Source organism: Patiria miniata, unplaced genomic scaffold (assembly GCF_015706575.1).
Source record: "Patiria miniata isolate m_02_andy unplaced genomic scaffold, ASM1570657v1 HiC_scaffold_5, whole genome shotgun sequence".
NCBI classification, from domain to species: Eukaryota; Metazoa; Echinodermata; class Asteroidea; order Valvatida; family Asterinidae; genus Patiria; species Patiria miniata.
Window position 1 is genome coordinate 30,398,848 of NW_024037072.1, and position 60,948 is coordinate 30,459,795.

Below are 60,948 nucleotides of genomic sequence, written 5' to 3' on the forward strand. Positions count from 1 at the left end.
ATACAAACGAACGTGAGGGAGCGGGGCAGTTAGCCTGGCTGGCTATGTGTACAATACGTGCATGCACAAACTGCACATCAGGTCTAGGGGTGCAAATGGGGGAGGGGGAAATTTAGGTGTGTTTTTAAAGCTTGTGTGTACTAACATGATGGCCAGCTGTCAATATGAATGGCTGATGGAAAATTAGGACTCCTTCACAGCACTCAGGGCCAATGTCATTGCCATAAAGTGGAAGGTCTTAAATCATCCAACAGATTCAGTGGTTTTATTGAATACACAACTCAGGACTGTTCCAGTGGCATTTTATGCACCAACAAGTGACTCTTTGTCCAATTTTAATGGTTTAACTCATTTATTACGTCCCCAAACAACGATTCTAAATTTCAATTGGAAGCGCTGCAATTCAGTCTTTTTTTTTTCCAGGATGAAATTTATCAATAAATACATTGAAATTCAATTTGAAAAGGAATCCAATTGATGTAAAAAAAAGCTCCGTTTTCTCCAACACTTGGGTGACTTTACACAATTATTCTAAAGCATCTAGGAACAGGGGATAGAAAGAAAAATGAACAGGATTAACACAAAAACCTGTTCTGTTTGATGCATTCGACTTATAATCTCTTGGGATGTATGCAAAGATGTTTCAGAATCCTCCCATTGAAGGGAACACTGTGCAGTGAACCAATGACACATGAGATCATTAATCACAATGTGCAGTCATAGTCTGAACAATCAAAATATGTAACTTATTATACATGTGGGTCATTCTATAAATTCGGGGTCCATTTTCTTCCTGTCCTTATTATGTCTGACATCTATGATTTTAATTCACTCCCTAATGAATGCAGTCGTCCTCCAAGAGTGATTATGAATAAGAACTACCTACCTAACAAATAAAAAAATGTTTGAAGTCATTCTTAATGATACTTGCATAGCGAATTACAAAGTGCCAAGGTAACAGGGACGGGAAAAATGTCACTCTTTGGACCCTAAATTTATAGAAAAGACCCATGTAGATTCACCAGGTGGTAGGCCCTCAACTTGGATAAATTGGATAACTTACCGGTACTTGTGAAATATGCTGTATTAAGTGGAATGCACAAATGAGTATTCTTTGAAAATCATTCGAAAACATACATATGCACTTTCACTCCCCACAAATTTGATTGGTGATTTCTTTGCAGTCAGCAGATATCATCGACCTCAGACAGTGCAGATTGTAAAGGTTAACTAATCAAGTACCATGCAAGCCTACGGGTACTTATGACTTCCTTAAGATCAAGTTTCTAGATGCTGAACCGCAAAAGCTGGGAAGAGTATCTTCAGTAGACCTCCCTCAATGTTCTCAAGTTAATCCTCTTGAATAAACAACAACACTGTGAAGGTTTAAGACATTTTTTGACACCGGTACCCTTATTGTTCCGATAGCGCCCAAAGCAAACATGCAATGATTAAGCCAAGACACAAGTGCGTTCTCCAATTTAGAAGTCATATCCCTGACGGTACACTTCAGAAAATACCCCTGGCAGTAAGTCAACAAAACAAAACAAAACCGCAATGGAAGCTTGAAGAGCTCTTTAGGAGGGACCCAGCCAAAGAAACCAACAAATCTCAAGACGTTTTTGAAGATGTTGACCAGATTGACTGACTTCATCCAGGGACAAAAGAAACCACAGAACTACTGGTACCCGTAAGCTTGCAAACATGGGTTTGTGTACGAGTATTCATACTAAAAATGGCTGGCTTGAAAGGTTTATACATGTAAATGGCAGCAAATTATATCTGTACACGATGTATGTACATTGTACATGTATGTAAACATACAATGTGCCTGTATGCCAGCTAGTGTACAAAAATTGATGTGTATGGTCTGGCAAGCTATGACTTGAATTGTGTGCTTGGCGCTAACACAAAGGATTCAGGTTAAAAGGAAGAAAGAAAAAGAGGAGAGAGAAAGGACAAAGAAAAAGACAAGGAAGGGCTGAAAGGTTGTTCACTTTTGACACAAGTCCAATACTTATCCACATTTGTGAGGCCCAAACAAATCAAGTGCTGAAACTTGAGCGAATCTGGCCAGGAGATTTTCCAGATAGCGATCGTAGCACTAGAAGCAGTGATCCTACAAGCAGGCATGTAGGAGCCAGTAATTCAAGACGTTCTCATCTAAACATCCAACTCTACTTGACTCTTCAAGAGTCCGGGGGTGGCCCTTCAGAGATGCAAGGAGAGAAGACCACGGGGGAATTATGTTTGATGATACTAGCATCAGACTCGGCAAGATCATCCCAAAGCTTGCTACAATTCACCAATGTATGCTAAAGGTGTTTCTGTTAGTAAGTATGCAAGGTGGATTTTAAGACTCTTAATACTTTCCACGAGAACTACATGTATCAAACTACAATGTACATCAGGTACTAATTGTATTTTCCCACTGTTCATAAAAACGATTTATTTTTCTTCAAACAAAATTTGGAAGTTTGTGATTCTTGACATGCACATCAATCACATCCATATCAATCTAATTTCACACATGAAAAAAAAAATTGATAAAAATGTCTTTAGTGGGTTACAGGCCAACACACAGGTCTCATAACACGTACATGTACATCTTACACCCTCTGTAGATGGGTTAATCTCAGGCATTAGGGTTTGACTCTCTTGGCAGAGTCAAAAGAGGTGCAGGGACAAATTTCACATCTGGTTACCGAGGAATGAAATTTGCTAAACACAGAAAATATTTGCTAAGTAGCAAAAAGCAGGTTACCGGTCAAAATGACATACTAGGTATACTGGCTGTGACTGGTCCTCAGCTGGTTCTGGCTTAGCAGTGTTATTTGCTTACCAATATTTCCTACATGTACTTTGCAGGTCCAAGGAATTGGGTCCCAGTAGTCAGGAGCCGTAAACGGCGTAAAGTAAAAAGCCACAGGCAATGAATAATGTACAGGTTACAATGCCAGCAACATTAGAACGTAATGCTGCAAAACGGAGAAAAGACGGGGAGGATTACTCAGAGAGCATTAATAAGCTTTTAGCATCAGGTCATCAAATAAACCGCAATGAACGACTGTAATTCTAAAACCCACATCCCTAATGGGTCTGGTGAAGGTCCATCAAATGTTCATTTGTTCTGACTGGGACTAAAAACACCAAAAAGACAACTTGCTCAGTCTTTGGCTAAACATCTATCAGCACTCCACACATTGTGATCAAGGCAACTCTCCTTCCCTGGCCAGCCTGTGAATCATTCTACCTCTATCACTCTGCCTTAGAACCCCTAGAGAATCTCAATTTATGATAACGTAGGACATGTAGCCAGCGGGGATGGCAACACAATATCGGTTGTTCACCTTGAACATGAAACCTTCAGCTTGATGTGATTAAAGGGGCATTTGTTAGCATTCAGTTTGAGCTTTGTGTCTTGAATGTAGCCATTTAAAAAAAAATATCCGGTGTTCAAACCCAACTGTAACATATAATTCACTCCAAAACAAGTACACGTCAATCGATCATTGTAATTTTGTGCATCATGTTCATAAACCAATTATACATGTAATGCAAGTAAAATCATGCATTATTGTGTACTTACGCAGTCAGCTTAGTGCACACTTGAGTACATGTAACCTCCTCAGACAACAAGAAATGTGAAATAACGCCGTCTGGTGAATTTAAAGGTGTTATGTTTAACAATAGGGGGGCCTAAATATTATGTATTTTCTATGTGAATTTAGTACCACATTTATGAATTTGGTTAGAACTGAAAAACAGACACTTGTATTCATTTAAACCTGATTTTATTATCAATAAAATGACATAGTTCGTAGATAACACTTTATCACACACTAATAATGTTTTACTTTTGTGTTGAGCTCTGCAGAGGTTTCAGTAGACAGTGGTAAATATGAGGAGAACAAAATGTAGAAGCATTATTTCCACACACCAGGCCCCCCCCCCCCCAAAAAAAAATTTGCTGTGAAATTGGACTCTCCGGCAATTCTCCCTGGGGGACAGGTACATTCAACCAACATCATCAATGCTTCAGGCAGAGTACACTAAAGGTACCGGTAGAGTGGATCATTTATCATTTGTGCATTTTGTTCGTTGGAAGCAATAAAAGTGCTTAAAATCTATACACGGGTGCTTAACAACTGACCTGATGAAGTTTTACCTAGCCGTAAATGCTGTTAATTTTGAGATAAAACAATATCGTACAATCTCAATTTCAATTAAACATTTGCCGTGTCATGTTTTGAATTGCGCCCGATATCAGCGCCCGGGACACGTTTTCATTCAGCCAATTGCAGCTAAGCTTTTCAACAATAATTTGGTTATTTACTTTTTGGAAAGCTGCAAATTATCTACATGTACTCTACCTTTAAAGTCCTCATCTTCACCTAGCAAACAATGTAAATGTGGAAAAAAATCCCCCCCCCTTTCATGTATGGCCACAATACCGGTATGTCATACAAATGCACAGTGGCCTTACCAAATAAATGTAAGACTCTAATTTCCAGAAACAAATTTAGGAAAAGAATCACATACTGCTACTGTACATGTACATGACTACATCCTGAATGTATGATAGAAGACTGAGTTGTTGAGTTGATGTGATTCAGATTTATGAACAAGGAGGACTTCGTTGCACACTACGGTAGCATTTTTAGCATTACATGTACATACACATCCCCAGTGTTTCCAACACCTGTGAATGTAATACTGTTGTAATTACACGTCAGTCAATCGACAGTCAAATCACATGTAAGGTCACAATTGTTTGACATTATCTGTGGTAAACAAAATGCTCATTTGATGCACTGTGAAGCTTTTACTTCAACACCTTCTCGGCTTACTGACAAATAAACACAAACTTTGACCGATTCAGTAAAGTAGTCATTTCAACTACATGTACATGTACCCTTTTCTCAATGTGATGTCATCGGCATGTACATTGTAGCTTGCCTGTACCTGCAGAGGCAAACACAATGAGTTTTAATACATGTACCCAGCTCCTGTCATGATGGTGAGAACTTTACATACACATCAGTCCTTCGGGAGCTGTTAGGTTCTTCTTGTTTTCTGTTGTTGTCCTTGAATTTTTTTGTCTCAAGTGGTTTTACTTTCTATACCGAGAAATAAAGTAAATGTAAATGTCAAATTTAGGGTCCAATGTTTAACATTTTCCCAACGGTCCCTGTTACCTGAGTACTTGGTCATTTGCATGTAAATAAAGGAATAAATATGTGCTTGGCCGATTTTAAACAAATACGCTTAAAACCGACTCAGGGGTCTGGACGTTGATAATACCTTGAGGCAAAAAGTCAAAACAAGTCAAAAATGATAAATTTCCAACTATTTTGTTCACAAATTTCACTTCCTGTTTTTTTTAACACCCCTCTCATGAGTAGTCGTAAACATCTCCATATAGATTGGCGTGCATGGTACATGTACATACTGCACGATGTGGCGCAGAACGTGGCAGTGCCGGTGTAGAGTGATTTTAGGCTCTCGAAATACGGACTCATTGGTAGTATTGCGCATGTCTAAGTGAAGATTGTGAACGTTCAACCAATAATAGGTTAAAAGCAACCAGATTTCATAGGAGTCCAAATTTCATGCAATATCTTTTAAAAAAAAAGTTTAAAAACAGACAGTCAGTGTTTTATTTTTATTTATTTTAAGATGGAATTTTGCGTCGGGGTGATGTAAATCAAATTAGGTTTTTGCCCCTCACTGACGTTTAAACACTGTATACTCAGTGTGTTACCTCCCGAGTGAAAGTTGGAAAAAATCACTCGGGTGGGACTCGAACCCACGACCTCCTGCTTTCTAGTGCAGATGTCTTACCACTCGACCACCGAGCTAACGGGATCGGTTGGCTGGCTCGAATCTGATGTTCATAGCAGCGGGTACCGCATAAACTATTTTATAATAATAATAATAATAATTAATTCTTATATAGCGCATTACATCATTGACACAATCTCAATGCGCTTTACAAAGTTAATAAAACAAATGTCATTAAATACACTAAAAAAGCTCATTAAAAATATTAATACATCACCAATCTATTGATTTAAATACCAAGTAAAACTCATTAAAAATACATTAAAACCACAATCAGTCAATCATCATGAATGTTATTTAAAAACCTGACAGAAGTAATACGTTTTTAGTGCTGACTTAAAAGATAAAAAAGAAGGTGCGTTCCGAATAAAATAAGATGGAATTTTGCGTCGGGGTGATGTAAATCAAATTAGGTTTTTGCCCTTCACTGCCCTTCATTTGCACTAGAAAGCAGGAGGTCGTGGGTTCGAGTCCCACCCGAGTGATTTTTTCCAACTTCCACTCGGGAGGTAACACACTGAGTATACAGTGTTTAAACGTCGGTGAAGTCGGTGTTTTATCAACCGTTTAAAACCACCCACATGACAGGCTCTAGACCAATACGAATGGGTAAACTGTCTAAGGTATAATTTATGAATGCACCATTAAGAATGACTTCAAACAATTTTTTTGTTCCATACATCGTTTGATTTTTCATTTATAATCACTGTTTGAGGATGACTGCATTAAGGAGTGAGTCAGAATTAAAAATTATAAATGTCAGATACCGGTAAATGTATACATACGCTACAACTGGGACAGAAAAAAAGTGGACCCCAATTTTATAGAATGACTTCTTTTTTTGCCAATGACATCATATTTGTATTTTATGCATTCATGATTGTTAAAAACCACGTGCAGAGTTTTTCCTATTTCTATCTGTAAACCTTTAAAGAGCAGGTCTGTGACTTGTATGCAATCTACATATACATACAATGTACAAAAGTTTCTAGATAACTGAAAAACAATTTATCATTCGGTGCGCACCCACGTATGATAAACTTATGATAAATGGAGTAGTTGATCAAGTTCAGATCTATCAAGATCAGAAATGGTGCAAGACTTGTACAAGTCTCCAAGTTAATTAACCACTAACAATGTTTGTGTATTGACTCAATATTGGGTTTTACCCTTTACTGACTGTATACCCAGATTTGTCCCGTGTGATTTTGTGAGAAAAAATCACCCAGGTGGGACTCGAACCCACGACCTTCTGCTTACTAGTGCAGACGTCTTACCACTGAACCACCAAGCTTGCCGGGGTCGGCTGGCTGGATCAAAAAGCAGCCGGTACCGGGTACCGCAACCAAACTATTCATAGTATGGAATTTGCATTGAGGTGATGTAAATTTAATACTGGGTTTTGCCCTTCACTGAATATACGCGTTTATAACAAAAAAATACTTTGGTGAAGTGGAAAACCCAACATTAAATGTTACTAGTACGTGGTTTCCTTAACTACTGGGAATCAATGAATGTACAATGTCCAGCAATTTATTTTTAAAATTCAGCCTTGCTTGAAACTTTTAGCCCAGGACAATACTGGGACAATTCTTATCACACAGCACATGAATGAAAGGAAGTCCATGCCTCCATGCACAATATACATGTAGGATCACAATATACTGTACATGCTTTGTTCCCTGCACAATACTGTATCAAACAAGGCGAGCAAACAATAGGCATAATACAAAAGGTACCGGTATTTACAATGTTATTCTCAGTATGCACAGGTATGCACAAGGGGGGGGGGGGGGAGGAGCACAGGCCTCAAGTGCGAGGAATAGACCAATTCACGGATAGCACCATCTTTGGGATCAAAGTGGTTTCCACTGCGCGTGTGTCAACTTTTACCAACGTGCATCGGTGGCTGTTACCGGTACCTGTCATTCAGTAATCATTGGTACATGTACATGTATGAACTGCACCCGCATGCGTGCGCTGGTGACCAGAATTGAATGACAGGTACAAACTGTACATGTAACAGCTATTGATGCACTTTGGTAAAGTTGACGCAGGCGCAGTGAAAAACACGAGTATCATGACCCATGACCTCAAGCAGATTACTGGAATATGACGCTACGTGTTTGTATTCTGCCCGAAAGCCGTCCGACTTTTTACCGAAATTAACGGATTACCTACGGTAGACCACTAGAAGGTATGGAATTCAATGCTGTTTTGCTAATCTTGATAAGCAGTTAAGTTTTGGTTTTGGTGATTATAGAGTGACAAAATAGTTCTGATGTATTTGATATTCTGCTACCCTAGCAACGGACAGTACCACACATTTGGAGTATGCGTTGTGTGGCTAACCCTTCTCAATCCTCCAAAATCGTCATGGCAGTTATGGAGGATTTTGGAGGTTGAATGGTGTTTTAGCACATGAGAATTTTGGAGGATTCAGGGTGAATCATGAATGGTGTTTAAAGAAGAGGAAGATTTTGGAGGATTGAGGATGAATACTTTTTTTCCGGATGCTAGCATGAAAAAAAGACCGCGCTCGAGTGGCCAAAAAAAAGACTCTGACGTCACGCCAACAACGCTTTGCTTGCACGTTAAAACGTTCAAACTCAAACTGCAGCTTCGGTACGGAAAGGTGACTGTTTTCACCATTGTCAACCCTTATACTTTAAGCGAACAGAGCATGAGTATGTCAAGAAGTACTGGGCATAGTCTTGGGTAGACCCGTGAACGTGGCGTGTAAACAACGCCAAGCTCTTGTATCATTTTGAACCTGGCGAAATCATCCCTCCATGACACCATGGAGCTAAAACTTAACATTATTTTACCCTGTGATAAGTACTCACATAAGAAACTTTCTTGAAATCTGCTTTTACGGCAAATCTTGCATTTGAACAAAATTTGAGGTAAAATCTGGCCCCAGATCTCGACGTCCCGCAACCTCCTCCTGATTCATGTGATTGACTGGACTCATATCAACGTCCCCAGTGCTTATTGTATTTCCAACCGTGTTTCTAAAAATACCGGTAGTAAGCAGGTTGTTGTGAGTAGGTGCGTACTGCTCGACACCCTGGAGACGAAGTTGGATCACTGGTACGCTGTGCCCTTTGTGCAAATTGGAGGGAACCATTTCGGTTACCAGTTTTCCCCAACTGACGCATATGCATTGTATTATACCGTATGATGGCTGTCGCAGCTAAAATTAGACTTGACCGAAATCGGTAGAAGCCAATCACAGCGAAAATTAATTTCCATAGACTGTGTACAAACGTGGAACAAATCAGCGCGTACGCTTGGCAGATTGACCAAGTCTGGGTTGCTGCATCACTTAAAAATAACATGTACCGTACATGTACGTTTTTAACATGATGGTCCGGATTCGACACATGAGGGCGCGCATTATGTACTGTAGTGTAAGGACGTATGCGATATGCGCTGTGAGTGGATTTACTATATGGGCACAGACCGAGCGCAACCCAGACTTAGCCAAGTCTTAGCTAAAATAGACATCGTTTTTGACAAGTTTCCAGTCCTATCCTCTCTCATCACCGCACTTCTCGCCGCGATTTTTATTTTTCTGAACAAATAACAAAGACCTACTTTATAAATACAAGGAATTCCTAAGCAAAAATGTAAAAAAACATTATTTTAGTTCTTGTACTTAGTTATTTTCTTTAATTTAAATTAAAAAATAAATAAAAAGTAACAAAAACAGGTAAAATTGAATTCATCATTAAAGAATATTCTTGTCTTTTTCACTTGAATATCCAATTTATTTATAATTAAGTAAAAAAATGCAGTCATTACACTTTTGACCTCTTGTTTGTGCCATTTATTAACAAAATTGAACAGTTGCTCTTCATGCTCTAGCTTACACCTGCTACTAGTACTGTAAAAATCAGGGGAAAAATAAGAAAAAAAGGCCAGCATGAAAAACATCCTTGCTGATCTTGTTGGTGAACTGGGATATCAATTAAGTTCACCACAAAGACAATCCATAGGTCTTATGTACAAAAAGGATAATGTACTAGTAGCCATCCTCCCCACGGGATCTGGGATGCGACATGAAACAGCCGTCAATCTGTCCAAGTGACAACCTTAATCGTATGCGTCACATGGAGCAGACTTGTCCAGCACTTAACGTTAAAATCGTATTTCTACACGTTCATATGGGTCTTCATATTTTGGCAAATTTCTTCGAAAGGACATTATTACACGAAACAGTCGTTGATAAAGCGCATGCGTCACATGGAGCAGACTTGTCCAGCAGTTAACGTTAAAATCGTATTTCTACACGTTCGTATGGGTCTTCATATTTTGGCAAATTTCTTCGAAATGACATTATTACACGAAACAGTCGTTGATAAAGCGCGACTTGTTTTTCTTCGATCGAGCAACAAGACGTCCGTCAGACGCCCTCATTCCGCAAACCGGTGCAAGGATTGAGCCTCACGGTGAACACATTGAGCTGTAAGTTTTCAGACTATGTTGCTGTTTTTCTTCAAAATTTTCGCTGTTTGGGAACAATGTAAGGGGTCTGATGGAATGTCATGAATGTGTAGATCAATCCAGGATAATTGTCTCTCTCATTTGTATTCTCTTTACCGGTTTTTGGGGGGTCTTTTTGTCCTCGTGTGGGTATGTGACTATGCTACTGTGACGCCGTCACCAAAGTATGGCAAATCGGTGGAGCGTTTGTATGGAGGGTAGCCCCACTAGTGTGGCCGTCGGTATGCTGCGCTGAACCTCTAGCCACACACCGTGGTACCGCGCGCTACTGAGGACGAAGTTTCATAAAATCTGCGGTCCGTTTCTTACATTCTCAGTTTCTTATTTTCTTATGGTTGTATTCTATGATGTTTCACCTATCACTTCTGGGATGCTTAGGTCTAATGATGTTCCATTTTCCGAGATATTCTTCAATCTTTCTGGAGCCCATATGCACTCGTGAAACGTCTGGTGATGGCAGCCATTTTGAATGGGACAAGAGATGACCTCAAGCTATGACGTCGCGTTTATGCAAATTGCTTGTCGAGCGCGCGAGGGCGCGAGTTGCAAATGCGACGGCTGTTTCCTGTACCATACATTTATCGTCAGGGGGCCACGTGCACCGATCTCTATTCAGGATCTACGGCACAGGAAACAGCCGTCGCATTTGCAACATGCGCCCTCGCGCGCTCGACAAGCAATTTGCATAAACGCGACGTCACAGCTTGAGGTCATCTCTTGTCCCATTCAAAATGGCTGCCATCACCAGACGTTTCACGAGTGCATATGGGCTCCAGAAAGATTGAAGAATATCTCGGAAAATGGAACATCATTAGACCTAAGCATCCCTGAAGTGTTAGGTGAAACATCATAGAATACAACCATAAGAAAATAAGAAACTGAGAATGTAAGAAACGGACCGCAGATTTTATGAAACTTCGTCCTCAGTAGCGCGCGGTACCACGGTGTGTGGCTAGAGGTTCAGCGCAGCATACCGACGGCCACACTAGTGGGGCTATATGGAGGGGTACCCGTAATTCAACGTTCCACTCAGTAGAGCTAGTGTAGTTTATGTGCATTTTATTTAGCAATTAGTAACGGGCGGTCAAATTCTCATCCGGTCGAAAATACCAGCTCTTTCCCGATTTAATATAATAATGACTTGCGAGTCTTCCATTCTTTCTGCATTGCACTTGCACAGTTGCAGTTGCACTGCCATGACTGCACTCCTGCATAACAGCTGCATTGTTGTTTAGCAAAAAAAGTAAAAAGGAAAAAAACAGTACTCACCTCTAAAGACAGACTTCTCTTGAACCCTTTTACTCAAGTCGGCCTATTCAGAAAAGCTCAGTTCAACCAAACATGCCGCAAAGTGTTGGCAAAAATTGAGAGTGAACGTTTGTATCCTGCGCCACACACACAACATGCACAGCACAGAGCTATCGAGGTTTTTGACTGACTACTTTTTTGTACTTTTGTCGGTCTGGTTCCATGTGCTACCCAATGTAAAATAGGAATATTTCAGTGACCTATCATCTGATCGTCAGACTATTTTCACATTGGACGAGAAAAAAAATGGACCACTATTTATTTACAGCGCCACCAACGTTTAAAAATGCTTACATGGAAATCCAAGATGTCAGCGCCCATGGGAAGCGAAGAGAAGTTAGTTGAATCAAATATGAAAAGCAAAACTACATGTACCACACACACAAATCTCAACAGATATTTGTGTATAGAATGTGGAACGTATGCCACTGCATTGTACAAGATTTACAGCGGAGGAGTGATTAAAATCGCGCACTGTGTAAGATTTTATGAATTTGTCAAGAAGCCCAGTTTCCGGACAGGATAGCCCCATAATCAGATAATTAAATGTGGCCAGTTTTTACCGGACTGACTCTGTAAAAAAAAAAAAAAAATCCACACTTGGAACATTTACCCGAAAATGTAGAACTCTGTCAAGTTTTTATTGGAAAGAATTCCATGTACTGGGCCACCACTCTGACCTCCTAATTGGGTAATCCTTATCTTTAGGACACCTCTATTTTTATGAGTTCTGTTCAAAACTGACTTTTGCAGGTGACTGTCCAGTACCGAAGTGACTTTTGCAGGCTAAAGCAGTTTTTTTTTCCTCAGATAAACTCATGTTAGTTGTCATTTTGAAAGCACTTTCAAAGAAAATGTGACTTTTCTGCCTTTTTTTGCAGTTTGCCATCTTGCTTTTTATATATATTTTCTGTTTGTCATCGTCGTCTTTAACCCCTCATAAATCAAAGCCCTGCCCTCTTTTTACAAAATTAAACCTGCTGTTATTCAAGAAGGTGTCATTGCCAACTGTTCAAATGTGTCAAGAAACATCAGAATGTCACTTTTGAGTGTCATTTAGTCAGCTGTTTTGGTGAGTCTTTTAACCTTATAGGAACGGGGTCCTAAAAGTAAGGATTACCCCTAATTGGGATGTTGGTAGCTGGAGTTACCCTAGCCCCACTAGTGTGGCCGTCGGTATGCTGCGCTGAACCTTTGGCCACACACCGTGGTACCGCGCGCTACTGAGGACGAAGTTTTCATAAAAATTCAGGGCAGTTTCTTACATTCTCAGTTTCTTACTTTCTTATGGTTGTATTCTATGATGTCTCACCTGTCACTTCTGGGATGCTTAGGTCTAATGATGTTCCATTTTCCGAGATATTCTTCAATCTTTCTGGAGTCCATATGCACTCGTGAAACGTCTGGTGATGGCAGCCATTTTGAATGGGACAAGAGATGACCTCAAGCTGTGACGTCGCGTGTATGCAAATTGCTTGTCGAGCGCGCGAGGGCGCGAGTTGCAAATGCGACGGCTGTTTCCTGTACCATGCATTTATCGTCAGGGGGCCACGTGCACCGATCTCTATTCAGGATCTACGGCACAGAAAACAGCCGTCGCATTTGCAACTCGCGCCCTCGCGCGCTCGACAAGCAATTTGCATAAACGCGACGTCACAGCTTGAGGTCATCTCTTGTCACATTCAAAATGGCTGCCACCACCAGACGTTTCACGAGTGCATATGGGCTCCAGAAAGATTGAAGAATATCTCGGAAAATGGAACATCATTAGACCTAAGCATCCCAGAAGTGACAGGTGAGACATCATAGAATACAACCATAAGAAAGTAAGAAACTGAGAATGTAAGAAACTGCCCTGAATTTTTATGAAAACTTCGTCCTCAGTAGCGCGCGGTACCACGGTGTGTGGCCAAAGGTTCAGCGCAGCATACCGACGGCCACACTAGTGGGGCTAGAGTTACCCAGCCCAGAGTTTTATCATTGGGTTGTAGATGACAACCCAATGATAAAACTCAGGGCTGGGTAACTCCAGCTAGGATGTTGGTAAACATGACAAAGTCTATGACTAGCCGTGACAGAAAAAGATAAACTATTATTATATTATTAATATTAGAAATTTTGCACTCTTTAAATGGTGTTCCTTCATCGGATTTACAACTTTTGGTACTCTTCAGGGCATATGAGGGAATATGAGTGGTGGCCCAGTATACGAGTAGATGTCTGAAAAAGAGGGGACTGATTTTCTATCGCTATAAACTGATAAAGAGGGTTAGTGTGCTTCTGAAGCATAAATAAACTACAAATAAAGTCTGAATGTCAAAATCCAAATTTGACAAAGTTTTACATTTTCGGTTACATATGTTGCAAGTTTGGCCTTTATTTACGGAGGTAGTCCAGTAATTGGCTACATTTATGGGGCTATCTTTAGGACACCTCTATTTTTTACGAATTCCGTTCAAAACTCACTGTTGCAGAGACACTGTCCAGTAGACCTACCGAAATTGACTTTCATTGACTTTGGAGGCTAAAAGTAAAACTCTTTTTCTTCATATTAACTCATGTTTGTTGTAATTTTGACACGCACTTTCAAAGAAAATGTGACTTTTAAACCTTTTTTTTTTGCAATCAGACGTTAGACGTGCACGCACGTTGTAGTTCTCAAAACACTCTTGAAAGCCTGACACAGTGAAAGCCCGATGTTGATTGGCTGATTAAACAAATCAAATTGTTTTTTAAACAGCCAATCAGCATCGAGCTTTCATTGCGTCGAGCTCTTACTGTCGCCATCTTGGTTTTCGAGTCTGTTTTCTGGTTGTCATCATCGTCTTTTACCCCGTAATTCCCTCATAAATGAAAGCCATGCCCTCTTTCCACAAAATTAAACCTGCTTACATTTAAGAAGGTGTCATTACAGCTGTTCAAATGTGTCAAGAAATATCAGAATGTCAATTTTGAGTGTCATTTAGTCAGCTGTTTTGGTGAGTCTTTTAACCTTACATAGGAACCGGTTCCTATAGATAATGATTACCACAATATTGAACGTCAGGATCTTTGGCTCTTGGAACCAGACTATCAACCGAATGGTTCTCAGACTTTATTCCAAAGCCACGGATCACTAAGAAAAAAATGTAATCTAACGTCATGAACGTTAGACCTACTTCAATAAAAAAAAAAATACAAGTAGCTAGGCCTAGGATTTGATTGAAAACATAAAAGTAAAGAAGATATTAAAAAAAAAAAAAGTTGTTGCAAAAATGTTGAAAACATGTCAATGTGGGACTTGGAAACATTTCCAATTTTGTTTGAAAATACTTTGAAAATGCACTCGACTCTCCATAGACTTTGTACACAACCAAAGAAGTGGCGTCTGGATACTACATTCTTTCCAAAACAAAGCACAGATTTGATCCTGGAATCTTTGACATTGTAGTCCACTGTTTAACCAATCGAGCTACCGAAGCATTCTAGCTGGAAGGGCAGTTATAAATGTGATATATATTTGCAGTGGTGTTTTTGCAAAGCCGTAAAGATAACAGTTGAAATCGCATTACGGCTGTCGTAGCCATTGCCACTGTACACATTAACCCTAACTCCCTAGCATGATTAACTAGGAACCACACCCATCCTGGCAAATTCCAACACCATATGGAAAACTGCACAAACATATTTCTGACTTTGATTCTGGAGGTGTGCCGACCCAACGTAAAAGACTGTCAGTTTAGGGGTACTGTACCCATCCTGACAGATTCCAACAAAATATGCATTTGGGGTTTGATGGGTTGAGTTCTGTTAGGGTTAATATGTTGAATTTTCATTTTGAATGACAATACAGTGTAGGCTACTTTCTTTATCCCAATAAATGGGCCTCAAATTTTGTCAAATATTGATGCTTGCCAAATTTACTGAAAAGTTGTCTTCCCTGAATTATAAATCTAAACTGCTCTTTTTTGCAATTGATATTTGCAATGAAATCTATCATGTTTCAGTCTCAGTGATTGAAAATAAAACATTATGCATTACTTTTCACCTGCTTTCTTAGAAAAATAAAATTGAGGCCTGGCAAGAAGTTATATATAGAAGTAAACAAAAATAAAAACTTGCAAATTATAGTTTAAAAAACAAATCATTAGTTTATATTCAAAAGATCTCCCCCTTCCCCTCCAACCTCCCCCAATCACCTTTTTCCCTGGAACTGAAATGACCCAAATTACGGCTTTGAAACTCAACTCCGCTTTCCACATCTCTCAATATGACCAGGAAAACTGCAGCAAAGTTGTGGATAAGTACGTGGAGTTTGATCCTGTCATCATTCTTCTGGATGCGCTGCTGTACAAGCCACAGGCCTATAGGCACATCTTGTTCAACACCAACAGCAACGTGAGTCTTAATCCTTAACCCTAATCTTCCCAAATCCTTCAAAATCCTCTTTGCAAAATGGAGGATTTTGCAAGATTGAGGCTATGTGGCAAAAGTGTGTGGCTAATTTTGGAGGATGCACTGTGTCAAGGTCTTGGGCAGGACCTTGTGTTGTTTATGCTCAGCTGTGCATACATTTAGGCCTATATTATACTTGAAATCCTCTGCACTGCTCCAGGATGTCACTGGCTCTGCCTCAACATATTGACAATGATTGCTGCAGGATTTTGCAGGATTGAGGCAGTGGTCACCCCTCCAAGGACCATTCAAAAAATAACGGAGGATTTTGGAGGATTGAGGCTGTATGCTATTTTTACATGGAGGCAGTTGGAGGATTTTGCAGGATTGAGGTTGCATCCTAGCAAAAATGCCTAGGGAGTTAGGTTAATTGTTTACAGACGAATCCGGTCAGATGATGAATTTATGCTCACGAGGCCCCCTTCAATGGAGAAACCACTGTGCATGCTATTGTACAAAGCAACCGCCTCATGACCGATCATCTGAACAATAGCTAGCTCAATGCTTTCGCCATTGAAGGGGGCCTTGTACGTCCCCTGATTGGTCTATAGATGATCCCAGTTTTTCCTACTTCTGTGATTACTGGGGTGGCTTTCCACCATCACTAGGATGCTCCAAAGCTCACCTTTGGTTGTGTGTTCAGAGCTTTAGAGAAAACACATCTGATGGGCACTTGGCCATGCAAACATCTCAGTAATGGTTAAAAACCCTAACCATCATTTCAAAATCAGTATTAAACGTGACATACAACATTTGCTTTTTGCTATAATTTTCAGAAATAGATGGATTTGAGGTACTAAGTATTTGATAGTAAATGCAACACTAACTAGTTTTGTGTTCGTAGATGCTTGGATAAAAACTAGAAAAAAAAGCTATTTTGTAGTCTGGTTCCCTGACGCTACTTCAGACGAAACGGACCAATATATAGATGTCAGGGAATTGTCAGGTCAGGGAACCAGACTAGCTGGCTTGTACCCGTACACGGATGTGTAACCGATTGCAACCAAAAAATGTAGACTAACTAAATTGGGTAGATTGGGGGCAGTATTTGCAAAAGTCAGGTTTTTTTCCTACGATGGTTAGCCAACCATCTTGAAAATGACAGCACACCAGGTGTCATGATGTCACAGGATTCTTGAGACTATTATTCACTTACAATCAAGTAAGGTATTTCACAATAATTTGGTAGGTTTTTTTTATGTTGGCAAGTGGTGTATATTACTTTAAAAGTCTATGGTTGTGTGAAGCTGTAATGCACCCTATTGTATACACTGTATTATTAAAACATTCATTTCCCTAATTTAACAATGCAGAATATTCATTACTTTGATGACATTGGTTTTCGTTTGGCACTGTAGATCCATTGGAAGCTGAGCATTCTGTGTTTGCTCTGTGATGCTTACACCAAATGGGCCCAGCGTTCCAGGCTCAACTCAGCTAGTGATCTTCTAGACAGGCAGTTTCTCTTCTTTGCCCTGCAGTGGCATTTCTACGTTATGTTTATCATTGCAGGACTTGGTGAGTATTTTAGAATCAAGGGGGGGGATATCTTCTGGGTGGGGGACAGGGGGTTAGCGATAGGGTGGTTGGCGTGTGGTAAATTTTATGGATATTGTGACAGAGGGGGCATCAGGTTCGACAACCATATTTTCCTTGCCCTAAATTTTTTTAAAACAAACTTAAAAGGTATTACTGCTTACCCTGTATTGAACCCACACTATGAACAAAAAATGAATCTCAACTTCAGGAAATCGGCTCTGTGTTATTTGAAAAAGTTATGGAAAATAATACTCCAGTTTACGTGGAACACATAACGTACAACAACCAATGCAGTCCAAGAAGATGGGAGGGTATTGCCTCTCAACATATAAGGGGTATATGGTTACCTTTGTTGGTGTGTCATGGCTGCCATTACAGACAAAACGCTAGTGAGCTGTGTGGTGCACATAATGTAAGTCAACTCTATCTCACCAAATATGGCTTTATTATTTTGTTCAGTGATATAAACTCATGATAAACTCTTTATAAAAACCAAAAGGCAATATACAAAAAAATCCTAAAGACAACATGCACCTGGCATCATTTAATTTAGCCATCTATACAGGTGCAATTGCAATTTGTTTTTCCTTCAGATTTTTATTTTTCGCCGACCAACTGACCCTACCTCAGATGCAACCACAATATTTTTTATAAGAAACATAGAAATAAAAAGGAACGTCAATAAAAACTTACCACAATTTTCACATCTGCACTGTCGGCTTTTTTTGTCAGAACTGAGTACCTTTCTCATCGGTGTCGTGGCATCAACAATTCTTCACAGAAAAATAACAGGATCCCCGGGCATATGGTACGTATGAATCCACGTTTGTTTCTTTTGTGAATCAATTGCGCACTTTCTTGCTTATAGATGTGTACATTCCCAGTTACACTAAATCAAAAAGTCCTATAAATTGTTCTTGGAAAAGAAACCGAGAACAAACAGAGTGACAGCTCTGAAGATTTATTGGTGCAAAAGTTCAGAAACCTAGTTTTGATGACAAGTATTACTCACTTTGGACTGTTAACAAATTGACCTGTTTGTAGACAGAAATCTTATTGAAGTACATGTATATGTATTACCATTTCCCTTTTCAAACGGATACGTATCATTTTACACAAAATGCCTGTTTTGCCATCTTTGTTGAGTGGTCGGGCACAACCCGACCAGTGTCTGGATTTGTTCTCATAAATCTTCTTTCTTTGAGTGGTCGGGCACAACCCGACCACTCTTTGGATTTGTTGCGATTAATCTTCTTTGTTTCTTTTTTTTTCCGGACAATAATTCTCCGCGGGTTTTCTCCTTAACGGTTTATGATATGAACTTGTAACTTTCAATATATATCGACCCTCATCCGAAGTGGTGCATATTACTCTGACGTCACAATGACGTCATCGGGTGTCAAATTATATTCGATTTTTGGTCAAAATATGACAATTTTCCGTCAATTATAACTCATGAACAAAATGAACGATCACGTTCATATTTTGTGATCTGATGGACAATACCTTGATAAACATTTTTGATTTAAAAGTCAAAGTTGCTTGACCTTTCCTTCCGGGGCTACCGGAAGGTCAAAGTTAGGTGAATTCAAAATGAAGAAGTTAGCATGAAATCAAAACAAAGCAAAATTTCTTCCGAACGGTTTATGGTATGATCATAAAACATAGTGTGAACTTGTACCATGTTACCAAGATGTTATAAAAAAATACATCATCATGACGTCATCAGGTATTAAATTACAAGTGATTTAAGGGCAAATTTTGACAACATTGTTTGCGCTAATCTTTTGAACTAAATAGTTAATTTAATTTAATAGTTTCTTTAATTTAAAACCATCATCAATTTAATTCCATCATTTGATCCCTGTCTCATATCTTCGTAGCCCAAATATTGATAATCATTACAATGTTCACTTTTTGCTTCCAAATACTGTGACGTCATCAAACCGGAAGTTAGGTGTTATTAATGCATACACTTATATTTTGCATATTTTCATACGTTATCTAACTTCACAAGGAACTTTTATCCACTCCGAACTAAATCAGTATTCACTCCCGTTTTTGACTTATGACGTCATCAAGCCAGAAATAACTTGGATGTGTTCATTATATGTTTACTGAAAGTTATCAATCCGTTAATTAACCCTAACCGAACACAACCCATCAAAGTTCAACAGCAGGTTTTGTTTAAATCTGTTGGGATAGGTACAGTTCCCCTAAACAGATGGTCTTTTACACTGGGGTTGGCATACCTCCAGAAACTAAGTCCAACAGTGTGTGTGTACAATTTCCCATGTGGGTGTTGGAATTTGACTGAATGGGTATGGTTCCTAGTAAATTAGACTGGGGAGTTAGGGTTTTAAAGAAGATTTCTTTTTTTAAATTGATTGTACTGGAAAGGATTTAATTTTTTGATCCTTTGTTCTTACATAAACAAATTTATAACTTGTCTCAGCAGTATTTAATGAAAAAAGGCCAGCCGGACCACTCTGCGTTTGTAACTAAACAAACGCGAAGCTCTAGTTTCCCTTGTTATTGTAACAGGTTTTTATTACTGTGTAACCCTCAATATTTGTTTACGTGTCAGTTTCAATTGTTCCATTGTTTACACCATAAATCATGGGTTAAAATCACTTTCTGTTGTGTAGTGAGTTTCAGAAGTATCTAGGTTATCGACATCCCGTGATGCTTGTATGAGATGTCGATTCCATTTCTTTTGAGTTTAACAGGTTATTATGAAATCATAATACTGTAATATGTAATTTGTTTTTCATATTTTAGGTATGTCATGTTAAAACCGGCCAAGCACATATTTATTCCCATTCATAAATATCTTTTGGTGAAAAAGTCAAAATAAGTCAAAATTAACAAAGTCCCGATGATTTTGTTCAATAATTTACTTCATGTTTTGTGACATACCCTTTTGGCCATGTCTATAATATATACTCACGCACATAGTGCTAAAAATCTCCTTACATGGCAATTGGCGCACACGTGCGCGATGTGGCGCAGAACACAGGAATTGTTCAATACCAGCGGGTGTTTTATCAGCAGTTTCAAACCACCCACATGAAGGGCTATTGTTGTCAGGAATGGGTCAAATCTTGGCAATAAAGTGAAGGCCAACTAATGTTGCAAACAAAATAAAGAATAGTTATTAATGTTTCTAAATATATCATCAGATTGCTGAAAAACAAAAACAAATGCTACAAAGACTTAATAAAAAGGCCTCTTTCTGACATAATGAGGGTGTTAAAATGCAATTTTTGGCAAATCTGTTTCCAGCCACGGCTTAAATGTATGCCTTTGTGGCAGCCCAGGGCCAAATGGGGTTTACTATCTAAAATGAAAAAAAAAGGTAGATACACAACTCCAAGTAAGACTAATCATTCCGATTCGTAAAATGAGTTTTAATGAAACGAAAAGGGAAATACTGTTGCATTTCCATATGTTTGCAAATTAAAAGCTGAATTTCAATCTAGGCGTGACGTGTGCATGGTTTTGTTGAAAAATTAGAACATCGGCAATTGCTGTGAAAAACAAAAATGAACGCAAATCCAACTGCAAAATTAGAACCAGTCTGCAAAACTTTGATTTGTTTTCATTGACAGTACGTCGTTACTTCTCCGTTCTTTACTCCTGTGCTGTGTGGGGAAGCTACTAGTAATACCTATGGTCATCTGGGGAACGACAGACATTGAGACTTGTATGTGGTTGACACGGTTATTTGTGTTCACATCGGCTACACAGGCCTTAAGAGGTAAGGATTCCTTATTGTTGCTCAGTCTTAACCAGGTTCCAATCTCATTGAACAGCTGAGGACGGAAACTTGCAAATCATAGAATGTACATGTATTACCGGTTACCAGCCAAAATCACATGTGATGTTATTGCTTGTGATTGGTTCTCCGCTGCTTTTGCCAAGTATTATTCTCTAGTTGAAAGGTAACGGAATTGGCACCAGCATCGATTGCTCTTAGCTGCTACCAACATGCAATTTAAAGGGAATGTACAACATTTGCTTTTGCTGTAATTTTCAGAAATAAATGGATTTGGAGGATTAGTATGCTATAGAAAATATTGTTAAACTGACTTAATTCACGTTTTGGGCTTGTAGATGCTGGAAAAACCCAGAAAATCTATCATATTCTTGTAGTAATTATTCGTGATAATTTGATCATTTCGTTCTTTGATGTTTGCAAATGTTGTATCTTCCCTTTAAAGGTTTATTTACAATACGATTGTACAGAAGTAGGCGTCAAACTAATCCATTCACCCGATTTAGTACTTGAGTTGCTGATTTTATTTTGCTTTTTTATGCAATAGATGTGTTGCACACAGAAAACCAAAAAAACTCGGGACCATTTGCCTTTCATGTATTTTGTTCGTTTCTAATAATAACACCATTCAAATTCCAAAGATAATGAAATGACATAATGAAAAAACCTAAATTATACAACACCTGAATAAATCCCCGTCATCTGATTGGTGGATCGTTGATCACATGCCATTGAATTATTCGTACCAGCGCGCCTGGCGCGCAGCGCACAGTGCAATGGAAGTTCCATTGCACGGTGAATAGAACTTCCAATGCACTGTCATTGCTGCTGGTGGTGGCGCTGTTTTAAATCGAGATAAATTGAATATGATTGTTCTCAACCTGTTGAACAGTTTGCATTAATATAAATACGATGAAGTTGTCGAACTTTTAAACCGTTTTTAACCTGAATAAATTGGCTATTTAAAGTCAACCAATCAAATGACAAGGACATTTAATCAGGTGTTATATAAAACAAATAATGAATGTTTCACGTTCGTGCAATGGAAAGAATAATTTCATTTGGTGACAGATAAAATGTCCCACTCCGCTCGGCATTTCATCTGTCACCTCATGAAATTATTCTTACCATTGCACTCACAAACATTCATTATTTGTATACTATTGAATGTCCAGCTTAATGGATATTACACTTTTAGAGAAAACACAGAAAATCATGCACGTTGTTTTGATCATGAAACATTATTTAATCTATAGTACTTTGTATTTCCAAAAATCAGTCAATTGACTGATCGTTGGAAATCACCTACATTTCTTGATTTCTTCCAAATGACAGCAAGCCAGACAGAATAATTTCACGGGGTGTTTAGTAACAGTATGATCTTTAATCCAAGTAAGCTTACTGATAATAATTAGGTAGGTTACTTTTGGGATAAATGCAAATGATCCTATATGCCTGAATGTAGAAAATTGTTTGAGGTCCTTTGGTACCACATAACTTCAGTTAGGGTTATTTCATCAAGATTTCTTCTCTCTTTTTTTGCAGTCATAATGAATTCACATACTGCGCTAGCAAGCAGCTTGATCTTGCTGGGGTTTTCGGCACAGTATCTGTCCACCCATCTGTCACCCCTTCTGGAGTGGGTTTTGATGCAGAGCTTTGCTTCATGACCAAAGAGTCAACCTTCACATAGCTTCCCAAGATGCACTCAAATTGCCAAATATTTAGCACTTAAAATTAAGTTCTTTACCTGACGAGCCTACATATGAAAAGGCAGACGATAATAAGCAAAAGAGCAGTAATGCAAGTAATTTTCATATTGTCCATTTTATTTGACATCAACACAAATGTGCTTGAAGATATGCTACGTGTTCTGTCACTGGCAGCAGTAACATTACGCTTGTCAACATAATCTTTGAAGTTCAAGCAACTTCATGTATGTAATATTAATATCTGAAATACACCAGCTGTCTGAAGTAAAAAATATAGTTTAATAAAATGGTGCTTACTTATGGTCAGAAGTAAATCTTATTTGTACAAGGCAATTCTAAGATTAACCACAACCCATAATAGATGGATTTGGAATGATGTTGTAGGGTTGAGGAAGCCACCGTTACTATACATAGGGTTTGATTGCTAATGGTGGATTTTGGAGGGTTCAAAAAGGTTCCCGAGATAAACACCAAAGGAGTTATGGTTAAATATCGAGTTAAAAGACATTGTAATAAAATATTACGCTCAAAAATCTCAATGCATTTGTTTAATAAACTTTACCCAACATATTTGGCTCAAAACCAAAATCCAGGTTTTTTTATCTGTTATTTTGTATGCTGCTTGTTCTGTGCTACTGTCAATATTTTGTTTGTATAATGCAAAGCCGAGAAGACTTGGACCAAAAATTTGAAATATGAAAGCGCAAAAAAATAATATACAAGTGTTTACTCCAGACTTGTAACCTTCAGTAGACCGATTCACTAAGCCAGTCACATGATGCCTTGACCGACCAATCACAGCCTTGATTACTGTTCGACATGCGTGCACAAAAGTTCAACATCCTGCACGTGCCTATGATGCGTGCGGCTGGAACACACTGTGTGGTACGTGGTCATCTTTTCAAACCGTGGACGAAAAATACCAGAGAACAAAAGAGAACAATAACGTCCACGATTCCCAGCATACGTCCACGATTGGGGTCATGTACAAAGCCTATGGGAGTGATCGACGGTGAACACACGTTTGCGTTCGCAGTGGGAGGAATTTAATGGATCTTACTTGTGTTTTACTTCTTATCAATGCAACTAAGAACCCAAAAACGCAGTAAAATCTGAAGCAATTTTTAGCTTCCATGTTTCTTTTGACTTCTGGTGAAACTGAAATTACCATTTCTACCGACAATCGGAAATAATGTTACGATGTAAATAGAAGTGTCACAAATCACTGTTCATGCTGCTTAACTGAACCTGAATCAACAAGTCAGGTGTGTTTACAAACACAAATGCCCCGCAACCGTGACTGTTCCCATGACATAACACCACTCTTTTAACATCAACTTACATGTACCTTGGTCACATGGAATGTTCATTGACAGCATTAGTGTCTTCTGTAGGTTTTATATGAATTAATCCCTAATCCCTATGATCTCAGAATAAATACAAGATTTCGATTGTTTTAGCCACTGTGACCTTGACCCTTGACCTTTTGGCCCCAAATGCAAAAGGCTTCTTAGGATTACCAAGGACAATCCATAAACCAAATTTGAAGTTCATTTGTAAAGTATTTCTCAAGTTATCGCGCTGACAAAATTTCTATTGTTTCAGCCACTGTGACCTTGGGCAATTCTGACTTTGCACCTTTGAACACCTTATTTTCATCTTGCATGCGAAAATGAAGCAAAAGTCTTGCAGTCAAGGCACTTAAGATGGATCACAAGTCAATTCATCAGTCCAGTAACAAGTAACGTGCGATGAACAATAAGGGAATGCCTGTGTCACAGTTCGGTTGAGTTTACCTGGGACTGCGTGACTTGTGATTGACTTACAACTGACTTACGATTGACTTGTGATCAACACAAGTACCTTGACTGCACTGCATTCTTCCTCCAACTCCAAAATCTTTATCCCTTAATTTTATGAAACAATGTTAGTAATAATCAACATAAAACTCAGTAAATTGTATGTACAATCATCCATGTATCTACTACATGTATGTTCTACCTACTCTATAAAAGAATATGTTACAAAATTGAAACAACTTGTATAAACTGTATCTGTATAAACTACTTGACATAGATTCTGGTTATTTTTGGTTCACACAAAGTATGACGAGTTCTGCTTAAATATATGCAAACAAATGTAAATGTACAATTGTTTTTATAACAATATAAATATACATCTTCCTTCCTGAATATGCTTTTAATATAAACATCGACAGATGTTGGATTACATGCAAAAATACAAACTCACTTTCGGTATTTCCTTTTTATTTGTACAAAAATAATCAGTGATGTGCAAAATATTCAACTATTCTGTATACAAGGATATGCCTGTGAGAAACTGTCCTTTCAAAAGAAGGCTTTTTGATTGTGTGACCTTTCAGGATTTCAGGTTTTAGGCATTAGACAAAAATGAGTATACACGTGGAATTAAATTTAAGGGAAACTCAAAGAATGGTCTGAAACTTGATCATGTTCCTTAATCTCTGAAAGAAAAGGATATTTAGAAAACAGAACGAACTTGCAACCATGATCTCAAGCTGGGTTAGGAGAACCTCAACAGAATCTTGAGGAATCGCCTTTTCAGTTTAAATGTTACCTCATGTTTTGTATTTTTCACACACATCAGTACCCCGCCAATTAAATTATTGACTGGCTATTTTACAAATACGCAAAAAATACATGTTTATATTTTTTTTAAGCAGTTGAAAAATGTCAAAGCTGCCACCAAATTTAGGCACTAGGTGCTAAGCTTTTGTAAGACACTGAGGACTCTTTTGTTTCAAATCTTCTCCCAAAAGTGAACACTGAAGTCCTCGTTTTCAAGGCTGATTGGACATTTGACTTTTGAAAAATTCCTGCAAATAAGCTGGTTGTTTCCGTTTTTTGGGGTGTTTTTTTTCCATTTTTTTCCCTGATCACCAGTTGTACACTTTCATTTACAAATTTCTTATGGACTCGGTGGCGTACATCCGTGCTGGTGAGGGAAATGGGGGATGATCAAAATACAAAAATTGCTCGACCGTGGAAATTTGAAATAGGGACGGGGAGGCTTGCTTGCTGGAGACCACATTACGCCGGGGGGTGATTTGCATAACACAGATATTCATCTTGTGTATGCTTATGGGCCTTAACATCAAAACGGCGCACTTAAACCTTTTATCCTTTTTTTTCTCTGTTTTTCAGTGCTACTGAATACATTTTGGTTGTTGGGAAGTTTGACAAATACCTCAAAATCCGCAATTTTTGTCATAAAAAAGTGGGGGATGATCCAATAGCCACAATGAAAGAGGGGGGGGGGGAAATAGGGATATATACCCACAATCCCCCTCCCCCGGGTCAGAAAGTGGGGGGGGGGGATATATACACCCCCCCCCCCCACGATGTACGCCCCGTATGGATTCCATTCACAAGTACCCCCTCAACGGTTACAAAGGGAGAGTTGGAGGAGACCACTGGGAGAGACATTCAAACGTATTGCTGACGACGCTCCGACCATTACACGTGAAGACGCTAGGAATTTGTACACGTCAAGAATAAAAAAATAAGTCATATATACTTCGTGCCATACCAGTACGCACAAGTGGCCACTGGGACACATAAGTCATCACAAAGCACAATCTACCATTCATGCACACAGTGCATAGTGATCATTTTTTTGACATGTCCTATAAGGTTTGTACACAAAAACCTACCGAGGGCTTACTGTTATCTCAAGTTACCCTTTGTTCCAAGTCCTACTTTACACAAAAGACACCGTTCCTTCAAGGCACAAGCTTCTAACAAATAATCGTGTTTGTAAGGAATGTCTTCCAGACAATTCAACTTGGATTTGTAATTATTTACAGTTGGCAGTACTTACCCCAAGTAATGGAAGTTTCCAAAGATTTCTCTTCTATATCTATTTGCAACACCTATCAACCCTTTCCTCGTACTGTTTTTAGGGTTTTTCCCAACCATTTGGCAATTGCTACTAACACCAACCAACCACCCTCTAACGTGTTCATAACCCTTGGAATCGGTATTGTGGTCGAGTCAATCACAAGGCCATCACAAGTCCAGTCAAAAGTAAACGGAGATGAACAATAAAGGATTAATTTGCTTTGTCAACATTCATTAGAGTAGCTCGTTATTTGACTTGAGACAAGATGACTTGTGATGGACTTGAGACTTACATGACCCCAATACTGCTTGGAATGTAAAATGCACACAATTTTTTTCTCAAGATTTGCCCTGGTCAAGAGTTTAACCTTTGACCCATGGTTCGTACCTTGGCATTCTGCCAAGTACTTCACCAGAGCTTGTTGTCTCCTCAATCTAGGCACAGCTGCCTACCTTGGTTTAAAACAAATAAGTTGACACTTGTAAATTCTGTTCACACACAGATGTTACAATCACACACAAAGAATTTCACCACGAACTTGCCCGTCACCGATAAAATGTAGAGTCAACCACCATTTGTTATCTTGAACAGAATGCAAAAAATTCTTTACAAAAACCATCACCTTTCAAACGCATATTTACAAACCTGTAAATTGACCATTTAGTCAATAAGCACAGGTCATGTTGAGTAAAAGTACATTTCATGACAAGGCAATGAACCATGTGACCTGTGACGTCATGCTTGGCGGGTTGCCAGCAGGCTAAACAGCCACCCAGGCATCACCCTCATGTTTTCCCCATACTAGACAGCGCAAGGTTTTCAAATATTAAGCCATTTTCAAGTGCAGCGTACAACACAAATGCTAGCTTTTATCATAATATGTCATTGCCCTTTTTCTCAGTTGTGACCACAATACACAATTCTGCAAATCATTCTATTGTGCTAAAGTTTTCATTAACATCAGCTGCAACACTTTCAAACAAATCTACAATTATTCAAATCAAACCGTCAAATCAAACAAACAGCATGCAAAACAGCAGTTTAGCTTCAGTTTTGCTGACTGCAGTGACTTTACTGTCAGGGGGGAGGTTGCTGCAAAATATCTACTCTGTAAATTCTATCTGTTGCTGCATATGGCTTCATGTGATAAGCATAAAGGCCACTGTGTGACTTAATGTGAGGCCTTAAAAACCTATCAAACAAATTTGCACAAATAAAAGCATAACCTGGTTTGAATTTGGTTATGTTCTAAATGCCAACAGAACAGACTTTGAATGTATTATGTTAACAGCCGCATATTCTATAGTGATGTCACATTTACACTCACAGAGCTTTGGGATAATTTCACGGAATTGGGCTAAACACTGAAATGATGTAAACTGGTTCTGCCACTGCAGTAGAATTCACATCCTGCGGCCACACAGCCTTGTTTTTGAGCAAGGTGCCTTAATCAGTCGAGGAGTCCCTTTTTTACAGAAAAGATGGCTTGCAATAACATGTGGCCTAAAAAAACGGACATCACACTTTCTCCTCAAATGCAATCTGTAGCTCATCCAAATCGCCCGAGTCCTCCGTGCTCTTTGACCCGCCCTGGCTGCTCACTGATGAGCTGTCATCCCCGGCGTTGTCTGATGAGCTTAGCGAGGGGGTTGGCATCATACCCGTGAAGTCAGGAATAGTGGTGTCGGCGGCAGGGGTGTGACTGACCGCCTTGCTACCGCTGAGTTGGTGACAGGGGGGTAGGTCTGGTTGGTCCTCTTCCGTGCTCTCATCTGCCTCAAGGTACTGTAGGTTGCCCATGGCGATGGAGTATCGAGCCATGTTGCCTAGCGACGGGACCATCGGGGAGGTGCGGAATGAGGCAAAACCTGGGAGGAAACATTCACAAATCCAGTCAGTTTTTGAGTTCAGAACTCAACCAACCACCAAGCCAAACATACTACAGTCCAATTGTGAGCATTTTTTACAAATTTGGGGGTTCATTTATTTGCACAATTTTAAACCTCTCGGTAGACTGTGAAGGATCTGGAAGCATCAGGATTAAAATGGAAAACTCATTAAGTTAAAGAAACATGCTTTTTTTGTAATAATGTACTTTTTTCTTACTTCTAAAATGACAAATTTTCTTCACCCCAACTCACAATAATGCACACTGGAGTCCATGCTTGGTGCACACAGAAATGTGATTGCTAAGCTAACATTAGTGTAAAACAGTGATTAGGTTGATATTACGACATCCAAGACATGAACATGTGCCAAAATGTTAAACATTATACAAAATACAATGACATTAAAATTCAATGTGTGCAAAACTTGAACGTGCAGTCGTGCATAGACATACACAAACATTCAGATTTGATGAAACCATTAACCCTGCCAAGGCTCAGCAATACTTCATCCTGAATGACATAAAAAACATCATGCAATGGTACAAACAATGAATGGTTTACCAAAGTGATGAACTAGGGAGGTTACAAATGTTACAGGAAAACTGTTACAGAATTTGGAGGGGAGGGAGGGAAGGGGTTATGTTGTTACTGGGGAAAAAACATATGGTTATAGTGTCAAAGTCAGACATAGCACACCAATAATTACAGTTCATGACATACATACATACAACACTTTGTTATTAAAAAACACGGTTTAATCACACTAATTATGTTGCCTGTTTTTATCCAGTCAACGGTGACACATCCAGTGATTTTTTTTTACACATACTACAGTAACCTCACACTGCTACACTAAACACAGATCGTCCCCGTTCTAAGTGAAAATTTTTAGATGCTTACTGCAGCCACATGAAATTCTTTAATGGAGCGATTTTGTGTGCACAGACAAATATGAACATGCATACTACTTGAGGCTAACCAACATAGCTACAACTAAGCGGCAGTCTCACAGCCCTGGGGAAGTACATCAGACCAAACGAGACAGATATGACAGATGTGACTCACTCACATGTAAAAAAGTAGACAACAGAGAGTTAGAATCAAGACCTCACAATTCCTCACAAGTCCTCACAAGTCCTCACAAGTCAATCACAAGTCCTCACAAGTCTGCGCAACTTATCACAAGTCCTCACAAGTTATTAATTGAACGGCGACAAAAACATTCCTTTGAACATGCTAATCTCCTGTTACTTTTGAGTTATAGTTTGACTTGTGATCAATTTGTGATTAACTTGCAATTTGTTTATGATTTCTTCATTATTAATTTTTGATTGACTTGGGATTTACTTGTGGTTTAACTGTCTTTTACTTACTGACTTGTCATTCACTTGTCCCTGAATTTGTGATGACTTGTGATGGATTCAACTACAACTCTGGTAGACAAACTCCCTCTAGGTTGTATTTTTGTCAGAGAACAATCCGTTAAAAATCCTACTACGAAATAAAGTTACTTCACTCCTCCTGTTCCCCATGTTAGTCCACCCTACACCATGCATACCCTGTTTAGCTGCTGCATTTGGACGCGGCCGGCCCCGAAACACTGCAGCGCTTGTATCTGGTGAGAAGAAAGAACCGACGTGGTTGACAACATGGATGAGATGACAATGCTGTTTGTAACACGAGTGTGATAGATGATGCCCTGCCAACCATGATGACTGTTACCGTAGCAACAGAGGCTGAAATTCTTCCAAGGACATCTGCTGATGTTTAATCAAAATGGCTGACTACCCTTCAGATAAGGCAGAAACTTGTCATTTCTACAACACCGGTTCAACTGCTGCGAAAATACTCGTTTACCATTTACCATTTACAGTTGAACCAGTTCAGAGGTCTTTGGCATTTAGAGACTGAAGTTTCTCACCACTAAAATCAAGAATTGAGAGAAATTTTCAAACTACACCAGCTCCAGGATCAGATTGGTTCCTGTTCAGATTACTTCTCAGATAAATACTTTTGAAGAATGACAAAACTGTGTATCTTTTAAAACTCCTATGTCTTATAAATTTCACAACGAATCAAACAGTGTCACCACCCAGCTAGGTAGTTTAAAAAAAAAATAAGTCAAACTTACAAGTGAACTTTGAAAGGTGGACGAGGAGCAGTGAGTTGAACTTGCCGGATGAGAAATAATACATTTTGCACATTTCTTATAAAACCTAATCCTTATGACATGACATGTAATCATATCGTACAGGATATGGACATACACGCAGGAGTTCCATTCTTATATTTATATCTGACCTAATTGGCCACATCCGCATTTCTTGTCTAGGCTTATTGTCTGGGTCTTACAATTACATTGGAATATATCCTGACAACATGCGTAGCCATAGCCCTCGATGCCCATTGTGGACACAGTCTTATTCCAGTGTCACTGTTAAATGGCTTTTTCACGGTGGTAGGTCCAATCTAAGACAAAATCAGCACTGGGGAAAACCTAGCAGAAACATTTTCATTACGACAGACCCAAGAAAGACAATTGGACAAAGGACATTCATGTTTGTTGTGCTCTAACCCAACAAAACTGCTGCTTCCCCACTCCTCTGTGACACGTCAAGTTGATTCACCCTTGGTCTGTGGACGCCATCTCGTTTTTAGGGATTCCAAGATTCTTCAGACTTTCATGTCTTCTTGAAAATGCATGACCAGATGGAAGACCGATTCGCCACAATGTTCGTATGTACAGGCTAGACTTTACAACAGATGTCACATAAAGTGCTTGACAGGTAAACGCAATTATAAAAGGGCATGAATAAGGAACTTTGATCCATCGTTATTAATGTTGTATTAGGCCTGTAGAATTTGAACTGAATTTTACTTGAGAAATACAATCTTCTGTCAGTTTAGTTTAATAATGTATGTCTCTGGTACAAGACCTGAAGTTGTACAGCCTAACCATCAATATATCCTTTACACATGTCAGTAAAGAATAGGTCCGCTGTCCAAACGTTTGTAAAAAAGCATGCAACTTATCCACAAGAACGAGTGATGTTTTGACCAAATGATGATACATGCAAAGTCAACCTACGTATGTAAGGGAAGGAAATGAACTTGACTATTGTAATCACTGGAGAACCATTTTTTGTAGAGGATGCACAATTCTTAAGAACACAGCACTCAGGACTGATTACCGCTATCAGGCAATGCTTCAGCTGCCATGCAATTACATGCATTTCATGCCAATGACAAGCCATAACAGATATGGTGCACAACAAATACAGTGTTAATTTTCATATTAAAATATCCAGTTTTGGGTGTTCCCGTTGATCCAATATGGCAGCCACTGAAGGGTTGTTGCTATGGGGAGAGCATGCAGGGATATCTACACAGCAAGACCTACTGATGAGATGCGAGTCACCACGACAACAGGGACAAAAAGATAGCACACTGCACCTGGTACCTCCACTAGAGGGCGGTAGACCTGGGCCACGGTAAGCTCCGGGAATTCCTCGCATGCGGAGTGTCACTCTTGGCAGTGGTCGAAGCGGTAACCTGTACCTTAGGAATGGCACCGGGGCTTACGATCGCAGGCCCCGGCGTAGGGCAACAGCTAGACTGCTGTGGGGAAGACTCATTGCTATCTAAACCATTGTTATTACAACTGTTGTGGTCGGATTTACTGTTGGCAAATTTGTGAAGGTACTGCTGCCAGTGGTAGACCGGTTTAATGATGGGTTTAGAATTCATGAGTTTTTCGGAGAACGGTTTCTGGGGTGGCAAGTCCATGGGCTCGGCGAAGCTGTTGCCACGTCCTGATAGGGAGTGAAGGAATGATGGTACGTTGGGGGAAGGGGAGAAGGGTGGGAGTATTAAAGATACAAAACAAAAATGTAACAGAGAAGCCGTATAGCAAATTTGAAGATCTGGTGAATCTATTTCATTGCTCATAGTGCTTATGGGCAATTCCATTGTCACAGACAATTACGGACATGCATTAAAATAAGAGGTGGTTGTACTTTGGGGGCTCAGAGAATTAAGCTGGAAATGCATTTCTCAAATCCTATACATCCATCATCTAGTAATGTTGGACGAGATTACAGACTAGGAGTTTGGGATCATTTCTCTCAATCATTAATTAGATATCATGCTTAACCAGTTCACGCCGGGATTATTTTGACAAGAACGGAATGAGGCGGGTTGAAACCATCACCCTCGGGCAGCACACTCATATTTCCGGCCTCGCTCGCTGCGAGCGGGGCGCTGACAGATATTTCTGGCCTCGCTCACTGCTTATTTATCCGTCATCCGTTCCGCATGCCGCAAAACCTCTGCGTGTATACAAGTCGTCCGGCGAGAACTGGTTAAACAGAATCACCTGCCAGAAAATATAATCTAAGCCATTTTTATAAAATTGTGCAAGGACGATAATTTTAAGTTTCTCAAAAACGTAAACTCATTATAGTTTAGGATTATCTTAAACTCTGCATATTGAAAAGAAATGCACTCACATCTCTGAAACAGCTCCATATGTTTTTCAGCCTAGAATGCAATATTTAAATGTACATGTAACCATTCATTTGATTTGCATGAAACCAAAATGCTTTACAAACCATTTTGCTATTATTGATGATAATGGGGGTAATAACAGAATTCAATGTCAAAATAAGACAGCCACAGCCATACAAAGCAGAGCCCAAACATAAGGAGTTTTTTATCAAGCTAATAGAGAATATTCTCAGCCTTTGATTGGATGGTTTGAGGAACAAGCAGCCAATAGGCAGCACGGTAGTAAGTAGTCGGGTGCATCTTCATTTTCCTCTTTTTTAATGTGTAATCCTCACTTGGAGTCCAGTCACAAGATGCTAATAATAATTAGCAAATTTCAAATTCAGCGAAACGGTTGTGAAACCACATTTTCAGTGCTTCGGCTTTTACAAAATTGGGTTCTAAAAATTTGGATATATTTCGAGACATGATTGAGCATGGATCACAATACTTTCAAGATTTTAACAAGCAAAAACATATTCCGAGAATATTCCCTATTAATCAGCGCTTTCAAAAATGCAAAATTAACAGTTCTTTTTATTTGCAAATCTCATTTTTTATTGGCCAACCCAAAAACAGATCAATTTCTTGGATTAACAAGAAAGAAATATATTTCATTTTCTCAGCCAGATTTAAATGCAGAAATAGCACTTCAAGATGTTTTGATTCTTCTTTTGTCTTTCGGAAAATGCACAAGTTGACTTACTGTGACGGTTGACGGTTTTGTCGCGATCCTTCCGAAACTTGAAGCTCTTGGTCTTTCGGACGAAGGATTTGCGAGCGTGGAGTGCGTTCTTCATGATCATCGGTTTGTTAGCATCTAGCTTGGCCTCCATTGCAATGTCCTCAAAGAATTCTGGTGAATGAAAATTAAAACAAAACAAAAAAGATGATTTTTCGATTAATGCGTCACATGTTTCTTATATTCAATCTGGATATCCTCACAATTCGAGCGATTCACAAAGCAGTGCGCCACCAAGAGTTTGCCATGGAGAGTTGATTTTTCAAGTTTACGGTCGACAAAACACAGCCCATTTGAATGAGTGTCAGCAGACAACTTGAGCTAATTTGTTATAGACTGGGGCATAGCGTTCTGCCGCCTTACAAAAAAACACCATATTGATAACAAGAAAAGAAAAGGGCAAACAGATACTCGAATCATACGCTTACGAACCTACTGACAGGAAAAACCAACAATTTCAAATGTTCCGCGCTGCAAATTTGTCGTCCATCTCCCACATTGCACTGGGAAAAATGAACTCTCCCAGGCAAACTCTTGGTGGCGCACTGCATTGTGAATCGCCTGAATTAAACCAACGATGGCTGAAATGCCTTGATTTGGGATGCAACGTCAGAAATTCACACATTACTGCCCGTTCATTGGCAATGAACTCCCATCAGTTCTCAGATTTGACCAAGAAAGGTAAGTTTCAGTTTTTTGGAATTTGGAGGGAAAAACTGAAAAACGATGGTCCAACTGGAGACCCGACCGACCAGTTAAGGATTGAATATAACTAAATAAATGGCAAGAATGGAAACAGGGACATTGGTCCCGAGTCCAGTTTCATGAAGCTGCTCAATAGAAAATACTGCTAAGCAATATTAAGCAGAACACCAGTCAACTGCAATTAGTGACGTGCATTTACAGGTAGTACAGGAACCGGGTACCCTATTGAAGTAAAACACGGATACCCGGGTATCCGTAAAAGAAACCCAACCCCAAAATTTTAATCCTGGAAGTTGTCTGAAGGGCTGTATAGCTTTAAGGTGTAAACTGCAACTTGCACGAGCGTCAACTGTCGTGCATTAAAATGCACATAAACGTGAAATCTGTTTTGGCTTTCCATGTAGCCTGGTTTTCATCTTAAAAATTCCCAACAATTAGCTCTCAAAATCTTTCGTTTTCATTGTCTGAGAAGTTACTAAGTAATTTGTAAAGTTGGTTGCGAGTACCAATCACATAATCTGGAACCTATTACTGACTTCAGCACTCGGGTACTTGGTTCCAATGCATACCCCTAATTGCAATATGTATTAAAGAGCATTTGTGGCTGGTAAGCTGTTTCTGCTCAGCACATTTTTCTGTGCTAAGCACAATTCTGTGCTTAGAGGCTCCACGAAGTTGAGTTAAAGGTGAGCAATCTGATTGTCCTTAAATAGCCAAACATATGTCGGATTTTCAGTAAATATAAACCTTACTTTTGAGGTGCGCCACATTGGTGAAGATTTCCACATCCAGCTCAGTGTCTCGTTTAGTGACTGGTTCTGGCCTGCTCTCCTTCAAGGCTTTATCTAATCTGGCCAGAGAATCCTCCGCATTCTTGAGTCGTCGCTCTGCATCACGACGAGCGATGATTTCCTCACGCAGCTCCGACTCGGTCATTTCTTTCTGAACAGTCAGGTCCTGTATATAAGGCCAGAAGGATGAATATTATTCTCACCTCTGGACTGGTGCCCATTCCCTCCCCTTTTCACTGCTGAGAATATGACAGGGGACCAGGAAGGAGTGTCGAAATAGTCACTGAGATCTATGACTCAAGTCAAAAGAAGTCATTACGAGGCAGAGACTTGAGTCAAGTCTTAAGTGTGGTCCTGTCAAGTTGAGTCAAATTCTTGCTCAAGTCAAAATGATCTTTTAGATGTCACTTTATTTACGATTACAAACTGAAACTGGGTTAGATATCAGCATTTCTTTTTGCTGTAAGTAGTCATAGCAATTTATATCAGTTTATATCAGATTTGATGAGCCATTGACTTGAGTTGACATTATTGCTGCAAACTTGCAGTTGAGTCATTTGCTCCCAGTGACTCAACTCAAGTTGAGTCATTTATCCGTAATGTTGCAAGTCAAGTTAACTCACTGAAAATCGCAACTCGAGTCAGACTTGCATCTGGTCAATGACTCGACTCATTTCAACTCTGCTAGGAAGCAGCCTATCACAATTAACCTTACTTTTCTGCTGATGTATCGGTTCGCAAATGCAAATGCAAAGGAACAATTCAGAGCTACTTTGCTCGAGGAACAATGGCTAGGGGGTGTGCAAAATCGAATTAAAATTGGAGGATTCAGGACTGTCAGGGCTAGCCTTTATCTTGAGCTTGCATGCAGCAACTAATAACCAGCAATACGCCCAAACCTTAGTGGGCTGGTCCGAAATAGTCCCCTAGACTAGTCCAACCATCTTCAACTAGTGTGCGTTTGATGAAAGTTAATCAAACTATGGTTAACCATTCTTGATCTAACCTACTCCTATCCAGACCAGCAATTAAGAAGCATGGTTACAATTACAAGTTCCTGTCAGCATTAAGTATGAACAAGGCTTTATGCTAGTGTTGTGCATCAGGTGGGGTTGACCAAGCCAAACCGATCCAAAACAATAAAGATATAAACCAAATCCTAACCGAAACCGATCTGAACCCCCTAAAACCTACCCGACCCGACAAAAAGGAAAACAGACCCGAAAACGAACCAAAAAAAAAAACCCCGAATATCTGGCTTGGGAAACTGCGTCCGCTTTTTGTGCCTGAATTTACCCGCGTCGCGTGAAAATCGTCGTCTCTCAGTAACTGAATCATACCATATGTTAATCACCACTTGACCTCCTGCAGGTCCTACATGTTATAGACCGTGTGTGATAGACCGCGAACCATTTTGGTCGTACCAGGCACAATGACTCTGCAATAAATATTGTACCGTGTGAATTTCCGAACTGTTTCAGGTTGGTTTTTTTTCCTGTTTATTTCGGGTTTTTTCCAAAACAATGGACAAACCGACCCGACCCGACCCGACCCGACCCGACCAAAAGTGGGTTTCGGGTTGGGTCGGTTTGGGGGTCGGGTTTGCACAACACTACCTTACGCTATACAACACCCAGCTAATTTCAACCATGAAACTCACAATACTTGGTTTACTGAAAGCAAAGTGTCCCAACTTTTGTTCAGAGTTTGAGTTTAACCTATTCTCTTGCTTTAAAGACTATCCAATACTTACATGTAATGAGGACTCCAGCTCCTGTGCTTGTATACTGAAGGATTTCTTCTCCTCTGCTAAAACTGCTGCTTCTTTCTCTTTGTCTAACAATCTGTTGGGATGCCAAGATATTCAATACTTTAGCCCACAACATAATGGAAGAGTTTAACAGAAGTGCAATAATGCAAACAATGATGGATACACGAGAAATAAAGACATTGGAATGAATTTTGTGGTTCTGTAAGTTATGCAGGTTTATGACGGACAAAGTTTCTCAAATCTTGTGATGTACAGTAACCCAATGACACATTCTGTGCGATAATTTTGCTGTAACTTTCTAAACCTTGTACAATCTTGAAAACCTTTTGGAAAGGGATGAACAGAAATAATTCACATTGCAGTGCGCCACCTAGAGATTACCACGGAGAGACGCTCTTTTGCAGAATAATTTGGATAAAACAGTTGCCAAATACGCACTCAGCAACATTTCCTTTTGCACAAGGGCAAGACAATTTTTACAATTTTGGACCTTGGTGTGTACCTTAGGTTGGATTTTTTTGGGGTGTAAATTACGATGACTTTTTGTGTGCTGTCGCACATAAACAATGAAGAACAGATTAATTAATTAAATAAGATGGAATGAAGAGCAGATGATTAACTACCAGTACAGGATATCATATTAGGAAAGCAGGCTGTAAATTTGAGACATCTTCAAGCTAATGTGTGGCTGATGTTTGCTTGGAATTTCCTGGGTCGCACTGCCAAAGTTCCCACGACAGCAGTTGATTTATCATGTTAATAGCAACCTCAACTGCTGTGGCAGCTTTACTGTGCTTGTCTGGGATACGCTGCAAGACCATAAAGCACCGTGCGCAGTAGGTAGAAAGCACGCCTTCAAAGCTGTGATGAATGGCAAAAACTGTCAGAAAAAAATGTGGCGCCAACTCCCAGTGCTGGGTCTGCACGATTATTGACAACCATACACAGCACAGGGAGTGATCATTATGCCATTTGGTAAAAGATTTGCAAATAGTTTACGTGAAAATAAGCCCTACTACCTAGTTTACATTGCACGACGTGGTTGCTAACCAAACGCATGCCTACTGACCTCTCATTAATCTGATGCAGTTCATGTTGCAACGTGTTAGTCTTATCTTCAATCAGTTTGAGATTGTTTTTCAGGGTAGAGGTCTCAGACGACAGGGATTGGTTTTCACTGGTCAGTTTCTGCATGGTGTCCTCTCGTGTTTCCAGCTGGGCCATAGTCTTTGCACGCTCCAAGGCTAATATCTGCAAGACAATCCAATAATAGGAATAATCAATCGACATATTTAAAAGGTGCACATTTAGAGAAACGTGTTTACCACAACGGTTCACACAAGTATACCTTGGAAGTTTACTGCTTTTGTGTTAATTGCCACGCAAAGGAATTTTGGGGTAGAAAATTCTAGAGAAGCTAGAGTGGGACCTAATATCATCCCATACTAGATCTCACAGTATTCAAATTGAACACATTTGATGTGGTGCCAGTCTTTTATAGAAAGTCTGGCTCAATACTTGAGGCATGAGACATGTATTGTCGAGGCAAAAAAAACCTGCTGCTTCAGATGTAAACAAATAGGATTTTCCAGCGTTTTTCTCCGTTAATGTAAAACATCATGTGGATTGCCTATGATCCAGACCACTGAAATAAGGTAAGTAAACAATCTACCGGTACATAAACAACATCAATTTGAAGCAAAATATGGACAAATGTGTTCCTTTTAATTATTGAAGTGAGACTGAGAAAACACTTTTACTGGAAAAAAATACAGGCCCATTTATAACAGGGCAGTGTGGTCTAGTGGTTAGGGTTTGTGATTCATGATCAGAGGGTCAGGGGTTTGAATCCAGCTGCTGGTTATACACTGTGTCCTTGGGCAAGCCACTTCACCCCCACTTGCCTCTCTCCACCCAGGAGTATAAATGGATACCGGCATTGGCTGGGGAATATCATGTGATAGACTGGCATCCCATCCAGAAAAAAGGACATTCTCAGTCTTCCTCCCCCTCCCCCCCTCCTTCCCCTGCCCAATTAAAAAAAAAATGAGAATTGCCAACACGCCCAAATCTAACAAGATGCAATCAAAAAGCAAAATTTACAGGTTTACTCGGGTGGGACTCGAACCCACAATCTCATTGCTTACTAATGCAAATGTGCTAATCACTTGACCTCCTACAAATATAGCTTTCCGGTGTCAGCTAGATGGTTCCAATTGGAAGTAACATGATGACACTGTGACCGAGACCACAATCCATATCGTGTATGATGGAATGGTGTATCACGATTACCAAATCCTAGTCTCTGGGATGCACAGGACATCATCAATTTAGCTCAGCTAATTGTTTTTGACTGAGTGCCACCTCAAATTTGCCTGGATTTGCAAGATTTTAGTGGATTTTGCAGGATTTTAATGGATTTAGTACTGCAGAGTTCAGGAACCATTAACAGGTTTGGTTTCCCAATTTTGTTCAGGTACTAAAAATGGGCAACTGGTGTACTTCTACGATGTGTTGTTTTGCAAGTTTGTGGAAGGTCCCTAACCTCAAGCAATGCCTAGGGGCCCACGTTATTGATCATTTCCAGGTTTAACAAATGACAAACAACCTGTCACATGCAGACTTAAATGAGTCCCTTGGTGATTCGTCAGATATTAAGGTATCAATTAAAGTAATCCTGTGGGGTTTTCAGAGTTTTATTTCAGACAATCCCCAAAAATAGTCTGGGAAAAACAACTATGAGTAAAGTCTACAGGCAATAAGCAGCTATCATGTCAGAAATCTTTCTGAATGTCTTAGTGTATTTAGAGGAGTTGACATTTCAGAAATCCAAAATCCCCTTCAGGAGTCAGAGTTAGTGAGTTGTGTGAGGGAGGGGGCGGAATACCAGCTATGGCAGCATGGGATTATGTAGATTCCATGGAGTTTGATATGAGCCAGGAAGGAGCCGGTGATTATATCTGACCTTTAAGATGATAGCCTCTTTGTACCAGCATTAAAATTGAAGGACAATAGATCTGAATCAACCAAAAAATATTTCAAATCTCTGAAAATCTTGACATGAGTTTGAGCAACAGTGTAACTCTAATGCAAGGATATGGATGCGAACTAACTATCCTTTATATACTCAATCAAAAGAATACAGTTGACATTAGATAGATTTTTGTGGGAATGTAATCTTTAGGCCAAAAAAAAAAAGTTTCTGGTATGCGCACGCGTCGCCGTAGCCGTGCGCGTCGGCAAAATGAAAAAGTTTTTTTTTCAATGAAAGATGATGTCTCAAAACCGTCACTGGTTTGACTGGAATCCTGCTGCTGCACAATTTTAACGTGTTTTTAGATGGGGTTATGATCGAGAATAAGCTTTATGTGGCCTCTCTGGACTCCCATATATTTGCACTAAGTTTAATCGGGCACCATTTGCAGTCATCAGCCGACATTTGAAGCAAAAAAGTCAGGTAAAAAAAAAAAAAAGCCGCGTCGCCGCACCACTTTTTGGGCAAGCTCCATACCAGAAACCGGAGACTTTTTTTTTTTGGCCTTATCTTGATTGTTTTTTACAAAACCTGCAAAAACAAATTGAAGCACTAACTGCTAGGAGGTTTTTGAGAGCTTGTCAAACAAAATTTGGGTTGGAATAGAACCCTATTTACAAGTTCAAATCAAATATCAATCAAATAAAAGTTACTTGAACCATTCAATATTTTTCATATTGAAGCAAAAGCTTTCATAGCAAAGGCAACTTGAATGGCAAGGGTCGAGTGCACAACGGCAGAAACACTGACTTCAGTTCAAGGTTACATTGGCCAATGTTAGCGACTCGTAGGGTTATCTGTGCCCGACAGATGTAGAGCCTCACTTGCCAATTTCTCAACGTTTTCCTGTTATTGGAATCTTGTCAACTATTTCTGGAAAATGTTTCTATTTCAAAGGTCTGAAAACAAAAGAGTTACTTGAATTAGCAACAACCCATGTTCCTCCCCCAAATGCCAAAATAAGCTGAATTAAATTACATCTGCATCCTGTGTTAGTTCCTTCTGACCTGATTGTTATTTTCAACCAATGTTTTTGATGTGTGAACATGTCAAGCATTATAAATAGCCTTTTCCACATGAGCCAGTGTTCACCTACAGTGTGTCCCAAACAGACAAGGCTCTTGGGAGCGGTCATAAAGGACAATTTACTGTTCATAAATGGATTTTATAACACCTCACCCACAGATTCTGTGTCTTGATTGGCCGAGAACGAGTCACATGGCACTTTCTATTTTTGCTATCTTTCAGTGCATGGCCAAAAGTACCATACCCGTAGCATCCAAAGTACTATATGCACTGTGTGCAAAATGCATAGGGGTGCATGTGTTGTGCGTTGCGCGTATTGTTTCCAAGCGCGAGCGCTACAGAGCTGGGTTCAAACATTTCGTGAAGGGGTAGTTAATTTCGGATTCAAATAGAAGTAAATTTTTATTGTATTCAGATTAAATTATCAGTTATCACTTAAATCAAGCAGAATCTGTGGGAGAGGTGTTATAAAACAAATACTGACTGCTTTATCTCGTGGTGTAGTAAAACTAGCCTCCCTCAGTGATCCATGGAGCATTCTATTTTCCCTCGGCTTTCATGGATCACCTCGGGAGGCTAGCTTTACTACACCACTCGAAGCAGTCAATATTTGTATATTATTGACTCATAAATAGAAGCCTTTTTGAGGTGGAACAAGGTTCACGCTCAGGTAGTATACACACACACTCCGCCCTCCTTTGACCAATAGTGTTACCAAAAAGCAAGAGCGCCTTGTCACTAAGAACACGTGCAGTGTGCACACAAAGTATGTTCCACCTCAAAAATGGCAAATTTTGCTCGCCGAATTTGTCAATCCACCACACTAGTCAGTCAATCAGGCTGTGCTTGTCTTATAACCAATCACATTTGTACCTCTAGATCAGACTGGAAGTCAACAGACGCTCTCGTCAGATGTTCTTGGTCCTTAGCCACCTGTTGCATTGCTGCCGTCGTTTCCTCCAACTCCCTGCAAATGATTCAATATCCATCATAATAATTAATGTTCTCAGTAGCCGGTGAGATTGCTAATAACTTGCCAAAAAGCATGTGCAAGTCCCGCCAGTTAGTGAACGTCCTGGTACCAAACACTGATTAATTAACCTGTTTAATTGTGTAACTGACCAATAATACACACAAAAAACTGATCATTTCTGGGGAGTTTTCCCACCTCTAAATCTGTAATTTCTTCTCATTGTCTCCTCTCTACAGGTTTCTTCAGGCTTTTAAGCTACAGTGCCCAGGGCACTTTTGAGGAAGGTGGGCAGGACATTTGGCCTTTTGTCTGAGTTTGCACTCATGAATATTCATCTTACATTTTGGTCCGTTCATGCTCATCCAGTAGTTCTCTGGCCGTTTCTTCAATCTTTCTCTTCTCTTCCTCCAACTCGGCAGTCAATCTTTCCAGATCCTAAGAACAGAAGAAAAAAAAATTAGTAAAAGACCACGTGAAAGATAAGGGTAAAATGATGAGGGGATAATATATAACTGCTCAATCATACTATAGTATAATCCCCACATAAAAACCCATAAAAAGTCAAAAAAAGTTAACCAAACGTCCAATGATTTTGTTCTACTATTTTACTCCATGTTCAGACTGCTTCTATGGCATGTGTCTCCCTGCCTGCGCAGGCACACACTTGACACTTTTTATGATGCATTAAGTGTCATTGGATACTAATGTATGGTTAATATCATGACCTTAAGATTTCACACAAATTGTGACTTCTTTGTTGGTTTGTATTTTGTGTGAAGGGGTAAGGTATGGAAAAATTCACCATTGCTATTTAATAATAAGACTTGGAAGGCTTAGTCTGTGGAATAGATGCTTGCAGGGCAAGTTATATGCATGCAGATTATGCAGAACAAGACTGCCCCTTGACCTCCAGGATTTGACCATTCAGCGGGCGCCTTCTATCTTGTCTTCAGTAACCAAATGTTGTACAAGAAAAACATGACGGTTATTGACCAATCAACAGCTTTGTCCGAATTTCTGCTCTTATTGACATCGCAACCTCTAAAGGCAGCCCCGTTTGGCTGTCCCGCGGGGTCGCATAAAATGTGCATGCTTGGATATGAGACATTGTAGTGTGGCTCTGCACACATGAACGTCTGATCCACGAACTTGGAAGGCTCTGCTCCATATACATCAATATCTCAATCTCATGATGTTAAACTAATACAGGTCTTTTTCATGTGGCAGATCAAACTAAAAAATATTTTTTTAAAGAGTAAAAAAATGGCTGCCGAGATTTTCCCCCAACATGTATTTTTTTGAAAATATGGTCTCACAAATCTTACAAAACAACTGTATTGCACAGGAATTACTGTGTTCGACTCATGTGTCAGAGAACATGGTGTTGGTGTTCTTGGGCAAGACAATTGCCTCTCTCCACCCAGGAGTATAAATGAGTACCTGTGAAGGTAGAAAACAGATTGCGCTGATCTCGAGCTGCTGCAAAAACTGGTCTCATGGCCTGATGAAAAGGGTAATAATTGTGAAGCACTTTGAGACGTTTGGTATAAAGTGCTATAAAAGCACCACATTATTATTATTATTATATGCTCTGTTATTACTCATTTTAGTGTTTCATTTCACAATGTCTCGAAGGACAGCTCAAGGAACCACATCTATCTAAGCATATAGTTCCAATTTAACAGTGACGTAACATTTCCAGGCTAAAAGATAATGTTGTACATTCACATTCGCACGATGGGATGTCTAGACTTAGTTCATGTCATCATGTGCAAAGAGAGACAAGAGACCGATGTGCTGCACTGAACTTGCTGAGGGAAGGTTGAAGTTATTTTTAGGCAAAAATACAAGTTGGCAAACAACATCTTCAAGACTTGCGGTATATCTGTCAGGAAGTTTAACTCAACCACAGTGTATGACATAAATAACTGGTCCATTTTCAGAAAAGTGACACAAACTCTGTGTCTAGAGCTTTAATGATGGATTATCAGAGGATGCATCTACGGGATGCCTATGTGTCAGACTTGCAGGAAATCCTCCATTTAGGGGGGAGGGGAGAATGACTAATGATGCCCAGGAAGGAGCAGAATGGATTTCAAACAAGAATAAATTATTCGCATCAAAATTTGGGAGGGAAAATCACTGATGTGCCTTTAAATCGATGTTGAACCGTTAAAGGCATAGGATCATTTGCTTTTCATACATTTTGTTTGTTTCCAATAATAACATCACTCAATTTTCAAATAAGAATGTCAAAACCTAACCTGCTGAACTTTCAGCTCAGTGGATATATAGTTTTTGAGAAAACAGTGAAAAACCATGCACAGCCGTTTGATCACGAAACACAATTTCGGCTGTAGAACTCTCTTTTTCCAATGATCAGTCAATTGACTAATCGTTGGAATTCATCTACATTTCTTGATTTATTCACAATGACAGCAACCCAGACTGAACAATTTCCAGGGAGTTTAGTACCAAGTTCATGAAGTTAGTTAATCCAAGTAAGCTTTTTTTTTAATAAATAATAAGTTTGGCAGGTTACATGTGAGATAAATGCAAATGATATGCCTTGAAGTTACATCGAGTATTCAGAGCTTTGTAAATGAGTTTGATATTGAGTTTTTTCCTGATGAAAACTTGGTACACAAGCTTTTGTTTTGGTCAACAATATTCCTATATTTGGGCAGTGAAGAGGCAATGTGGCATCAATATAAAAAACAAATACGAGAGTACGAGTATTAAGAAAAAATCAATTCCAGTGATTAACAATACAGAAATGCTGGCTTACTAGAATGCATCATGGCAAAAAGCTGACGTCAGTTTTATGAAGTTGAAATCACCTTTATCAGGGAACAACTTCATGCAACTGTTAAGCATAGAAATTACTGCTTAGTAAAAACAGGTCAGCTGCCGTTCCATGCAATGAACACTAACACCGCATAAAACTGTTTGTCAGTTGATACAATATTTGCACAATATTCTCTGCATAGGAACTCCATGAAATCAAGCCCAGAACTGGCATAGCCCTTGTGTGAATTCGTTGGCTATGACTAGCAATAACACATGCACCAATGGAAACGGCTAAATCCACTTCCCATTCACACATGTAATACTGCTAGCCTCAGCCAGATAAATCAACCTCAGCCATAGTGTGCAGCCTGTAAGTAAGCCTAAGGCAGCCCCTAGAGGACACACTTCCATGCACATTTGGTACAACTGTTCCTATGGTCTCACCTCATTCTTATCCATCTCATCACGTAGTGCCATGGCCTCTAGATGCCACTGTTCTCGGTATCTTTGGCTGTCCCTTGCTAACTCCAGACTCTGTTGCTCTAATGTCTGAATCATGGTCTCTCCCAGCTCGGCATTCCTCCATGTTCTGTTTCATAATCAATCATTTGCTATTACTTACAAAGGTCATGTTTTTTTCACAGGGGGTAAATAACATGGTCCAGTATCAATAAAAATAAAATTGCAAGAATGATGATCATTAGGACAAAGTTTCTAGCTTTACCATCCTGAGCCCATAAATATTTCGATCATTTGATGATTGACTAGTTCGTTACTTAAGGCCAAGTAAAAAAAAAAAAAACTAGTTTCTCAAACCCACCCACTTTCTTTTTCCCATTCGCCACCTTTTTTTTATTTCCTGGTTTTTTTTTAGACATACGTTTGCAATATATTTTGTCTTTTTATTTGTTTTCCAGCAAAACTGTAGCTGTGTATGCAAGTTCAAAGTCTGCTAGAAAGGGTGACGGCCCCTTTGAAGATTCCATCTATCGTCTTCAAAAATCTGCCATCTTAGGGAAGAAACAAAAAGGGCCTAATCCTTCCTTTTTTTTAAAACAGCGCAGAAAAGAAACTTTTTTTTTTTTTACTTGGCCTAATCTGGTCGGATTTGGAGATTTGCGGCAAATGGATAGAATTTACACCCAATAGTTCTCTAAACAGCAAGTGCATGCTGGGAGATCTACATGCTCAATGCCTGCACATAATTCGGTGAATTTTTATCGTATTTTTGAGTAAATTTTTGGTCTGAGTAAAGTCCTGAAATATGTAGCTGCACTCCTAAGTAAATCCTTTTATTCATTGATGCCTTCAAAGGAGAGTTTGTCATTCACTGAAGGTTTTTGGTAACATTACTGAAAAATATCTCTTGGAGTTGTTGAGTGATTCTGTGAAGAAGAAAAAACAGAGTACATTGATCCAAACATCCAATGTTTACCTACTGGTTCTTTTCATACCCATTTTCATTCAATTCAGTTTACTCCGTCAAACTGCAAAATCTCTTTTCTTCATATGGGCTCCGTGCGCAAGTACCCCCTCAACGGTAAGAAAGGGAGAGTTGGGGGAGACCACTGGGAGAGACATTCTAACGCACTGCTGATGATGCCTGATGCTCACGCAAAGATAACATGGCTTTGTGCACAATTAGAATAAACTTAGTTGTGCGTACTTCACGCTACATGCAAGCGAACCAGTACACACACACGGTGCATCCTGTCCACTAGGCTCTCATAGTGGTCAAAAAGCGCCCTCTCTTGTTCGATTGGAGTCATATCATGCACATGATGTGTTCACACATACTGAAATTTGTATCCTTGTGGAGACATTTCTTTGTTCTCGTGTAGTAAAGTTTTCGAGTTTGAAAGTGAAGTTTCAAAATGCTCTTATTTTAACCAGAATTAATTTCCTTGGCTGAAATTCGGACTTAATATCCCTTTTCTAAAACTCTTCCATTTGCGACAGATCAACCCACCTTGGAAATTCCTAGTTTTTGAGTAAAATCCATACATTTATTTCGTGAAAATCTTGTGGAGACGTATTCATCTATAGAAATGGTCCTGTGGAGACGTATACAATCTTTTGTTCCCTATTGTACACACGTCTCCAGAGGGCACAGTATATCAGATCATTGGTGCACATTCGACCTTTTGCGAACACAAGTTTATGACGGTACATGTACTTACACTCGACTTGACTTTCTCATCACTTCCATCCATTTTTCCCGTTCATTCTCCGAGTCGGTAGCGATGAAAATTGACCCCTAAGAAGAATGAAATAATCAGTCATTATAATTCATTAACCCTAACTCCCTAGGGGGTATGCAAAATCGTATTAAAATTAGAGGATTCAGGACTGTTAGGGATAGATCAATTGATCTTCACATAGTTGCATTGTAACAGTCAGTGTCCCTTTGTGGTTTATTAGAAAATTGGAAATACAAAGTCTTCTCTGAGTGATCCCTGTTTGCTAGTTCCCAGGTTTGCAGCATTAATGTTGCTAGCCTCGTGTATGAGTGACTTTGTGCAACAAATCCCTGGCTATATTAGTGTATGGCTTCTGACTAGCGCTCCTCGAACAAAGACATTGACAAAATGGGGAACTGCCAACATAGAGCTGCATAGCTCAGTTGGTAGAGCACCGGAACAGCAATCCGGAGATGGCAGGTTCAAACCCAACTCCAGTCAATTTCTTTTTTTAAACTTTAAAATTATAAAACAAAAAAATCTTGACATCACAAGAGCTAATACATTGTGTTTGCATCATGAAAAAAGGTGAGAGTTGTTATTTAACAATACCTTAACATGTGATGTACATGTAAGTGTCAATTGTATACATGGTTTATGATATTTGCAAAACTCTAGCATTGTTTTACAGACAAAATGCTATATTCTACTGATTTCCCTAACACATACACATGTATCACATCTTGCCAGACTGTGTCGATTGGGGAAAACTGGGAAACGTTATTTCGAAAGCTGTCTGCCATGAACTTCAAATTATGGGTCAAGGATACGAATCTGATACTGGAAAAGTACAAATTGAGCAATTGAGACCTTAAAATTTAACTGCAGAGAAAAAGGAATTTCATGATGGGTGTAATATTTACCGTATCACTGAACATTGAAATCTCTAATAAAAATGGCACTGCATGCATGATTGAATAACGCAGAAAATCACGTGTATCAAACGAGGCAGAAGGGTTCACCTCAATCATTTTAATCTTTAAAAAAAATCCACTTGTACACTTGTTCAACGCCCTCGTATTTCGCAACCTACATGTATGACGTACTTCACAACTAGGGGAAAAAAATTGAACCAATGAGTGACTATGATGCAACATGCTTCATTTGGTTACACGTACAGACTCTTTTTAGGTGGGTCTTTTGTAGCACGAGGTTATGTCCCTGTGTGACACCATGCATGGGTGGGTAGCACAATCCAATCAAGGTTACTGGGGTTAACAAATAATCACTGATTTTCCAAGCATGCATACACATGTATAAGAGAACTGTACAGTCAGTTGGAAGGTGCATATATTCACTAAAACCAAGCTATCGATAGTGTCAGACAACTTTGTTTGTCTTCAAGAAAATTACTACCAACCAACTTTGTAGGAAAAACAGCACGCACGTGTAATAAGTCCCAGTTTATCTATTACTGATAAACAAAAAAAAAGCTTCTTTTTTTGTTACAAATTTAAAGTTGGCTAAAATGAGAACCAGTTACAATTTGCAGTGAATTGTTACCAATATGTTTATGATGTACTTTACGATGTTTGTGATGTACCGGTACACTTTACAAATGTATGTATATTCTTTTATAATAGCTTTCTTGGTTAGAATTTCAAACAAATGGATATTTTACTTACTTGGACCTCGTCATGATCGATGCGTATTGCCCACATCTTGATCGGGTCAGTAGTAGGAGTTACAAGAGCTCCACCCAGAGGTATAACACCCTGCATGGACATAGAAAAGAACACAGCTTCAAGCTCAATACTATAAACTCAGTCATAATGTCGTCTGAGGGCTTGCAAGGAAAACTCCACAAGCTTCGTGAGCGAGTCGTCTGCTTTGCAAAGATCAACTCTTATACAATAATGAAAGATCAATTCCTGAACATACATGTACACACAACACACACGTACACTTTTACAGTACAGCAGTGATGTCTATACCACTCGAAAAATATTTTCTGCCTTGGTTGTCAAAAGTGCATGGATGTTTAGAAGGTGTCAGTGTGAGATTAAAATATGTAAATGCTTCATGGTTTTAATAGACCAATCCCTGCACAGTATAAATTCTATCACGGAGGCCCCCTTCAATGGTGAAAGCATTGTGCTAGCTATTGTTCAGATAATCCACCACAGGCAGTTGCTTGGTACAAAAGCATGTGCAATGGTTTCTCCATTGAAGGGGGCCTCATAAGTGAACAGTGATCACATGCTCGAATTCGTCTTGCGAGTATGAACAAGAGAGTACAGTCACGACAGTAGATGATCAAGTAGGCCCCCATACCTTTATTCATGGTTTAACACAATAAATTATCAAACAAATCCATAATATTTCTTAAAGACATACAACGATGTCTCTTCTCCATTTCCTTACTGTTTTTATTGAAGATACCGGTAGTATGGATACATGCACATGTGTACTCGTAAGTATGTATACATGTGCATCTGTATCTGCTACATAGTACATTACATGTACACATGTTTTGTCTGATGATTTGCACAATGTATGGTCCAATCACTATACATTTATAGGCAAAGATTTAATTAAGAAACTTTGTCACTATGCAGCCTGTACACATGTACCGGTACCTAAACTGTATACTAGTACACTGTAGCTTTGACTGAACCTTGGACATGAAGAATCAAAATTGATTATCTTTTTTGTGTGTGTTAAAGGGAATATACATCATTTGCTTTTGCTGTAATTTTCAGAAATGGATGGAATTGGGGGGTTGGAAATATAAAGCAAATATAGTTACAATGACTTTTTGGAGGTTTTGGGTTCGAAAATGCTATAAAAATCAAGAAAAACGATCATTTTCCTATAGTCTGGTTCCCTGACTCCATATAAGAAGAAACAGAGCAGTTTACATACATTGGGGAATTGTAAGGTCAGGGAACCAGTCTAGCTGGCTCGTACCCGTTCATAGGTTTGTAATCGATTGCAAACAAGTGCAATGGTCAATTGGGGCCAGTATTTGAAAAAAAGCCAGTTGTTTCCAACGCTGATCGGCCGATCAGCGTTGGAAATTGATACAAAAATACCACTTTTCTTGAAAATGACAGTATACCAGGTGCCATAATTTTACAGGATGCTTTAGAATGTCATTTACCAACATCCTATTAAGGTATTTCGCAAAAACTTGGTAGTTTTATTTTTCGATGTTTGCAAATGTTGTATATTCCCTTTAAGGCGCACGAATTTGAATATTTTCTTTTTTCTTCTTGATGTTCAGAAGATGTGCGGTAAATTGCAGCTGCTCAGTGAGAGTCAGATTAGCATCAGCCATCCGGTCAGGAGGATCGATGGGACTACGAGAGATTGCAAGCTGATGTTTAATTGCTCTCAGTTTGATGCTAAGAAATTATCCACATTAGCATCTGGTAATGCACCAGTATCTCATTTGTGCAGATTTTGAGCTGAGGAAACATAGCGTGTCATCGGCAGTTCAAATTTTTTTTTTTCACCTGTGATGTGTGAAAGGCCGAGGCCAAAAAAAAATCCTTTAACACAAGAGACAAAAGGCTATTTTTTTCATCATTTTGATTATTTTTGTTCAGTTGGCAGTACACTCTGTGAGAAAATTGGCTTTCAAAAATTCCATCTACACCGAGTTAACTACATAGTTGTTAGTGTAGATGGCATTTTTGGAAAGTCAATTTTCAGATACCACAGTCCACATGACATATGTACATGTATCGCAGCAAAACTGTAGGACATTTAGTATTTTAAACCCAGACTTACCGGTAGTACATCTAGAACACACAGCATGTATCTAGGCTTTATATAGCATGAGTTTATAAAACAAAAAATTGTTTGCATATTTTTCTTGTAAATATTTTGACACAGTACATACTATACATGTACTGTGTATGTGTAATGGCACTGCTATATATTTTTAAGAATTTCCCAATAATTGTGAGTTTGTAAGTCCAGACTACAGTCAAAAGGTTGTTAGCTTTTCACCTACATGTCTACCTGTAGATTGTGAATTTCTGCTATTACTCAAATCTAAAATACATGAAAATGCACCTGACATGTCACATTTACTCAATTCATGCGACATTATAATGAAAACACTGTCAAATGCGAAACTTTTCTGTTGCAATTTCATATGCTTTTAATTAAGGAGAAAATATTGCACAAGAAAGTTTTTTATGCAAACCACTCTGGCAAACTTTTCAAACTGAACTGAACACGGAAATCCATGGCATCAATGTTGCGATTGACCTCACAAAAGATCTACACGTACCCTGTAACTCCCCAACCTTTTCAAAGACATGCATTTACATGAAGCAAGCGCCTTTCAGAGTTTGTATTTTATTTTCTTCACAAGCATAGTTCCGTCTTTCACAGCTCTCTGAACACCACTATACTAGTGACACGAGGGACCCGTGCTTGATTCATAACTTCCTGGCATTAGAACCAGTCCGCTATCAGGAACATGCATTTCTTGATGAACGTTTCCTTATGCCTACAAGATACGCTGGACAAACAAGCTTGAAAATAAACACGGCTGAAACTTTCGAATGACTGGAACTTTGAGACTTCTCAAATCATTTAAAGAAGCAAATTTGCATTTTGAGATTTTTTTCCCTTCGGAAGGTTCTGACCCTCCTGTTTTTCGTCAAGATTTGTTCAACTGAAGTAATCAATGTTCTGGGATGATTCGGTCGGATCATAGAACGTGATACTGCTCTGTTAAATTGAGTAACTACAATGCAGTCATTCAGTCTGCTTCTTTGCAATGAGTTAAAACCGGTTACATGAAAAATGTACTTGAAAGTTGACTAAACTTTTAATTTTTTTGTCATGAAGTTTATACATTATAATTTTTTATGAACAGATTTAGAATCTAACATTTTGTTTGCTGGGTACACTGAACGACATTCCATTAAAGCAAACATTACCGATATTTCCAATCTTTTTGTGCGTATGGGCAATTGCTTGTGCAAACGTTTGCATTGTTCGCTTTACGTGGAACACGCCCCTGATTATAAACCCAAGTATTCATCCCTGTAGCTCCCACAAGATACTGAAACAAAATGGAGTATAGGCCTACATATAGTACATGTATGTTTCCTCATGTTGTTGACTAATTCAATTCGGACATGAAAGCTCTCACATCCTGCTTGCAAATAAACGTGACATCTTGTAGGAAAACAAGGTTCCTTTTAAGGGAATAGCTTTTGTGTGAAAGTGAAAAGCGCTTGTGTAAATGTTAGCCAAATCAAACAAACACCTGTACATGTGCATGGATGTATACATTGTACCGTAAATAGAAACACTTTGTACAATTTTGGTTTCTTGTCAAGTGACAGTCAGAGATGACAGGTGGTTTGGGCAAATTCAGACATGGACATGTCGTCAGAAAAGCATTCTTCTAAGTTTGAACCGTGAAAGTTTCAACTGTTAAAATGTCTAGGCTAATCAACCGTCCCGCGTCTTCCATGTCGAGTGAACAAGACTGTCGAGTTGATTGTATTGTTACATGCCACATGACATGTGCCAAGTTAAAAAAAAAATTAAAACATCATACTGTAACCAAAATATGGTTCAGGATTTATGCTTATCTTTTGGTTTCAAATATACATATACGTATATGAACATGTTTATTTTATGTTTTCTCTCAATCGTGTGAACATTTATGTGTAAAGAAACTTCCCTGTTTATGAACATGCCAACTTCCTTTACCCTAACTCCCTACTAAAGAACAGTACCAAGTCTGCCTTAATCCATCACTGACTCTGCTTCAGGACAAAATCCACAAATCCACCACTGCGTAAATTTTGATGAACTTGATACTCATGGCTTGCCTACCAAAATCTCCCGAAATGGGGGGGGGTGGGGTTTTTATTACAAATGTATGATTTAAAAAAATTAAAAATTACAAACGAGATGGCAGAAAAAAAAGAAGCAGGCAGGGACGAGAAACTGGTTTCTTTTTTTACTTGGCCTAACTGTTCAAATGACCACTTGTTCATTTTGCACTTTGACTTTGTGTCATGTTGAGAATCCATTTCTGCATACAGAAAAGAGATCATCTATCTGACGCCCTACCACAAACTTGACCTTCTGATGAGGTCACCACACACACTGAAAACTCTCTATTTTTTAACCGAGAAAGAGGCCGAAAACACTTTTATGGCCTGTTTTACAAATCAACAGAAAAAGGATTATGAAGTATCACATGGTATGATAAAAATATAGGTGCAAAAATCAAACTATAACTTAACTCTCACCCATCCAGCTACAGTTTCAAGTCAACCAAAACTTTAATTTTTTTTTTTTAAATACCTGAACTTTATCCTGAATTATGCACAGCAATTCAAACATCTCCAAATATTTGAATACTGAACACATTAGATCCCTATCCCAGAACTTGGTGGGTAACTCTCACAGACTAAAGGGCGCTTTCATGTCAGTGTCGCCATTGTAGTAGGCAAAGATCGTTTTAGCATCGTGTGCTGTAGGTAGTAGGCAAACCTTCAACTGTTGAGAAAAACGCAGCTAGGCAAAACCCAGTGCTGGGTTAGCACGACAGTAGTGACCATTATGCCATTTGATAAAGAATTCATGGTTATTTGTACTTGAAAATAAGCCCTACTGTCTAGTTTACAACGCACGACGGTTGCTAACCAAACGCTTGCCTACTGCAATGGTCGCCAAGCATGGGGAAACCGAACAGTCACATGGTACTGTGACGATCAAAACCTATTCACATTTCTTACCTTAGGGTGCATATTGAAATAGCGTTTCCTATCAAAATCTTTCTTTTCATTTTCTGCGTAGTAGAGCAGGTAGCCTTCCTTGATGACAAAGAATCTGGAACAAAAGGTAAAAACAACATAAAGAAATTAATAGCCAAAGTTAGCAAATACAATGTTGTCAGAAAGTGTTCCGAGGTTTCAGAATCACGGTAACAATTTTGAGCCAGCTAAAGTAACCTTCAAATAAAAATTAAAACACTTTTGCTCTTGCAGATAAACTTCTCTTCGACAGACAGCGCAATTTGATTACATAATTAGAAATGCAATTTGCACAACTCCTGAAATTTACAATTAAATGAGTCAATCTGGCCATCAAATATTTGATGTGCACTTTTATCATCTTTCAAACCACACTGGTAATTAACATTCAACAAATTCATACACCTGCCAACTTTAACATTTAATCAGTTAAACATCGACCAGTCTATTTTATTTGGTTATAGCTAGCTCCGGAATATAAAACGAGTCATAAATTTTTATCACTCAATCCCTCTAGACCATAAAATTAAAGTTGGTTATGCAGTACATGTGTGTTCAGAACAGCTTGACAAGTAACTATAAAAAAAGTTTATGACACAAATAACAGTTAAGTGTAGACCAAGATTATAGTAATAATGGTCAAACCAACAATGCAGTACAATACTTTGATTTGCACAGATAATTGAGTGAAGATATTGCAGATTTTGTGCACACTTTTGTGAAATGCCCAGTTTTAAAAATAGACAAATGAGAGCCCATTTTTAAATAAGCGCTAATTGTTAAAATTTGGAATGCCCATTTTAAAAAAAAATTGGGCAAATCACAAAAATGGGCACATTTTAAAATGGTCACGATGGTGTCTGGAGAACTGGTCCCTGTTAGGCCCCATCTATGGCAACGGTCCCACCCATTGTTGGGACAGTTCCAACAATAGTTTGGAAAACTAGGACGACCCTTCTGTACTTGGGAGTAGAATACGAACCTCTTTTGCCACTTTCCAGAGTTGGAGGTTGGCCCAAAGGGCTTCTTCCAAAGAGTCCCCCACAGCTGAACCTTGGACAACAGCAAATCGTCTATGATATCCATGTTCTTCATCAATACGTGGTTTCTCAGTTTTCACTCAAAGCTTTTCGTTTCACAGATTTTCTCCCGCCGAGTCCAGATTCAGGTAGACCAGCAAACCTGGTTACAAACTAGCTCCAAATGATGTGTGTCTCAAACGCAGAATGGGTCGAGTATGGAAACTGCAATTCCAAACAATGTACATGTATAATGATACCCAACCACTGACTTTTCAAGGCTTTGAAATTCGTATCTGCTGTTTAGTGGCATAGATTCTGAGCTTGGATAAAAATGTTGATTTCTTAAAAATTATTCAGTAAACAGCTGATGTTGTCACGATAGGCAAGTATGACAAACGTAACACGGTTTTTACAATGGACAATGATAATTGATATATTATCTATCAGTATCACTGAAACCTCCTTCACAATGTATCAAAGATTTCCAGATTCACAGTTGAACCAGACTAGCCCACTTGCTGGAATAACCTAGATGACAAATAATGACAACGGCAACGAATGCAGGTCCCAAGTAAAGAAAACTCCAAGTCCAAGAACAGTGTTTACCTTAACATGTCACATTAATGAAGTTTGCAGATACACTGACAATGACTGATGGCCCATTAGTTTTTACTCATTTACAACACTTGAAAGTAAAACATAACATGACCAGTTGTGTATCATACTGATAGATTAACACACCACACGTTTAAACAGCGCTGTCAAAGTGACAGTCATTGCAGTGAAACGACCAAGGAACTCTTTGAGTTTGATGAATGACAGTCATGACTTGACAGTAAAAGTATTTCACTTTCAATTTTCACAGCGGAGTTCAGTCCAAATTTATGATCCTTGTGTCCATCCACTGCTGAAAATACAAGCTGTCGTGATCCACAGTCGTGAGTTCCGGCTTACGAATATCAGAAGGTCCCGTATGGAATGCAATTCATGTAACCGACATGAACATAAATGCATGTGTACATAGCCGTGGCGTTAGCACTCAGAAGTCCTTGAATTTCCGAGTTGGCGAACTTTCTCACGCGCCGTCACGGTCAAATTAATTTTGAAGCTAAGTTTGGTAAACCTCTCGTGGAAAAAAAAGCCACAAATTTCGCAACATTGCTCAGAACTTGATCCCATGCAGTTCATGACAGTTTACAACCCGAATAAATACATTCTGATGACAAACATGTCCTCCAATCCGGGTTTTTCTGCTTGAACTTTCTGTCCGACGTTTGCGTGATGTCGCTCTATTTGTTTGAGAGGTCGCGTCAATTTCGTTATGTTGTTTTACTTCCGGGAGATAGATACGCCTTATACGGCTGTTGCATGACGCCATTTTGTGAGGAACAAAATCATCATTTGCAGAAAATAGCTTTAGTCAATCAAATTTGTCGTCTGCATTATCTTTTCATCACTTACAGAAAGAAAGGGAGACGTCGTAATTTTAAAGGAAATTTTCTCTCTGCTTCCTTTCGCTTTGTATCCTCGGAGGATACCTTGACACAGGAAACAGTCGTCAGAGCACAATAATTCCACATAAACTGCGGCACAAGAGGGCGTTGTCCGTTTTTTTACGCACTGGATTTGTTCACCTCTTTAAATTTTCATTCATTAGCAGCTGATCTCGCCGTCACTTGCACGGTATTAGGGTTCGGTGATAAGCTTTGAGAAGATGAGAAATCAAATCAAAGAACGACCTTGCTGAATATGCATCCAAACCTCGACTTTATGTTCACTAGAATTCAATGCAACTCCGCTCCCCTTTTCTTTATTAATTTGTTCTATAGGCGTATTCCACTCTTCGTTTTCTTACAAAAATATATTAATTTTTCAATCCGGCACGGTCTATGTTTCATTTTAAACAACTTTTTTTTCAATGTTTGCGTCTGTAACTTGCAACTTTCGCCTTTTTTTCTGGGTTGCCTTTCCGCCTCTGACGCGGAAACAAATCCACCTGCTTGAGTTGAGGCTCGGGGACTAAATATCGGGCCGCAATTAATTCGAAATTGTAATAACGCGTTATATTCCATAACATAATCGTGGTCGGATTAGTTCCTTTGATCTGTGTCACACTCAAAAGTATAATAGCCCAACTTTAAGAACTGGATAAAACAAATTGTTAACGGTTTACCCCCTTATTGCAATAACAGTATAGGCTTCAATCTTGAAGAATTGGCTCCATTAATTTACGCTGTGGTATTCACTCTGTTCCCCGATATAGTTCGACGAGGTCCATATTATGTTTCATGCGCAAGCCATCACATAATGTCAAGTGAAAGAGTAATGTTACAAAAATTTGAAATTTTTCATAAACATTTAAATTTGCCCAATCTTATTCCAAAAGCAAGGTTAACCCCTTACAATCTGCAATTTTCCAGAAACATTTGATTTTTCCCGATTTTCCTAAAAATGCAAGGTTAACCCTTTATACAATTTGAATTTTTTTCATAATCATCTAATTCCATTACATCTGGAATTTTTCAGAAGCATCTGATTTTGCCCAATTGTAGTAAAATATGCACCAAATTTTGCTAAAAAAGCAAGGTTAATCCCTTACAATTTTAGATTTTTCATACAAATCTGATTTTGACAAATTTTGCTAAATATACAAGATTCACCCTTACAATCTGCAATTTTCCAGAAACATCTGATTGTGCCCTATTTTGCTAAAAAAGAAAATGCAAGGTTAACCCCTGACAATTTGAATTTTTTCATAAACATCTAATTTTTCCCAATCTTATTCAAAAAGAAAGTTAACCCCTTACAGTCTGCAATTTTCCAGAAACATCTGATTTTTTCCCAATTTCGCTTAAAACATGCAAGGTTAACCCCTTATAATTTTAAATTTTTCATAAACATCTAACTTTGCCAAATTTCACTAAAAAAGAAAGGTTAATCCTTTACATCTGAAATTTTCCAGAAACATCTGATTTTGCCCAATTTTGCTAAAATGCAAGGTTAACCCCTTACAATTTTAAATTTTCCATAAACATCTGATTTTGCCCTATTTGGCAAAAAAATGCAATCTTTACCCCTTATGATTTGAATTTTTTCATCAACATCTAATTTTGCCAAATTTCACTAAAAAAAGTAAGGTTAATTCCTTACATCGGAATGTTTTTCAGAAACATCTGATTTTGCCAAATTTTGCTAAAATATGCAAAGTTCACCCCTTACAATTTGAGATTTTTCATAAAAATCTCATTTTGCCCAATTTTGCAAGGTTAACCCCTTACAATCTGAAATTTTTCATGAACACCTGATTTTGCCCTATTTTGCTAAAAAAAATGCAAGGTTAACCCCTAAAAATTTGAAATTTTTCATTCACAATAAAATTTGCCAAATATTTTTTAAAAATGCAAGGTTCAACCCTTACAATTTGAGATTTTCATAAAAATCTGATATTGCCCAGTTTTGCTAAAAATGCAAGGTTAACCCCTTTCAATCTGCAATTTTCCAGAAACATCTGATTTTGCGCTAATTGGGCAAAGGTTAACCCCTTACAAATTTTGAGTTTTCATACAAATCTGATTTTTCCCAATTTCGCTAAAAATGCAAGGTGAACCCCTTATAATCTACCATTTTTCATAAACACCTGATTTTGCCCTATTTTGCTAAAAAAAATGCAAGGTTCACCCGTTACAATTTGAGATTTTTCATAAAAATCGGATATTGCCCAGTTATGCTAAAAAAGCCAAGTTAACCCCTTACAATCTGCAATTTTCAGGAAACATCTGATTTTCCCCAATTTGTCTTAAAAAATGCAGGGTTAACCCCTTACAATTTGAAATTTTTCATAAACATCTAACTTTGCCAAATTTCACTAAAAAAGCAAGGTTAACCCCTTTCAATCTGCAATTTTCCAGAAACATCTGATTTTGCCCTAATTTGGCAAGGTTAACCCCTTACAATTTTTTTTTTCAGAAAAATCTGATTTTGCCCAATTTTGCTAAAATGCAAAGTTAACCCGTTATAATCTGAAATTTTCCATAAACACCTGATATTGCCCTATTTTACTAAAAAAAGGAAGGTTAACCCCTGACAATTTGAAATTTTTCATAAACATTTAAATTTTCCCAATTATGCTAAAAAGGCAAGGTTAACCCCTTACAATTTTAAATTTTTCCTACACATCTTATTTTGCCAAATTTCACTAAAAAAGCAAGGTTAACCCCTTACAATCTGAAACTTTCCAGAAAGATCGGATGTTGCCTAATTTCGCTAAAATATGCAAGGTTGACCCCTTACAATTTGAAATGTTTCATAAACATCTAACCCCATACAATCTGCAATTTTCCAGAAACATCTCATTTTTCCCAATTTTGCTAAAAATGTAAGGTTAACCCCTTGCAAACTGTTAAATCAATACATGAAGTGTCCCATTTGACTTTTTTAAAACAAATTATATTTCCAGTTTTTAGGGTAAAGGAATTTTCTCTTTTTCCTTTCTCTTTTGTTGTTGCCATATTTTGCGAATTAACTCATTCGTATGGAATGCTCATAGTCAATCAAAGAATATTTCACACATAGGGGCCTATATTATATATTTTTTCATTTAATAGAGACGCAATGATCGTGTTATCATATACCATTCTATTACTATTGCGAATTACTGTATTGTTTGGAATGCTCACAATTAAAGACACGTTATTTGAAAGATGTATAAATAATATTTATATTACAATGCACATCTTTATTTTTCCCGGTATAATTTATGGCGTTTCTTACGTCAATTGGCAATCGCGTCATTATATAATGATTTTGATTAAAAATCTAAAAATTAATGTGGCCTGACGTTGCGAACTTAGCAAGTTCTTCTTCAGAGGCTAAAACAGAAATGACAGAGATTATAGTCAATTATGAAATATTCATTGATTTATGACATACACCTTTGTTTCAATTTTGATACTACCCGTAGACCTGTCGAGCAGCTGTAGATACCAAACTAAACCAAAGTATAAAAGATAGAGGGTAAAAAAAATCAAAAAGTTATGTGCTAGTCAAGCTTTCAGGGATCGGTCTGAGCCATAACAATGCCCCAGCCGATCCCTTAGTTCTCTTCCGGGGTCTCGGCGTCCCCGACCAATACACACTTCCTTCCCTATCCATCCATATAACCCCGGAGGGCCAGGCACCATGTAAAAGCAAAGAGCTAAGGGAGGAACAGGGCGGCCCCTAAGCCCTGATCCTCCGAGTGGACCACATGCCCTGAACCTGTACGAAGGCGCCAACCTGGAACTCGCGGACAGTACCAGCAGCAGTGCTTACCGATTAAGCTAAGGTACTGTTGGTACTTTACGACGGGAAATTAAATCTCTTATAGTAAATAACTAAACTCATACGTTAAAAACCAAAAAGACACCAGCGGGATTCGAACCCGGGACCCCGTTAACCGTGGACGACGAATCGTAACCACTCGGCCATTTCGTTACCTTAGAATTTTCCTTAAACTGAGAAAAGTTGTCTTTACAGGTGAGCAAACGCGCCAGGAAGATTACTGGGTCCATTTGCTTTACCTTAATGGGTAAAAACAAGTCGATATAATGAGCCCAGTGTGTTTGGTTTGTTAGGATTTTAGGAAGAGCTCTGCATAACACAGCCTAATGTGCAAAACAGTCGTGTGCTAGGCGGA

The 60,948-nt window shown here is 38.8% G+C and overlaps 2 protein-coding genes across 5 annotated transcripts; one reads left to right on the plus strand and one right to left on the minus strand.

Moving 5' to 3' along the window:
* Positions 1 to 11,913: 11,913 nt before the first annotated feature.
* On the plus strand, positions 11,914 to 23,798 carry LOC119740923 (protein ARV1-like). The gene is made up of 6 exons (XM_038216410.1): positions 11,914 to 12,139; positions 15,919 to 16,038; positions 17,454 to 17,613; positions 18,367 to 18,442; positions 21,246 to 21,394; positions 22,958 to 23,798. Exons 1-6 carry the CDS (start codon positions 11,948 to 11,950, stop codon positions 23,080 to 23,082), a joined length of 822 nt encoding a protein of 273 aa, XP_038072338.1. The 5' UTR covers positions 11,914 to 11,947; the 3' UTR covers positions 23,083 to 23,798.
* Positions 23,799 to 28,051: 4,253 nt separating this feature from the next.
* Positions 28,052 to 56,608, minus strand: LOC119740925 (pleckstrin homology domain-containing family D member 1-like). Of its 4 annotated transcripts, XM_038216413.1 has the most exons (14): positions 55,881 to 56,606; positions 55,235 to 55,496; positions 54,235 to 54,328; positions 49,138 to 49,227; positions 47,453 to 47,529; positions 45,717 to 45,861; positions 42,823 to 42,917; positions 42,383 to 42,476; positions 38,519 to 38,700; positions 37,432 to 37,522; positions 35,640 to 35,844; positions 34,147 to 34,296; positions 30,454 to 30,510; positions 28,052 to 28,874 (listed from the first exon to the last, which is right to left on the minus strand). In XM_038216413.1, exons 2-14 carry the CDS (start codon positions 55,345 to 55,347, stop codon positions 28,525 to 28,527), a joined length of 1,743 nt encoding a protein of 580 aa, XP_038072341.1. In that variant the 5' UTR covers positions 55,348 to 55,496; positions 55,881 to 56,606; the 3' UTR covers positions 28,052 to 28,524. The 4 variants fall into 4 exon arrangements, with proteins under 4 accessions (XP_038072341.1, XP_038072340.1, XP_038072342.1 ...); XM_038216412.1 differs by having other exon boundaries at positions 55,235 to 56,606; XM_038216415.1 differs by lacking the exon at positions 30,454 to 30,510 and adding an exon at positions 32,349 to 32,707 and having other exon boundaries at positions 28,794 to 28,874; positions 55,235 to 56,608.
* Between the last annotated feature and the right edge of the window lie 4,340 nt (positions 56,609 to 60,948).

Excerpts from the sequence above, each read along its gene's own strand:
- LOC119740923 (XM_038216410.1), top strand. The coding sequence starts at position 11,948 with ATGCTTACATGGAAATCCAAGATGTCAGCGCCCATGGGAAGCGAAGAG. Across the intron at positions 18,443-21,245 it reads ACAGGATCCCCGGGCATATG|TACGTCGTTACTTCTCCGTT; the intron begins GTACGTATGAAT and ends TTTCATTGACAG. Across the intron at positions 21,395-22,957 it reads GGCTACACAGGCCTTAAGAG|TCATAATGAATTCACATACT; the intron begins GTAAGGATTCCT and ends CTTTTTTTGCAG.
- LOC119740925 (XM_038216413.1), bottom strand. The coding sequence starts at position 55,347 with ATGAAGAACATGGATATCATAGACGATTTGCTGTTGTCCAAGGTTCAG. Across the intron at positions 37,523-38,518 it reads CTGCATCAGATTAATGAGAG|ATTGTTAGACAAAGAGAAAG; the intron begins GTCAGTAGGCAT and ends GCATCCCAACAG. Across the intron at positions 34,297-35,639 it reads CAATGTGGCGCACCTCAAAA|AATTCTTTGAGGACATTGCA; the intron begins GTAAGGTTTATA and ends TTCATTCACCAG.